The sequence below is a fragment of the Cibotium barometz genome, chromosome 1, assembly GCF_041138505.1.
Source record: "Cibotium barometz isolate CiBa-2024 chromosome 1, ASM4113850v1, whole genome shotgun sequence".
Taxonomy (NCBI): domain Eukaryota; kingdom Viridiplantae; phylum Streptophyta; class Polypodiopsida; order Cyatheales; family Cibotiaceae; genus Cibotium; species Cibotium barometz.
Window position 1 is genome coordinate 35,849,521 of NC_141046.1, and position 72,089 is coordinate 35,921,609.

General features: G+C 44.8%; 2 protein-coding genes across 2 annotated transcripts; one reads left to right on the top strand and one right to left on the bottom strand.

Annotated features, from left to right (window-relative positions):
* The first annotated feature begins 18,765 nt into the window (after window positions 1–18,765).
* LOC147641931 (uncharacterized) lies at window positions 18,766–55,873 on the top strand. Its single transcript, XM_086801317.1, has 2 exons — window positions 18,766–19,027; window positions 54,931–55,873. Exon 2 carries the CDS (start codon window positions 54,963–54,965, stop codon window positions 55,455–55,457), a length of 495 nt encoding a protein of 164 aa, XP_086657443.1. The 5' UTR covers window positions 18,766–19,027; window positions 54,931–54,962; the 3' UTR covers window positions 55,458–55,873.
* Window positions 55,874–71,398: 15,525 nt separating this feature from the next.
* Window positions 71,399–72,070, bottom strand: LOC147641932 (uncharacterized). Its single transcript, XM_086820916.1, has 2 exons — window positions 71,996–72,070; window positions 71,399–71,729 (listed from the first exon to the last, which is right to left on the bottom strand). The coding sequence occupies exons 1-2, from the start codon at window positions 72,067–72,069 to the stop codon at window positions 71,417–71,419; spliced, it is 387 nt and encodes a 128-aa protein (XP_086677042.1). The 5' UTR covers window position 72,070; the 3' UTR covers window positions 71,399–71,416.
* Window positions 72,071–72,089: the final 19 nt, after the last annotated feature.

Consider the following 72,089-nt stretch of genomic DNA (forward strand, 5'->3'; position numbering starts at 1 on the left):
TGGTAAAGCATGTGGAACCTACATGCTATACAGAGGCTATTGGAGAGCATGTATGGGAGAAAGCCATGGATGAAGAGATGGATGCTTTGGACAAAAATGATACATGGGAATTGGCTGAGTTACCTCAAGGAAAGAATGCAATTGGTTGCAAATGGGTGTACAAGGTAAAGTGCAAGTCAGATGGCAGCCTAGAGAGACATAAGGCAAGGCTGGTCGCTAAAAGATATGCACAAACTTATGGTCTTGATTATGATGAAACTTTCAGCCCAGTGGCTAAGATGGCTACAGTGAGGTCTATCATTGCACTAGCAGCACAAAAAGGTTGGGCTTTACATCAAATGGATGTAAAAAATGCTTTCTTGAATGGTGAACTACAAGAAGAGGTGTACATGGAACAGCCAGAAGGATATGTACATCCAAAATATCCGACTTTTGTTTGCAGGTTAAAGAAAGCAATCTATGGTTTGAAGCAAGCACCTCGTGCTTGGAGTGACAAGATCAGCAGATATCTTGTTAGTATTGGATTTGTGGTTGGAAATGCAGACTCTTCACTTTATGTGAAGAAGACACATGATGGTATCGTGATGATAGTCATTTATGTTGATGATTTGATTATCACAGGTGATTGTGGGAAAGGCATTGATGAGGTTAAGGCCTCTTTATGCAAAGAGTTTGATATGAAAGATCTTGGTGATTTAAGGTTCTTTCTTGGCATTGAGGTGATTAGAACAAGCAAGGGTATATGGTTGGTGCAAAGGCAATATGCACTTGACATGCTGGCAAAGTATGGTATGACAGCATGCAAACCAATGTTGACACCATTAGAGCAAAACATGAAGCTTAGGGCTGATTTGGGTGATGAGCTTGATGATATCACCATGTACAGAAAAATGGTTGGTAGCCTTATCTACATGACCATTATGAGGCCAGATCTCAGTTATGCAGTTGGTTTGGTAAGTCAGTTTATGCAGAGTCCTCGTAAACCTCACTTGGATGCTGTGAGACGTATTCTGAGATACGTCAAAACTACCGTGCATTATGGTCTTTTCTATGAGGCAGGAAAAGACATGCATGTCTATGGATATACAGATGCAGATTGGGCTGGTAGTGCATATGACATGAGGTCTACCAGTGGCTATGTTTACAGCCTTGGTAGTGGAGCTGTGAGTTGGAGCAGTAAAAAGCAACCTACAGTTGCTTTATCTACCACAGAGGCAGAGTATCGTGGAGCAGCCATAGCTGCATGTGAGGCTATGTGGTTGAAGAAGTTGCTAGATGATGTCAGGTTACAGAGTGATATGAGAGTTGTCATTCATTGTGACAACATGAGTAGTATTCAGCTTGCTAGCAACCCAGTTTATCATGCCAGGACCAAACATATTGAGGTCCACTATCACTTCATCAGAGAGAAAGTGCTAGATGGGCATATTGATTTGATATATGTGCAGACAGATGAGCAGGTTGCAGATATCTTTACCAAAGCACTTGGTAAGGATAAGTTCGAGTATTTCCGTACTAGATTGGGAGTCCTAGAGATGGACATGTCGAGCTTGAGGGAGAGTGTTGAAATGTCAAGCTCGTATACAGCTAGAGGATAGCACATGGGTGCTGACAGAGTGACAGTATGGTAGATAGATATCGTGTGGTGTGTTTATGACCGCGTCCAGCTGGTCATGTGTAGTGTGGACATTACATTAGGTTTACTTTGTAGTGTGGACATAACACTATGTTGTGTTCTCCTTTGTGTGTGTGAGAGAGATGATGACTATGGCTTCTCTCCTTCTTTATGATTGATGGATATGGATTAGGGTTTGCTTCTCTTGTGTGTGTTTCATCCTGCTTCTGTTTTTTATCAGGTTGCCTCATTTATGTATGCATTACGAGGCCGGACATTCAGTTTGCAGTCTCACAGCAAGTGAGCAGGTTTATGCATAGCCCAGGGTCTCAGCATTGGAAGGCAGTTGTGAACGCATCTTTCGCTACTTGAGTGGCACCATACATCTTGGGTTGTTTTATCCCAAGGGGGGATCGTTGCCGCCAGATTTACATGCTTTTTCGGACTCAGATTGGGCTGGTTGCTATGACACAAGAGTGTCCACAAGTGGTTTTTGTTTCATGCTCGGTAGCTCATGCATATCTTAGTTGAGCAAGAAGCAACCTACTGTGGCCACTTCTAGTTGTGAAGCTGAGTACAGGGCAGCTTTCACAGCTACGGTTGAGTGTGTGTGGCTCAGACGGCTTATTGGCTGACTTGGGTGTTGGACAGGAGTCTGCCACCTCTATCTTCACTGACAGTCAGAGCGTATTGGCAATTGCGAGAAACCCAGTTTTTCATGCTCGCACAAAGCACATTGAGGTGCATTATCACTATGTCAGGGAGAGACTCTCAGCAGGAGAGATCAGCTTGGCCTATGTGCCAACACAGGACAACCTCGCCGATCTTTTCACAAAGGCGCTTCCTCTCGTGAGAAGTTCGAAGCTTTCCGCAAAGCTTTTGGCTTGCTCCCCTTTGTGGGCTGATCTACTTCGGGCATGGCACTCCCCTATACATGAGTGCTAGCTCTCATTCACACCATCACTCCCAGGGGGAATTTGTTGCCATATATATAGGCAGTGATGTGTGTGAATACACTTAGGACCGCCGGGGCACTTTTTCCCTCTTTAGGAGGTTTTTTTCCCCAGCTTGTATATACGCCCATCCTGCTAGGGCTAACTTATCTTTTGTACATTGACACAATCTAATACACTTTGTGTTGTGTGCATTCTTGCTTCTTCTCCAAGCTTTGTGTGCTTTCCTGCAACCCTAATTCCAACAATCTTAACACTTCTTATAAAGAATTTTCGCTATCAAATTTGATAGGTGGAAGCCAAATTGATGAGGTATCTAAATCTCGATCCTTCCTTATGGGACTATTTATTTGGGAATCTATTGGCCAATAAGACGTGGGTGATGTCTTCATTCCTTGTTGGTACATGGTCAATATGGAACAAAGGACTATTGAGAAGATCATCTTCCACTCCTAGAGGGGGTTCTCCATTTGGAAATTTGGAAAGGTTATTAGTATGAATATGCACGGACCCCTTTCTCACTGTGAAGTCGAATTCCAAAAGAATCAACAACCAAAGCTCCCTATGGTGCAAGGCTTATTCACTAAATATAGCAAGGTTTGATAGTCAACAAAGAAAACAAATCTCATAGCAAGAGATAATGCGTGTACTTGTTTACAGCATACCCCATGGCTAACCCCTCCCACTCTATGGTTGTGTGAATGTAATTGAGTTCACAACTAGTAAACATCATAGGGAAGTCCATGTACTGCTCCTTCAACTGTGTGCTAATATGTATCCACCAATAGAAAACATTGATGAGTTGACAACTAGTAAAGGTCACAAGGAATTCCATGTTATGCTCCTTCGACTGCTAGTAAACATCATAGGGAAGTCCATGTGCTACTCCTTCTACTGTGTGCTAATATGTATCCAATAGAAAAAATTGACAAGTTGACAACTAGTAAAGGTCACAAGGAAGTCCATGTTATGCTCCTTCAACTGTGTGCTAACCCATTCAATAGAAAATGTTGATGCATTAATAAAATCAATTCCTTGGGGGGTCTCAAGATGGGTGTGATTTTTTTTTGCTAATGTCTTCTTTAGCTTTTTGTATGCCCATTGGCATTTGTCTGTCCATTCAAAGATAATTAGCAACCTCATGTACAAAGGTCTAGCATATTTAGCATACAAGAAGATGACATGCCCCATGAATCTCTCCAACCCTTTTTGATTGATGTGGGTGGTGGCAACTCCAAGATCACACAGACTTCTACTCATCTTTGGATATTCCATCCTTGCAAACAGTGTGTCCCATGATGACTCTAAGCTTAAGTAAGAATTGGCATTTAAGTGGGTTATATAATAAGATCTGGTAGAGAGTCTGCACCTCTTAACAACTTGCCTAAGATAAGCTCTTTCCACCACTTGGAGTGTTATCTATGAATATCCTTAGGATCTTAAAGGAGAAGAGAGATTCATTCTTATAGTTTCTTGGATGGATTCCCATGCTATAACTAATGATGACAAATCTAGGTGATCAATATAAGATAACATTTGCTATGGAACGAGGAACCTATGTGTATCGTGCCATCATGCAATTTGGGTTGATTTGGCTTAATAATGCCCACTACTTTCCAATTCTTAATGTGCACATAGCCTTTTAGGACCTCTTCTGGAAAATCCTAGAGATAATTCATAGATAACTTTTGTGTGCACTCTAAGTGGAAGGAGAAGATATGCAAGATGCTCCTTCCAATATTCTTGATATGCACAGGCTTCAAGGATCTCCTCTAGGAGATCCTATAGATATTCGTAGATAACCTTTGTGTGCACTCCAAGTGGAAGGAGCATATAAGCAAGATGGTCCTTCCACTTAAGGTGCACACAAAGGTTATCTATGAATATCATTCAGATCTTCCAAAGGAGAAGGATATCCTTAAAGGCTTTGCACATCAAGCATTAAAAGGTAGCATGGACATTATCAAGGATCTTCCAAAGGACATCCTTGAAGGCTATGCACATCAAGCATTGAAAGGTACTAGGGACATTGTCAAGACAAATTGCATGATGCCATAATTCCATGGCAAATCTTGTCAACTATATTGATCATCACCTGGTTGTAGCATGAGAAGCCATCCAAGAAGGTATAAGACTCTTCTTTGATGGCTATAGCATGGTGGCATTAACCTTTTTGAGAGGGTTTTGCCTTTCTAGGTGAGAGTTAAGTTTCAAAGAAAGAGAGGTATCTTCTACCTTTATGTGTGAGCTAAGAGAGATACTATTGTAATTTGTGTAACGATATTCTTCCTTAAAAAATCAGTGAAGAAAGGGAGGGAGAGAGAGAGAGGGATCTGCAGCCAAATTACTTCCTAATCTCACTGATTTGTGTGCCCCTGTCTCAGTACACACGTCTAACAGAGATTGTAGCTCCATTGAGCTTAGTTCAGATTTTTGTGCTGGTTATTATTGTTGGTTAAGGTTCCCTGTCTCAATGCACACATCCAATAGATATTGTAGCTCCACTATTGCTTAAGGCCCCCTATCTCAATGCACACATCCAATAGATATTGTAGCTCCATTGTGCTTAGGTTCATTGAGCTCTTTTTGTGAGCCCAAATCAGTGAAGATAAAGATCTTGGAAGCAAGCTAAGCTCGCATGAGTCCTCTGTAAAGCTACATGGCTCCTTAATTTTGTTTGATTATATGCATCTTCCTAATTGCACCCCAAGTTTTGAAGATTCTCAACTGTGTGAAGTGAAGCTATGAATGAGCAAGCTCAAAGTAGTGCTCATTTAAGCAACACCAATAATCAACAATAATCTATGTGGTAGCAACCATTCACAGATCTACAGGCTCTCTCCTCTAGCATACTAATGGCAACTCCATGTGCAACATCTTCTATAGTAATAGAAAGACCTTGATGAGATATATTCTTAGCTTAGGGGTAACATCAAAACAACACATTTCCTTACACATTTCTACAAAAGCAGTAGCAAGTTGTGCTTCTTTAAGGTGACTTTTGTAAGGCGACGACACCACACTTTGGTCATATAAATTGAAGAGTTTTTTCCCCTTATTCTCTGTGAAAAGAGGGATGACTTTTTTTAAAAAAAATTAGTGCTATTAGTTAGAGGGATGATGGTTTGTTTCACCACTTCCATAGGAATTCCCGAAAACAAATTGAAATTCTTTAAGTAAGGCTATCAACTCTCCTTCTTGGCAATGAATAATGGTTCAATTTTTCACATGAGCCATCAAAGTTTATTTCATTTACCTCAGTAATGCCATCATTGTAAGAGGTATAAGTCCACATTGGCTTCTTTGGTGGGCCCTCTCGACCCTATCTTGATATTGTAATACTTGAAGTACTCAAGAACTTGCCTTAGTCCTCCTCTTAAGGTTCACAGTGAGCTCTTTAAGCTTGGCTTCCTTCTTTGCCTCTACCTTGATCTTGTTAAATTTGCATTGTGAGGCTTCATAGAGCTTGGCTTGCTCGAAGCTAATGGATTCCATTATCTTGGTTAGAAGCATGATCTTGTTGTTAAAACTAGTGTGCTAAACATGTGTAATGACAAAACTGGCCTAAGGTTGATGATCAAATTTAATAATTTTCACTTGTATGGTTAATAAATGAAATGAGGAGGTGCACATGTATGTATCTATAGAGTGATGTTAAAGGATAGGTTTCACATGAAAGGTGGCCACCTTCTTCATCATATCTTACATGTATGCTATAATCAGAATCACGTTCTTTCTCTATTGTTTTCTGTGCAAGCTAATGTGTGTGTGTGAGAGAGAGAGAGAGGAGGGGGGACATAGTTACTGTCTGCACCAAAGTCTCACCCACCATCATAGTTGGTAGAGGTAGGCCATATTTATGTGCACCAAAACGAAAGCGCATGCGGTAGCCAAGAAGCGATGTAGTCCTCTATATAGCCATGAAGCCCTATTAATAATAATGAAAATTGGTAGTGGAAGTGGCTCTGTCAACCATCAAAGGCATGCAGCAAGAAGCTACCATCACTTGAAGCAGCCTAACATAACTGCCAACTATGGCAACACAAGAGTGAATCCCTAGTAGAAGCTCTACAAATAGTAATCACATGTCATCTTTAGTAGTAAAGCAACCAACAATTCATTAGCCAATTTCAAAGCTAGAATAAGCAACACTAACCTGCATAGATACAAAGTAGCCTGTTAGCATAGACCTATTAAAAAATACACAAAATTTAAAAAAGGGCTTTAAAATAACATTATAGGACATGTGATTAAAGAATGTTGGAAAAAAGCATTTAATGATCAAAATAAGGGCAAAGGCAAATATAAGGAGATCACCAACTTTGCTTTTGTTGGTCTGAGAGAGGATATACTCCTCTAAAAGACTCCTTCAAAGAAGAGATAAAGACTCTCCCAAAGGAAGAGATGAAGCACTCAAAGGATGAAACTTGTCCAATATCTACAAGGGCTAGTTTAGTGCGTAAATAGGTGTAGACCACTTCATCATGGGAGTAAAGACATATGTTAGGAAATTTTTCATTGAGGGTGTTAAAAGTAGTGTGATGATAAACTTTGCCTAAGGTTGATCATCAAATGTAAAAGGTTCACTTGTATAGTTGTGTGATATGAGGAGGTGTACATGTATGCACATGTAGGGTGATGCCAAAGGACATGGGTGTTCCATACGTAGGATGATGCCAAAGGATATGGGTTCCACATGAAAGGTAGAAACCACCCACCATCTTCATCATATTGTACATGTGTGTATTCTACACAACATAATGGAATAATCACAATCATGTTTTTTGTCTATTGTTTTCTATGCACGTGCCAATGTATTTGTGAGAGAGAGGCAAATAGCCATTCCATTTCAACCAACACTTGTTAAGGTCAACTTTCCACTATTTGGTAGGTTTCTTGTAAATTCACTATTTGGTAGGTTTCCTATAAATCCATAGACTCAACATAGCAAAGCCAATGAAGGTCAATCTCCATGGGGAGACCATACATCTTAGGCTTCCTATGTGGTTTTTTTTCGGCCAAGTAGCTTCTTCTACTGAGGAATCTTTGCTAGTAGATGAGTCACTATCTGTTCCTTGTTGAAATTCACTATTAGCTTCCTAATTTGAAGTCACTATTAGCTTGCAAAAGGGATGTTGCACTAAGTATAAACATGGATGTTAATTCTATCTCATCTAGTCTTGCAAATCTTGTTCTAAAGGCTTTTGTGAGAGAGTGTGCATGGTTGGTAGGACATGAATCTAGCCCTCGTAGTCATGAGGCTGTGGGAGTAGCTCATAGTTTTGGTTCTAATCTTCACTATCTATCAGCTTGTTTCAAAATTTACAAATGTTAATTGAGGTGGCATGGGCAAATTGTCTTTATCATAATCTTCTCTACAACTAGTTTACGGGATTACCTCAAGCCATAGGTGAGTCTTCCCAATTTTCAAATCTATCTTCAAGGACTGGTTATACCCCTATATATATGAACGTGATTAGTTTCCCAATTAGCCTTACGTCTTGTATGTCATGCCTTCTAGGGATCATAGTATGTAATCCTCTTTCTTGGAAATATATCACCATGAATGAGTAGTGGAATCTTAGCTCAAAGGTCTTAATTTTCACACTATTATGCTTCCTCATTCTCTTCGATGTTTTCTTCTTTTAGACCTCTAGTTTTGTTCCTTTAGCATTTTCAAGGACTACTATAGCCTTTGGAGCTTGCAGTTCATGCTCCTTAGCTTCTTTCTTTGGAGTTGAAGGTTGAGCTTTCGAATTATTTACAACCTTAGAGGCTCCCTTGGCTACTTCTTCCCTCCTTAGCTTGGAGCTTTGTGATGGTGCATTGACAAGGAACTGTATGGATTTGTCCTCTCACTACACACTCAATAAGTTAGGGCGGCTTGTTGAAGTGGCTAATGCTTCTTCCATTGGGGTGATTGTCACTCTGTTGGGACAATCTTTATAGGCATGTTTGAATCTACACTTATAGCATGTGCCATTATAAGGGTATGACATTGGGGTTAAGCATGGGATTGGAGTGCTTGGGGCACTCCAAATCCCGTAAGGGTATGACATTAGGGTTAAGCATGGGATTTAGAGTGCTTAGAGCACTCCAAATCCTATAAGGGTATGAAGCACATGATTTAAAGTACTTGGAGCACTCATGGGACTTGGTGCATGAGGACACTCCGTAATATTATGCAAGCCTTTAGGTCGAGAAGCATTGCATTGGTGGCCTACATACCATATTGTTGAGGTCTCTAGCTTGTTGTTATAACATCTTTGAATAATGAGGCATAATCTATTGTTGTTGTGCTGAAGCCTATTTTGGATACCCATAGGGACTTCTTTTATTGTTTCTCATTAGACTTATAGCTCTCCTTTTCTTGGTTCTTAAAATCTATAGTAGGTAGAGTCACCGAGTATTGTTGTACTAGTGTGTTTCTTGGGAGGAACCAGTTAGGTTGGTAATAATAATGGTGGGTATATTATGGCAATCTGTACATACCTCTTGATAAGGGTTTATGCTAACTATCACACATACTTCTTGGTAGGGGGTTATGGTAATAAGTGGTATGTAATGGAGCTTATTCTAGTTGAAAAGTTATAGGGCTCAGTCTTGTAGGGCCCCGGGGGATTCACAAACCATATCTTATTGTATCATGTGAGTGTAAAGGAGGGGGGTTTTAGAAGGGGGGCTTAAGCTTATAAGTTAGGGGGTGAGAGAGATTTATGGTGCCGGGTGGGGGGAGAAGGGGAGAATGAAAGTAGGGATTTCATTTCTTGTAGTTTATAGTATGTGATCTAGTGGTGTAGTTTAAAAACTTGATTAATTTACTACTCTTTTAAGCTAACCACACATGGAACAATTTAGAGGGTGCTGACCATACGGTGCTCGGGCTCTGGATCACCAAAGATACCCACACGTGCGTTGTGAAAGATATTGGAATAAGGAGTAAGAGTTATTTTCTGAAACCGGGCATGGATTTGGTTGATTGACCTTGCTGGTCCTCAACGGATGAGTCCATGGCTCTTTTATATGGATATGTTGGTTGATCTTGCTGATCTTCCCACGGAGATTCCATTTTGTTATGTGAATATATTGCCGGTTACTATGAGCTAGGAACTATCGAAAAGGCCCCTTAGTGAACAGGAGGTGAGCGTTCTGGTGCCAATGATGCCATAAGTACACCGATGAATGAATGATTAGAAATATGGATTCAACCAGAGATTTTGAGGATAGTGATCAATGACATAATGGTCATTAAAGGATTGTTTTAAAGTTAGCTTCTGATGCTGAGAAAAAGGCAATTTCATATCGGGTGCGTAAGTGGTGTGACTAGTTTTATGTTTGCATGAACTTTCGGCTAGGGGGCCTGGGGACAAAACCTAACCAAATTCCTAATTGGATCCCATCACTACAGTGGTTGGGGATGGTTGGCTAACCCATGGGACTGGATGGGGTTAGGCTGGACTGATGGATCCGTAAATCGAGACTCAATTTTTGTTTAGTTCGATAGATGAAGTAAATCCCGGACAAAAATTGTTCTATGGAAAAAGGATCAACGGCTGTGCCTCTCGATGAGGAAAAAAGCGTTGGTCTCTATGATCCAAGTGCAATCTGTCCCTTGAATAGTACATGTAGGTCTTTGTGCTACTTCCATGCTACTTACATGGGCTGCACTTGTCACATGTATAACATCAATATCTACTATTTAATTTTTAAACCTTAAATAGGGGGTACTTGAATTTCATATTGGGACTTATATGCTTAGAAAGGGGTATAGTTTATTTTTTAAAGAAACTTAAATAGGGGGATTTTATAAGTTTCACGCATGCAAGTGACGCCCCCTTTCTATGGTGGAAAGTGAATTCCCCGGGTGTAGTGCTAATGTTTATCATAATGGTGTTTCACTACACTTCATTATTATAATCCTGGGAAAGTTCTTATAAAAAGAATAAGAAAACATAAAGATAAGGCAGGTTAGAGCTTAGTAGTAAGCTCTCTAAACTCCTAAATGAATGCCTCAAATATCTCTCATCCAACTAAATAGTCTATGTTGATGAAAGTTTACAATCTCATCAGCTTTTCTCATCAGTTTCCTAGGCTTCAAAACTTGTCCAAGCATACATCCATCTAGCAATGGAAGGATTCAAAGAACACAAGAAAGAGCAATCAAACCTAACTAAGCATGCATCCATCTAGCTATGCAAGGATTTAAAGAACACAAGCAAGAGAACATGGAGAAGAGGGAGAACTCACAAGCAAGAGAACATGGAGAAGAGGGAGAACTCACAAGCAAGAGAACATGGAGAAGAAGGAGAACTCACAAGTATTATAATATAAGGGAATGATTGTTTATTGATTAATGTCAAAATTGACTTATATGCAAATGGCTAGTGTTTACACTTAGCCAACCATAACTTAAAAATGGTCAAAATTGACTTATATGCAAATGGCTAGTGTTTACACTTAGCCAACCATAACTTAAAAATGGTCACTAATTCTAGCCTTAAGCAAGTAAGTCAATGACTTCCCTATTTGGCATTAAGCACATACTAAGGCCACTTTATAGATTCTATTGTTGTCTTACAAAGAATGAACTTCTATTACATGTGGGTAATATAGCAAAGCACCTTATTACGATGAGTGGGTGAATATAGCAAAGCACCTTATTACGATGAGTGGGTGAAACCATGTTAACTAGAGTGGTATGCATGAGCTAACAAAGCTTTTAGTAGCTAAGTGTTTGAGATATCTTAAACCAATACCTATTTCTTTTTTTATCTTAGATGGAGGTATGGAATTTAATCAAGACTTTTTTATGAATTATAAAGTGGTGATAAATATAGCATCCCTAGGGAATTCACCCGCCATATCTTATGGTATTACGTGAGAGTAAGGGAGAGGGTTTTTGGAAGAGGGGGGGGGGGGGGAAACAAGGGAGCAAGGGAGAATGAAAGTAGGGATTTTGTTTCTTCTTGTAGTTTACAATATGCGATCTAGTGGTATAGTTTGAAAACTTGATTAGTTTACTACTCTTTTAAGCTAACCACACATGTAACAATTTTTGGAGAGTACATGTAGGTCTTTGTGCTTCTAGCACTTACATCCATGCTACTTACATGGGCTACAACTTGTCACATGCATAACATCAATATCTGCTATTTGATTTTAAGCCTTAAATAGGGGTACATGAATTTCATAATTGGGACTCATATGCTTAGAAAGGGGTATAGTTTGTTTTTTAAAGAAACTTAAATAGGGGGTTTTTATAAGTCTTATGCACGCGGTGATGTCCACTTTCTATGGAAAGATAATTCCCCGGGATAGCATCATCTTCATAGAATCTTTGACAAAGGGAACATATGCATTGTGTCGCATATTTTTCACATGGGAGGTTCTTTTCAAGCATGTCTTATCTCATGCTTTCCTTTTAGACCAAGGATCAAATTTCAACAACATTTTTTATAAAGTGTGCTGGAAATAAAGCATGGTTGAGCTCATGGTGGATCAAAGCAAATGAGAGACATGATTAAGCATAGTGATTAAGACACAAGGTAAGATTAAACAAATAGAAGGATAATGACAACAACGATTAACTAAAAACCAACATAAATCTCTCGCATTAGAATGATCCAAGTACATCATTATATAGCTCTTCATGGAGTCGTAATACATGCTTTGTGTGCACCCTTGTGCCTTCCATATGCTCACATTACATGTGTCTCCTTGAACTTTCCATGTGCTACCTTTTTTACCTTTGACTTCACCTTTTAGAATATGACCATATAAATCAACCTTTGACATTGGACACTTAGTCTAATCCTTTTCTAATGTGTATGCTCCTCCCCTTGATCTACACATGCTGCACCCTCACACATTGCATTTCTCAACACCTCTCCTCAATGTGATGAGGGTCTAACACCTAACATGCATTGACATGACCTACACTTCATATTCATATGGTTGGAGTGGTCCATCTAGGTTTCTCTATGAGCTACAATGTTAGCTTTGTCTTTATACTTTACACATTGTGAGAGTGGGGTTACAACTAGGGGTTAGGAGCCATGCTTCTCATATCATCTAGAAAAGATGCTCGGTGTTGCCTCCATCCTAGTAGGCCTCATCGTTGTCTTTCTTCTTTGTTATTATATTGGCTTCTTTGGCTCTCTTCTTATGCCAGCAATCCTTTGCCATGTGATCAGTTGTGTCACATAGCCTATAACAACGCGTGGGAGATCAGCAAGATGGAAAGCCCGAATGTAGACAATGAGTGCATTTGGGGTCTAGGTGTGAGGGCACCCAAGTCGGAGCACTTGGGCGATCGGACAGGGCCCTATAAGTGCACAGGAGTGTGGTGTTATCCACACTCCCCTCTATGGCTGGGTGGTGACTAGAGCTCCTTGCCCTCTTGTGTTATGGTGATGACTATGGTGACATAACATTGATATGAGAGCAATCTGCCAATCCATTGTCTCTCTCTCTCTCTCTCTCTCTCTCTCTCTCTCTCTTCTTATCACGTGTGATCGAGCTCCTGAAGAGATATGTCTTATCTTCTTTTTTCAATTGTTCTTTTTATCTCTCTTTTTTCTTTGCATGTGTGCCTGCTTGTGTGGAAGAAGATAAGGTGGAGAACAAGGAGTTACTATGTGCGAGTAGGCACGCTTCAACGAGAGCTCTCTCTTGATGGGAAGGGTGTGGGGGTTGAGAAAAGAAACCTGCAAGTTATCCCGAATAAGGGTCCCTAATGCAGTCGGCATTAAGGTAATTCTCATCTTTACCGTCTCTTCCTGCCTCTTGTTCGCCGAGGCTATACGATGCTAGTGGCCAAGTCAACAAAGCCTCCTCCAGAACATAGTCGTTGGCGGGGGAGAATTCTGGGCCTATATTTGCACTACCTTCCATCTCAAAGGGAAGTGCATACTCTGTGCTATCTGCTCTTGCCTTTGTGCCAGGTTGTGAGGTGAATTTCTGGGCTAGCTTCTCAATCAAGTGTTGCTGGCCTTATATGCAGTAGTGAGGGCGGACTTATCGCTCAAGAGGAAGAGAGGCGCCTTTGGCTACCCTGATTGGACTAATTAATTGATCTCTTCTTCTTCTTCTTGACCAATAATATTTATTTATATTTATATTAACTGTTCAAAAAGTGGCATACATCACCCTCAAAGACTCAACTCACTACTCTTTTTTAACCTCATTCAAGATTTTACATAAAAATTCGCATCTTTCATCCTCACACAAGAAGCAAGATTGATCCCATGAGATCTGAGCAATAAGCAAGCCTCCATTATGGCCTCAGTAGTGCAACCCCAGGGGGACTGTTTTTCTAACATGCCCCCATGCTTTGACCAAACGTTGACAGTAGGTCTAGTGCCAATCGGGTTCTCAATAAAGGCAATAAATGTATGATCCGTCTATTTTTCCTTGCGGTACCATCTCTGAGTTTTAAGACCAAATCTTGGAGGCCTTTTCTTCTCAATCCAACACCTCACCCCTGTAGCCAACAATCCATCATTAGGGGGAGAATCCTAGTATGCATGAAGCTTAACCAATATCAGGGAAACATTCAAGGCATATTCCTCTGTAGGTTCTAAATCAACAAATCCAATTCCAGAGATCTAATTTTATTTACATTACATACAGACTAGCACATGCATACACATTTATACATCAGCTTAGTATCCTACAATCCTGTACATGCAACCCTCAAAAACACAATTTCATTCCTGCTAGTCTAGATTTCCCATAAGATGCAAGTTCTGATAATGTTAAACAGCAACCCACTGAGCTCATCATTGACTGCCCACTTCCCAAGTAACCAATCCTCCCAAAAGGTTTGCATATTCAGACCCCTCTCTATCCACTTAGTCATTTTGCACCAAGTGCTCCTTAGGGCTGGACATTCCCAAAACACATGCTTGCCACTTTCTATTGAAGACCTGCATCCTTTTTGTTGTTCAACTGATTTTGATGGGATTTATTGAGACAAAAAGATACATAAATATTGTGGTGCCTGGTTCTCAAGGAACAAAAGACTCATTTTTGGGCATAGAACCAGCACTTCAAGGTTTAGAGCGCGGGTTTTAAGGTATGAAAGTGAACATGTACGAGTTTCTAATGTAGACTGGAAACATTTTGGTAGCAACGCAGCTCGTCTACAGTATCCACGACATAGTTGACACCTTTAGCTACCTTTGGGTGGACTTTGTGGCTTCGAAATTGCCATTGTTGCTCTTCAAAAATGCCATTACTCTTTGATTGCTGCAAATTTACTCCAAAAGCACTTGGAGATGCCAAGTTGGTATATTTCTTAAAGTTTTGTATCTTTTTTAAGGTTTGTGCATGCGGACATTTGTTTCTGCGAGTTGGGATTGAAGATAGCAACCCCCTACATTTCTAGCCTCTTTATTCTAATTGATATTTTGTCAATTAGTTTTTATTTTTTCAAATATTATGGCCAAGGAAATGTGATTGTATGGGTCTAAATTATGGCCAAGAAAATGTGCTTGTATGGGTCTAAATTAGCTGAGGGAATGTGCCTGCTTGGACCTAAGTAAGGTTGCCTTGCATGTGTTTGCAAGGTTCACATAGACCAAAACAAACCTACTATTCTTGTTAGACAATGATGTGAAAGCATCTCTAGAAATTTAAACAACCAAAGTGTTGTGATATTTAACAGTTGTAGTGTTGTTTGCTTGGTCCATAGAGGTTCAAGTGCTCACGCATGGTCTGTAGAAACAAGTGCTCTCTTGCATGGATTCTAACACACTAGTTGTGAGAGACATATGTCTCACTTAGTTAGTACAGTTTTTAAACCAACTTAAAACTACATTGGCTTGAAACTTCACTGTAGTGTGACTGAGACCGAACTAAGCCCATTATTCTTATCACTAAATGATAAGAAAGCATCTTTAGGTGTTTAACAGTCGGAGTTTTGTCTGCAAGCCTTCGCGCATGGTCCGTAGAGATGCATGCCCTTGTGCGTGGGTTCTAATGTGCCAATGTGAGAGAAACTTTGGTTGCAAAGATGTCTGGATCAAGTCTTGACCCCATTTATGTGGGAAGAGAAAGGTGAAAAGATTTTTTGCTATCCTTATAACGGGATTCATAGTAATCCCATGCTCATAGTCAGTGGGGTTCGTAGTAATCCCATGCTCATAGTCAGTGGGTTTCGTAGTAATTGTTGCGAGCTTGGAATTAATAGACTTTGAGTATGTAAAACCCAAGTATCAAGGACATTTATTGTTTTCTTGTTCACCATGTTTATATCTGAGTACGTAACTACTCTATGTTAAGTGGTATACATATGTGTTCCATTTGTTTAATAAATTGGGAAGGTACATGATATGTTATGTCATCTGGGAAGGGCCAACCATCTGGAGTTTGATGGTTAGATCCAAAAGTCAACCAAGTTCTAGAGTATAGGCTTGTGCATATATGCATAGAAAGCAATCCAATTGAGATAAACATTCATCGACTAGATTTACTCCATTCAGGTTGATGCATGGATTCTAGTCTAGTCACCAAAGGAGGTGGGTAAGAATTCCATATATGCGTAGAAAGTAATCAAATTGAGATAAACATTCACCGACTATATTTACTCCATTCATGCTAATGCATGGATTCTAGTCTAGTCATCAAAGGAGGTGGGTAAGAATTCACTTCAACAAACATAGATGGGCTCAAATAAAAGGAACAAAAAACCACTATAAGAATCTTGGAAAAGAACTTGCTTAATGCTCCACCCTTGTGTTGTTACTATGGGCAACGAATATGCTCTATTTGTAAGAGCCCCTTTAATAGGAGTAACCGTTGTGGTGAGCCAGCTAAATGTGGCTAGATGGTTAGGAAGAGACGGATTATGTAGACTTGGCACTTTGTCGAGTAGGATGCATACTTATGCGGGCTATGTGACCGCATTAGTGAATGTTGGACAACAAACCAAGGACACATTGTTCTCGGGTTATGAGGCTCGTTCCAGGGTCCAGACAATCTCAAATGGACATGGGAGCTATGCTACATTCCTATGCAACATTGTTGTAGTCTAATATAATGCCAGTCATATGATATGGTTGGTTGGTCATTTTGGACAAAGTTATAGGTTGGCCAACGTGGTTGACCCATGTCCGTGCCAACCTCAGGTACTATACATAGACTAGTTTGGTAGCCTTAGTTCATCATTGAGCTTATTGTGTTCAAGCACTCTTGTAAGCAAGCATCTACTTTTTGAAGCTCTATTCCACTTCCTTGATATGGAGTTATCCAATTAGAAGATGGGTAGTACTTTCCTGTCTTTATCATTTTATGAATGGTGGTGCAAAAATTATTCCCTAAAGGATGCTTTAAATAGAACTTCCAAAACATCATTGCTCTATAAAAAATGTTTGTTGGAGTAAGACAAACTTTGTTCTTCAAATCATCTGCACCATATTGCATGTAAATTTCTATTCCCTTAGTAATATCTTCATCACTAATATTATGTGACACATTTTTATAATGAGGCTTATCAAGATCTTTCATACAATAGCCTATCATACCATGAAATGTGTGCATGTTCTTCCGCCTTAATGCTTTACACATTACAATCCCACCGATGGGATTACAATCCCACCGATGGGATTAATGCTTTACACATTACAATCCCACCGATGGGATTATTCTTATCCCATCCAAGATACTTTTTAATGAGTTCATTAATTGTAATTATTGACTTTGCATGAATTCTAATGACCATTTGATAGTGTAAATGGAAAACTGTGCCTCTTCTTTCCAATGAGAAACTACCAGAAAAGCATTCTTTAGTGATAAAATCATGAAGATTATTTAGTAATTCTTCATCAATGTCACTACCACCTAATGATATTGTCACACGTAGCTCAAGCACTTTCAAGTTGACATTGAATTGATCTAACATTGCATCTTCATTACATAACTTCTTTGGTCTTCCATGATTTCTCTTAGGTTCTATGCTTGAAACATCATGGCTTTCATTAGTTGAATTTATGAATTTTCCAGTTGTTGATTCTCTTGCTCTTTTTTTCATTTTTGACATTTCACTACATAATAACTAAAAAAGGAATAAGTTAAAAATTCAAAATTCTTAAATATAATTTTCCAAAATGGAATTCAATTCAGTTAGAAAAAATTGGCACCTGAGACAGCCCGAGCGTACATGTCCGAAATGTTCAAACTCTTGCCATCCACAAGCTCTGCTCCTTCATGCTAAGCTGATCCAACGAGAAAATAATCAAGACGGAAAATGCAGGTTATGATAAATGATGCGTGCTTAAAATAATCAAGACAGAAAATAATTAAAATAATATCATGACCTTCAGAGAGGAGGTGATGGCACCAAAGAGGAAACCATCAAGGAAGCTAGAGCGTGACACCGGTGCCATTGGGGAACAACGAGCTCTCATCATCTCTGATGATGAGGGTAGTGCTAGAGTAGCACCACACACTAGCGCACACGATGCAAAACACTGCTAGTCGAGCGATGAAGTGCGCCATTTTGGTGCAGTGTCATGCGAAGTCAGTTTTCTTGGCAAGCCCCTTATTATTAACGATTTCATTTCGAAAAAGTGAGAAGACCCTCCTCCTCCCTCGGCACTCTCTCTCACACACATAGACGCCGCACATACATGCCAACAAACACGCACGCTTGCACAGAGCCTCGCACACGTGCTGGCCTCTAGGTTTTGCTATTCAGTTGAAGAAACAGACTACGCCAACACACATGCACGATCACACAAAGCCTCGCACACGTGCTAGCCTCTAGGTACCATCTCTGCAATTTGTTTTAACCGCCACCAACTCCTCTCGCTGAAAAAAGGAGACGGCTATCAACCAACACCAACTCCTTTCACTGATACATCCTGTTTAAAAAACCTTATAATCTTAACGTAATGTGGTGAAACGTTAGAATAGTTAAAGGTTCAATATTTGCTAGTCTTTCGTTAATTAATTGGTTTTCTTTTTTAACTCGTTGTAGGCCCCTATTTAGCAAGTTGTTGTGACTCCTTTCAAAAGGGCGAGATGACTTGAATGTGAGATCACGAGTTGCATGTCCCATGGCGGAGGTTTGATGCTTAGTAGACCCACTTGTGTTGCTTTTTGAGGATTCCTAAAGGGGTCCACACCAACTTGTTCAAGATGCTTGAATTCTAGTCAGCAAAAATCATATGATAAGGCCCTTTGAAGTTTGAAGGCAAGGTTGCTTGTCCATCCATCGTTACAAGAGGACGGTGTGAAGCATTTTTTGTTGTTGTTGTTGTTGTTAACGGAACTGTAGATGTTTACACGGTATTCGAACCCAAGACTTCCATTAAGAGAGGCAAGAGCAGTATCGACCGTGTTGGCACCTAAGGCTCTCACAGATCAACCCATTGAATGCGTTTCTTTGTCGATTACTGTTCTCAAATTCCAGGAAAAGCTCGCCCGCAGGGTCTCCTCCTAGGGGCTTCTGAGCCAGGTAAGCCATCTATTTTCAACTTTTGCCAATTTTTCCACCTTTGAAAACTGGAAGTGGTTGCATTGCCCATGGCTCTTCAACATCACTTTGAAGATTGGATAAAAATCTGATTTGTATGCATCTCTGAATCCATGATTTTTCAATGTAATGTTTCGCTCTTTTCGGTATTTCTTCACATCAATATCAACTGTATCTGGGGTTAGATCTTAATTATACAAACCTTTAAAAGAAATAAAAAAAACCTAGGAGATCTTGTGCCAGGGATGGGATTGCCCATTTAAACTCAATATGTAGTCTTGAATTGAAAAGAAGAAAGAGGGAATGGCCTTCTGACATGGAGGTGAAAGCGATGGGTTGCATATGGTGGGGGCGGGGATTCCCTTGAATGACAGATTTAGAATGGTGCTGACTTGCAGAGTCTAGCATGTAGATCTGCATGAATAAGAAGTGTGGAAAACATCATGGATGCCACTAAGGGATGTTAGGAATTCACATACTCAAGGATTGCTCTTAAAATATGGGGGCAAAAAGTGAGGGTAGGGGGTCTATGGGAGGTTTCAGGTTTGCATGAAGTTTTATAAAGCAAAGGAAATTATCATGGATGCCACTAAGGGATGTTAGGAATTCACATACTCAAGTATTGCTCTTAAAATATGGGGGCAAAAATTGAGGGTAGGGGGTCTATGGGAGGTTTCAAGTTTGCATGAAGTTTTATAAAGCAAAGGAAATTACCATGGTTGAGATGGGCAAGATGTATGGTAAGGGAGGGAATGGCAAACATTGGCATCTTGTGAGTAAGACAAAGGCTTGAAAGATTAGGAGTGGATAGGTTTGTGATGCGAAGTCCAACAGAGGCTGGTAGCAGGCTTACCAATCGCTGGGGCTGACTGGTAGAGGGCCTCAGTTATGCCCCTCTACTGCATCATGAAAGCAACCCTTGGACATGAATTGCAGCAGTCTAGGACGATCCCATATTGCCTATTCTTGACAGATTAAAAAATACAGCATGATAAGTTAGAGGGCGAGAGAGAATCACACTGCTCTTTGCCCCTTCATAAACAAGGGCTTACAACGTTGGTTTCTCAATCAAACCCTTACGTTAGTTATGTTTCCAGTATGACACATGCATACATGTCACATGCATCCTATACGTGGATGCTGTGGACATGATTATACAGGATAAGTGCAAGGCTCTGTGGTCGGACATGTGGCCTATTCATTATTTAGTTATTTAGGCTTCAAAGCTTTTTTTCAAAAGCTTAGTGTTTATTTTTATATAGCTTTATCTCAATGAGCCCTTGTCCAGGGATGCGTCAGCCAATGTGCTACTACTGGTGTGCCAGAGTTAGTCTTGCATGTCCTGCACACGTCCGTTGTGCCAGTCGTGCACAATGTTGTGAGTCTCTTGAATGGTGTAATGGCATCAGGACTTAGGATGCCATGTAGAGATGAACAGGCACCGGTAAGAGTCAAGTATTGTGATGTTGGATATCAATGCTCCACTCTCATATTGTATTTGCCCAGGCACCGGCTAGCTCATGTTTGTACGGCCTCCATTATGAGAAGTAGCCATGGTTGATCAGCCAGGGCACACATCCCCGTATTCACACGGGAAAGTGACCTAGGAGGCCAGATGGTTTAGAGACGTCTTGGATTAGATTTGGCACACTACCAAATAGGCTACATGCTACACTGTAATGGTCCACACATGGAGTAGGTAGACTTTACTTTTGGACATCCTATCCTGACATTGCGGGGCCTGAACGGGCCCCAAGATGAGCCTAGATGGGCGTGGGAGGTGGGGAATTTGCGTAGTAGCCGCTAGTTCATCTTTGTGGACTGAGTCTACACCGCGGTGGAATGGTGGCACCGACTATGACTGTTGTCATGTGCACACTAGTGGACATGGAATAATCTCAGCATATCTATAGTAAATGCTTGATTAGGACATCATTTAGGGCATTAGCAAAGCTAGTATATGGTCTTATGAGCAGTCAGCAGCATCAAGGGCATTGTCAGTAGCATGAATAGCTATCAAATCCCCATAGGATCACCTTGTAGAACGCTCCCGATACAAGACTCAAATCCTGCAAACAAACCAAACAAACGTGAAGGGGGTGCAGGCCTGACTCACCTCCCAACCTTGACAGCCGTGGGCAAGCCCACAAGTCTTGGTTGTCCCCACCACTGAGCCACGAGCTGAGCTAACTAGATGGACGTACCGACCAATCTCTACCTCGTGACGTCCCATACCGCCATGAAGCTACCCTCGCGGGCCTGGAGACTGCCATCGGCCTCGGCTGCATAAAGCAAGTGCACGTCTGCACTAGATCCAGGCTCAACCCTGAATACCTCCCCATTCGACGAAAGACATTCCACAAAGAGCAGCATAAAACCCCAAAGTTGCATTTCAACTTCCCGTGGTTTGCACCCCCATCTGTGCAACATCCATGCACAGAAGAATCTATGGTTCGACATTTTCATGATTTTATCCGCCGCACAACAACCAGGTCCCAGACCCAGTAGTGATCGCAAACTATACACTTTTTCAACCTCATCACATCACCTTGCTGGAGTCATTCCCCACATGGAACCACTACTTTTTGAAGGAGCCCAAGGCCTAGCCTTCGACATCAACAAAGGGCCAACTCTTAAGCAGTTGTTCGGCTACTATGAATGCGTTATGTGAATGCCTGCTTGGAGGCCTCAAACTCTTGAAGACAGGAGACCACCTTTTGACCATAGAGCTCTCACAAAGACACACGAGACTCTATGAACTAATGACTAACCTTGGCCACCCTTTTATAGGCTCTTGGCCGGTCATCGGGTGTCCACACTTGGACGCCCGCCCGTTCATACTTGGGTGCCCGCTCGTTATTCTATCCCTAACTCAACTCGCCAATCAGCCTGCCTAGCTCCAAGCTTCCCCAAACCTCGAAGCTAGAATTGTGTGCGTATAGCACACGGTAGATACACACTATGCACATGACATACTCCCCTTCCTCTAAGAGCTCACTCCTGAGCTCACTAAAAAGCCAGGGTAATCCCTCTGAAGGGTAGTCAATGTCTCCCATGTAGCGTCCTCAACACGATCCTTCCACTTGATCTTGTATTCCGTGATAAGTTTATTATGCAATCGTCTTTCACGAAATCCAAGAATCTTTTCAGGTTCGTGTGGAACAAATGTCATATCCTCGACATCTATAATTTCTTGAGGAGTAACTAACTGGTTTGTTTCACCTAGTACTACCTTAAGTCTACTGACATGAAATACAGGATGAACTTTCACATGAGAAGGCAAATCCAGTTCATGTGCGACTGAACCAATCCGTCGTGTAATACGAAATGGTCCACAATATCTAGGGGATAATTTCGGAGATCAACCTGTCCGTAAAGTCTCGGAATCTTTCGGAACTCGCAAATACACCATCGTTCCTTCAGAGAACTCCCTGGGCGAACGATGTCTATTAGAATAAAATCTGTCTGTGTCTTGAGCACTTCTAATAGATTCTTTCACAACTTATAACATTCCTTGCATATCTTGCAAAAAATTACGTGCTGCATCATGCTGAAGTCCTGAAAATCCCACTGTAACAGGTGATCTAGGTTGAAAACCATACATACGCATGAAAGGACTAAAACCTGTACTCGTATGCTTAGTACTATTATATGCAAATTCTAACATAGAAAGATAATCCTCCCATGAACTCTGTCTTTTGGAGACATGTGCTCGAAGCATATCCTCCAAAATCTGATTAACTCTTTCAGTCTGGCCATTAGATTGAGGATGATCCGAGGAACTCAAATTCAAAGTTGTTTCCAACTTCTCAAAAACAAGTCTCCAAAAGTCACTTGTAAACTTAGAGTTTCTATCACTGACTATGTCCTGTGGTAACCTGTACAGTCTCAACAATTGCTCGATAAACTGCCGTGCTAATTGCGTAGCTGTAACGGTCTTCCCTGTCGGTAAAAATCTAGCCATTTTTGTCAAGCGATCCACCACAACCCAAATAGAATCATGGCCTTGACGTGTTCTTGGCAATTTGGTAATAAAATCCATGGAAATACTTTTCCATTTATTACCTGGGATTTGCAAAGGATGCAACAGCCCAGCCTGTCTAAAGCGTTCAGCTTTATTTGCTTGACGTCCTGTGTACCCCAAAGTGTCCAACAGAAGGGGCGTCGTGACACTCCTTAAGAATCTTGGACCTAATGTCCGGCATCTGTGGTACACAAATTTTGTCATTACGGAATAGTAAACCATTCCGAATCATCCATTGGCCTCCTGTAGCCTGAATAGTAGGCTGCTAAGTCATTGAGTCTTGGTCAATCAATGAGCTCCCGTCTTGGATCTTCTGCCAAAATGGACCAAAATAACTATCAGTCCTGCAAAGCCCTCTCAATGACTGAAATAAGTCAGTAGAAATCTCGGTGAACAACAAAGAAGTGCATCTGCGACAGTATTCATGGATCCTTTTCGATAACGAATATCAAAATCAAAATCAAAATCAAAATCTTGCATTAATTCAGCCCATTGAGCTTTCCTTCCTGTCAAATCATCTCCATCACACACATACTTGATTGACTGATGATCAGTCAATACCACAAACTTGGAGCCATATAAATAATGTCTCCAAACCTTGAGAGTGTGAATGACATCATAAAGCTCCTTCTCAAGGGTTGGCTAACGAAATTGAGTGTCGTCCAGCTTTTCTCTCGAAAGAAACAGGTCTACTATCTTGAAAGAGAGCAGCCCTGATTGCATAGTCATTGGCATCAGTTTCAAGAACATAAGGCCGACTAGGATCGGGTAATGCTAAGATTGGTGCTTTCTTGACTTTATCTTTCAAAACTCTGAAGGCTATATCCAGATCGTTATTCCAAGTGATAGATTGATTTGACTTACGTCCACGGCCTTTCAATAAGTCGGTCATCGGTAGTGTGAACTGAGAGTATTCCCGCACAGATTTCCGAAGAAAAACAACAAAACCGAGAAAAGAACGAAGTTGTTTCACAGTCAGCGGTATAGGTCAGGCGAGAACCTTCTGAACTCGATCATATTCTCCGAGTGTTGTCCTTCTTTCTCCTGAGTAACAGAGGTGCACCCCAAGGTGATTTACTTGGACGGATCTGACCCATCCTTAAATAATCTTCGAGTTGTTTGGCCAACTCATCTTCCTCAGCTTGGCTCATCCTGTATGGTGGAATACTAACAGGGTGAGCACTAGGGACCAAGTCAATATGATGATCTACTACCCTTTCAGGTGGTAAGCCCGATGGCAGTTCCTTAGGAAATACATCTTGAAACGAATCAAGTATCTTCTTTAATTCTTTGCTTTCAAACACACTTAATTTATTAACATCTATAGAAGGTATGAGAAATGAAGAAAGTGGAATCAGGACACAGTGAAAAGCAGTATAGAAAGAAGAATCCATTATATTTCCAAAATCAACGTTATTTACAAGAGGTCCCTGTGAGGGATGTATACAATCACCTAAGATATAGTACTGGGTGTTCCTATGTTCAAAAGAAAAAGTATGACTAGACCAATCTATCTGGACCTGAAGAGTCTTAAACCACTCAATCCCTAATAACAAGTCTACATGCTCTAGATGCATAATATAGCATTCTAGAGTATCTTCGTAGTTCTGAATCCGGATCGGTAGCGTCTCCACCTTTCGATCCCATACTTGCCAACCCGCAGGTAGGCGTACCTCATAGGTATGATTGCTGGGTGTTGTGTATATATATATATATATATATATATATATATATATAAACACCCATAAGGCAAGAAGTAAAAAGAACACATGTCTTCTCTTGTTGTAAAAAAGAAAAACACGTTGGTAAATAGGTGGTTTTGTAAACCCTTTAGCGAAGGTTCAAAAAAGCAACCCTTGTATTAAAAAAAAAAAAACAAAAGCCAAAAATATCGAAAGCTTTTGCCACCCGGTGATTGTGCTTTTGGAGTTCTTTTTGCAGCAATAATTAGCGCTGACTTCAGCGCTGCTGTACGTGCCCGCCTGCGAGCGTACACCTGCCTGCCTGCGCGCTCATGTCCACCCAATTGCGTGCAAATACCAGCTCGCCTGCCTGCGTGTACCACCCGCCTGCGTGCAACTGAACGTGCATATACATGCATACACGTGCATATACTTGCGTACACGTGCATATACTTGCCTGCGCATACCTGCATATGATTGGTTCAAGGTGCTTTCGGCTGGCTTCTTCCCTCATAAGGGCTGCACAGCCACTCAAGCGCCACGCATGCAATCAATCGCCACACAGCCATAAAACTTCCTCTCTCTCTCTCTCTCTTTCTTACTAAACGGTACAGCTGACTGGCTTCTTTTCTCTTTCCCTTGTTAAAAGAAACAGCCCTTCTTCTAGCTAAACAAGACAACCCTTTACAAGACCAGAATCCCTAGCACGGGTTCCAACGATGTAAAAATAACATGCTGAATCTGAAAAAACAGCAGTATGCACGGAAAAACAACAATCTTCTTGAACTCATACCTTTTCTTTGACCTCTTTTTCTCTACCTACCAACTTGCTCGTTCTCAAGGCTTGCTTTGATACCACTGTCAAATCCCCATAGGATCACCCCGTATAACGCTCCTGATACAAGACTCGGAACCTGCAAACATACCAAACAAACGTGAAGGTGGTGCAGGCTTGACTCACCTCCCAACCTTGACAGTTGTGGGCAAGCCCACAAGTCTTGGTTGTCCCCACCGAGCCATGAGCTGAGCTAACTAGATGGACGTACCGACCAATCTATACCTCGTGACATTCCATACCGCCATGAAGCTATCCTAGCGGGCCTCGAGACTGCTGTCGGCCTCGGCTGCTGTGACATGCGGGGGACTGATCGAATGTTAAGCAACCTTGGATTAGTGCTGCACTTTACTTAAGGATGATTAACTGAGATGGACACAAGAGAGATGAGTGTCAATGCAATGCAATGCAGCTATATTAGATGATGAATGCGGTTACAATGAGATCCAAATGGATCTATGCTGTCCTAGATGATGTCTACCCCTGGAAGAAAGAGAAACATGTTGAAGGATGGCTGTCCTGACTCCAATGCTGAGTTCCACCACTGGTATCCCTCTATGTAGGAGTTGGGAAGATGGCTGAATATGCTGAGAATGGGCTTGAATGCTGGAATGCTGTGATGCGTGGATGCGCTGCTGTTCCCAGCCCTCCTGGAGTAGAAATGCTGAAGAACACACTGTTGAATGCTGGAATGCTGTGAGGAATAGAGGCGCCTGCTTTATATGGCTCAAATAAGGCTGGTCGGCCAGCATACTGCTGTCAGCCAGCAACTTTGGACAAAATAAATGTAAAAATAGCATAAAATGCTATCTTGGCTGCAAATGCTGTCGGCTGCCTCCACAAGCCCCAAATGCTTTGGTCTAGATGGCTAATGTGATGCTACAATTCTGATGTAACACGCGGAAGCTCTGGGAGTCTTCTTTCAGCCCTAAACACTCTTGGAAACCATCTGATGCAAAACGCAGATATAGAGAGAGAGTAGAGAGAGAGAAGTATTGGAAATTCAGTATATTCTATGGTACAAAAAGGTACCTAAATCTGCAGCCATGGGCTGCCTTACATAAAAGGTAGTAACACACCAAAAACTTGTCCCCCTATGGGACTCCTAATGACCCATTCCCTAATGGAATGAATGGTTAACACAATGAGCAAGTGGGCCTGCCTTTAAATCCATGGGAAACTGGCCGAGTCGGCCAGTATTAAATGCATAAAATGCTATTCCGACTGGATATACTCCTGGATCATGATGCGCCTGCTGCTGCTCTTGTCCTCTGGTTCAGCCAACCTCTTCAATGTGCAGCCGATAGCCTTGTGTGCAGCCAGCAACACCTTTTTCTGCAGCCGACAGCCATCTGGTCTTCAGCTTGCTCTCCACGCCTGTCTCCAGTCTACACTGCCACAGGTGCTCTGTGCTCTATCATCCTGGTTCTACCTGGTTCATACTCTTTATCTGGTTGCCTCTTCTGGATTTAGCCCTGAAGATGTCCATGGCATCTATGATGCACATGGCATCCCCCTCTGCTAAACTTGATGACGGGATTCCAACCTGCTCTTGGATGACTGTCATCATCCCAATCTTGTCCCTGTCATCATCCATCCCTGGCAACCTTTTTTTCTCTGAAACCCCAGCTTGTTCTCTAAACCACTCTGTCTCTGATGAAGATCTATGCATCGGTTTTTCCTCTAGTCCACAATCCATTCTTGCCTTGACTCTGAACACTGTCTTGGTCTTCATTCCTGAGAAATGAGTCTGGCACTCTTACATCGCCCTTGGACGATCAACCTCCCTTGGGACCGTTGCCTGAGAACCTATCTAGCTCACGGAACTGCCATCCCCCATCTGGCACTGTGGAACACCACCAACAAACCTCCTGGGAGTTCTTCCCGCTTCTGTGCTCTTTGCCTTGGGCTTCGTATCCGTGTACTAACCTGTACCTTGGACCTGTACACCATCATCTGGGACTGAATCAGTGTTTAGCTTTGCTGAGCCTGATGCTCTGATACCAATGTAACACGCGGAAGCTCTGGGAGTCTTCTTTCAGCCCTAAACACTCTTGGAAACCATCTGATGCAAAACGCAGATATAGAGAGAGAGTAGAGAGAGAGAAGTACTGGAAATTCAGTATATTCTATGGTACAAAAAGGTACCTAAATCTGCAGCCATGGGTTGCCTTACATAAAAGGTAGTAACACACCAAAAATCTGTCCCCCTATGGGACTCCTAATGACCCATTCCCTAATGGAATGAATGGTTAACACAATGAGCAAGTGGGCCTATTTATAGCCCCTTGAAATCCATGGGAAACTGGCCGACTGCTGGTCGGCCTGTATTAAATGCATAAAATGCTATTTAACTCAGCCCTGACTGGATATACTCCTGGATCATGATGCGCCTGCTGCTGCCCTTGTCCTCTGGTTCAGCCAACCTCTTTAGTGTGCAGCCGACAGCCTTGTGTGCAGCCAGCAACACCTTTTCCTGCAGCCGACAGCCATCTGGTCTTCAGCTTGCTCTCCACGCCTGTCTCCAGTCTACACTGCCACAGGTGCTCTGTGCTCTATCATCCTGGTTCTACCTGGTTCATACTCTTTATCTGGTTGCCTCTTCTGGATTTAGCCCTGAAGATGTCCATGGCATCTATGATGCACATGACAGCTGAATCCAGCCCATACCATGTGGTACATGCTGAAAACCTTCATTTAAATGCCTGAAAAATGCCCATAAAATGCCTGATAAATCATGATGATGTTTATGATGCTAAAATGATGCCATGTCACTGTTGCCAGGTGGTAACCTGGCAACCTTCTGACTCCCTATTGACCTTCCTCCAATGAGACTCTTGTCCCCTTTGACTTCTTGTGCCGGGACTGAGGTCAGTGCTGGAGTGAGATCCCTGTGCGCCAAAGACTACTGAACTGCGGGAACTTCATGGCACAATGCTGCTAACCTGCGACCTGCAGATCTACTTGGAATACTTGAGTCACCCTTAACTTGCTTGTGGAGTCCTTTCACACACCATCTCCGTCGTTCTTGAACCTCTGAACCTCCTGAGGCGAATGTTGGAGCAAACTTCCCTCTTCTTCTGTGGAAGAAAACTCCCTGCTGCCAATTGAAGTCAAAAACTCCATTCACTCCTTTGATGATGCATGTCATTCTTCCCCAGAGAACTCATGGGTGAAACCTGTAGGCCTTGCAGAATGCATGATGCTTGAGGTATGACTGCTAGGATGACTAAAATACTGATGCAAGCCTATATGCTGTGCAAAATGCAGATGGATGGCTTACTGATGCATGCCTAAGGGAAGAACCCTAGGGATGGCTTCAGAATCTTGAGAACTGGATTTAGCTGTGCGGAAACGTGAAACATGATGACTGAATGACTTTAGAGAATGAACATGCACTGACTGCTAAGGCTGCCTACCCTATGCTCTGATACCAATGTGACATGCGGGGGACTGATCGAATGTTAAGCAACCTTGGATTAGTGCTGCACTTTACTTAAGGAATGATTAACTGAGATGGACACAAGAGAGATGAGTGTCAATGCAATGCAATGCAGCTATATTAGATGATGAATGCGGTTACAATGAGATCCAAATGGATCTATGCTGTCCTAGATGATGTCTACCCCTGGAAGAGAGGGAAACATGCTGAAGGATGATGAAGGATGGCTGTCCTGACTCCAATGCTGAGTTCCACCACTTGTATGCTGGTATCCCTCTATGTAGGAGTTGGGAAGATGGCTGAATATGCTGATAATGGGCCTGAATGCTGGAATGCTGTGATGCGTGGATGCGCTGCTGTTCCCAGCCCTCCTGGAGTAGAAACCCTGAAGAACACACTGTTGAATGCTGGAATGCTGTGAGGAATAGAGGCGCCTGCTTTATATGGCTCAAATAAGGCTGGTCGGCCAGCATACTGCTGTCGGCCAGCAGCTTTGGACAAAATAAATGAAAAAATAGCATAAAATGCTATCTTGGCTGCAAATGCTGTCGGCTGCTGTCCAAACTCTGTCGGCTGCCTCCACAAGCCCCAAATGCTTTGGTCTAGATGGCTAATGTGATGCTACAATGCTGAATCCAGCCCATACCATGTGGAACATGCTGAAAACCTTCATTTAAATGCCTGAAAAATGCCCATAAAATGCTTGATAAATCCTGATGATGTTTATGATGCTAAAATGATGCCATATCACTGCACACTTGAAGGGTGTGCACGTGATAGCTGCATAAAGCAAGTGCATGTCTGCACTAGATCTAGGCTCCTGACCATAGAGCTCTCACAAAGACACGCGAGACTCTATGAACTAATGACTAACCTTGGCCACCCTTTAATAGGCCCTTGGCCGGTCATCGGGCGTCCACACTTGGGTGCCCGCTCGTTAGTCTATCCCTAACTCAGCTCGCCAATCAGCCTGCCTAGCTCCAAGCTTCCTCCCCAAACCTCGAAGCTAGGCGTGTGTGCGTGTAGCACACGGTAGATACACACTGTGCACATGACAACAACATCAATGCCACACGTGTGAACTGGATCAGCATTTAATGCTGATTTCATAAGGTCGTGGACATATGAACAGGCTGACAGCTTCTTCTCTTGGCTGACTAGCTCTACCAGGACCTATATAAGCATAAGCCATCATTTGCATTAGGAAAACCTTTTTGAAGAAGCATAGAAGGTAGTAGAAAGCATGTAGAAGGTCAGAGGTCACCCTATTGGGTAGACCAAGACCCTGGCAAATGTATAGCCATTTATGTCACCTTTTGTACCATAATACAAAGAAAACTCTGCACCAACTCTCTCTCTTCTCTCCTCTCTTTTAATCATTTTCATTAATCAACGTATTGTTTTTAATTAGCTTAGGACTGTGGATTAGATAGTAAAGCTTTTGCGATGCAACATTGGTATCAGAGCATTTAGGCTCAACCACTAAGCATACCAAGAAGGTGCAAAGATCCATCAGAAGAATGGAGCTAGGGTAACCTATGGAATGGTCTGCAAACAGGCAAAGCTAGAGGAAAGCATTCTCTCAGAGTATGTACTCAGAATAAGTACATTAGCTCTTAGATCAGTTCCAAAGGCCTAGCAACAAGCATGATCAGTTCCGGTAGGTGACCCACATTAAGGGAAAGGGATAAGCAGGCATGGGGCAGCAGTGGAACAGATGCTCAGTTCTTCAACAAGACTTGGAAGTGGAGATCAGAAGTGGAAGGTGTTCAGGCAAAGTGTCAAAATCAAGCATTAAGTCAAAGTCAGGAAGTCCAAGGAGGAAGGAAGGATGACAGAGTCCACCCCGTCATCAAGTTTAGCAAGAGGAGATGTCATGTGCACAATAGTGGACATGGCATAATCTCCGCATATCTACAATAAATCCCTATTTAGGACAACATTTAGGGCATTAGCAAAGCTAGGATTCGGTCTTATGAGCAGTCGGTAGCATTAGGGGAATTGTCGGCAGCATGAACAGCATCAAGGCCACATGTGTGAACCAGATCAACATTTAATGCTGATTTCATCAGTTTGTGGACATATGAATAGGCGGACAGCTTCTTCTCTTGGCCGACCAGCTCTACCAAGACCTATATAAACATAAGCCATCATTTGCATTAGGACAACCTTTATGAAGAAGCATAGAAGTTAGTAGAAAGTATGTAGAAGGCCAGAGGTCACCCTATTGGGTAGACCAAGGGCATGATAGATGTATAGACATTTATGTCACCTTTTTGTACCATAATACAAAGAAAACTCTAGAGTCTAACGCTCTCTCTCTCCTCTCCTTTGTCTTAATCATTTTCATTAATGAGCATCTTGTTCTTAATTAGGTTTAAGGCTTTGGATTAGGTAGTTAAGCTTCTGTGCATGCAACAACCATGGACCTACATGGTCATTGTCATGGCCTCGTCGTGTATGCAGGCCTATATAGATACACGACCAGCCCCTTTCTCCACAGAGTTCATCAGACATCACTGTGAGTTTACTCTCTAGGTGCTACTAGCATACAGCCTCTGTCTTAGCAATTCTAGATTAGCCATCGAAGATCCCTTCTCAGGAGCACACGGATGTAGGGCTTTGCCATCTATTGTATCACTTGCGTAATACAATATTATTCTCTCTCTCTTTGTTATTGTGCAATTTGAGTTTTAAAGTTTTGTATTGTGAAAGATCCTACTTGTTGTGAGTGTTTTCTTGTTGTATACATTGCATGTTTTATCCTCTTAAATGCTAGAAGTCATGCCTAGGTATGTGAACCCATTAATCACAATACTAGTGACACACGATAGGACTCTTTTATAAGGTTTTGAATAGGCCCTTTAGGGGGCAATGAAAGGAGATAGCACAGGCGGAAGCATAAACAGCAAACTTATGAGAGAGTGCAAAGGAGATTGAAAGAGTTGGACAAGATCACCTTTTATAACAGCCGTAAAGGTTTACAATGGTAATAGCCCGCAACTGAGTGTTGAACAATGTGCAAGGGAAGTGGATGATTGAGTGAATAATGGGGAACTCCTTATATAGTGCAGTAGGGCAAAGATAACCATGTCTTGCCAGATGTCTAATGCTTGGAACTCCGAATCACGGTCCCCATGCACCAGTAAGTGGAGCTGCAATCAGTCTCCTTTCCCACCCACAAGCCTCTTCTGGCTGGAAGCACATGGGGGGAAACTGCATGTGTACTAGGAAAGTACACCATCTGGGTTCTCCTGAGCCGGAAGTGCCCTGGGAGCCCTAGAAGTGGTACTAGAATCTGTATCACTATCCTGGGTTGTGTCGCTGCCTTTTCTTTGAGATGAAGCCTTGCCCTTGGTCTTGTCCTTCTTCTTGGACAAACAATCTTTAGACAGACGGCCTCTTTTTCCACAAGTAAAGCAGTGACTCCGACCTTTCTTTTGAATTGAGGAAAGTGCTTGGTCAAAACTGTTGACTAACACCTTCAACTTACCCTGTGAGATGAGAACCGACTCCTCCTCCAAAAGTAGCGAGCTAAGATCATCAAAATCCAACTGAGTGAATGTGACCTAGCACTGCAAAGATTGAGAAATCACATCATAGTCCGGAGAAAGCTTGGTGAGGATAAGAGCAGCTAGCTGAGAAGAGGACAAAGCAGCACCCATAGCCAATAACTGGTCAAGATAACGTTGGCCTTCATGAGAAAGACCGCATGGAATTGTTTTGAGGGAATAACAAACCGTAGAGTTGCCCTTGCAAGGTAACTTCCCTCATCGATGAATCTCGTGGAAATAGATCCTCCAATTTTGACCATACTTGATGAGCACTGGTGAGAGCTTGCACGGCCGGTAAGCCTTCTCTGTGATGGTCCGCACAAGCACAGAATGCGCCTTCGAGTCCCAATTCTCCCAGTCTTGTAATTCCACAGCAAATTCATCCTCTTGATCCTGAGTCCACCTCCTAGAGTTTTGAGGACGCTCGAGCTTCCTTTCAAGTGCCCTGAACAATGGCCCACAAACCCTTGTGGATGAACTAGATCCGTATTTGAAGCTTCCAATGAGCATAGTTGGGTCCTTTCAACTTGTCATCCTTGTTTGTACAAGGGGGAGCCATATCCACAGCAACAAAGAATAAATCTCAGCTCTCAAACACTTCTCTCAGGTGCTTTCCAACGAAGCGAGGCACCAAGAACAATCAGCCCCCTCTCAAACCTGAGAGAGAAAGAGGCTGGACAGCAAAACAGTCCAAGATCAACTGGGAACCTCCTACCGGAAGGGCAAGGACTCACGGAAGAAGAAGACAATGTAGGGCCACTTGTCTGGCAGCACCAAATGCAAAGAACTCACCAAAAACAGATGCCGGTGCAGAAAACACAGCCACAACTCCACCTTTTGCCTCTGTAGAAGAAAACGTAGCGAGGTAAATTGGCCGGCAGCAAACAACAGGCTGGCTGGACCTGAAAACGCAGCACAGTTGGGAAACGCAGCCACTTGTTGTCACGGATCTGCAGCTGGGAGAGATATGGAGGAAAACGCACAGCAAAGGAGGGAAAGGTGGGCAGATTTGCAGAGTCTGGAGCAGCCTGGACCTAAGCGTATGATACCATGAAGGAGATAGCACATGCGGAAGCATAAACAGTAAACTTATGAGAGAGTGCAAAGGAGATTGAAAGAGTTGGACAAGATCACCTTTTATAACAACAGTAAAGCTTTACAATGGCAATAGCCAGCAACTGAGTGTTGAACAATGTGCAAGGGAAGTGGATGATTGAGTGAATAATGGGGAACTCCTTATATAGTGCAGTAGGGAATTGGCCGACTGGCCCTGGACCAAATAAATAGGAGAAAAATGTGTAAAACACCAAGTAAAAGGTAAAGCCCCAAAACACAGAGATGCACAAATTCTAACAGGCAATGGATCCATAGGGGGCGCATGCCTTAGGCACCCAAGCCTAGAGGGAGCCATGGTGTGAAACGCATGCATGTTAGCCTTTTTGGCTAGTTGTGTGTTATGCAGCCTGCCAGCCAGCACACATGCACCCCCTCATTCTGTTAAAGCCCTAGGGAAGCCATCATTCATTCTTGCAAGAGCCTTTGCATGTGAACAAGCCTAGGGCTGCCTACAGGCCAGAAAACACAAGGTGAAAGGTAATCTTGGACATACTCATCTGCTGCAAAGATCTTATCCTTAGTCCTTAGAAGTGGTGGTAGGACACCTTTGCCATTAACGACCTCAAACGATGCCTTTCTTGAGGAACTAGTATACAAACTCTACTAGTGGAAGATACTTCTCCCACACCGTTTTCTATTTTGCCACATAGCACTTTAACAAATCCAATATGGCTGAATTTGCTATCTCACTCTGGCCTTTTGTCTGTGGATGATACAAGGAAGAAAAATCCAATTTCGTTCCTATATTATCAAACAGTGCTCTCCAAAACAAACTGGCGGTCTTGGGATCTCGATCTTGGCTAGGTACAACAATTGATCTGGAAATTATTATGGGCCGGTAGTGATGGGAGGCCAGCCAGGGCCAAGGTGGCATGGAGAGTGATCATTCAGCCACGTCGCAGAGGGGGGCTAGGCCGCATCGACCCTGCTATCCAGAGCCGTGTCCTGTTGGGCAAGCTGATTGTGAGAGGCCTCCTTCCCGGTGGTGCGCCCTGGAAGGATTTCCTATCGGCCCGGATTTCAGCCCACACTCTATGTCTTGGGGCCCTTGGCCGCAGATCTTCACACATCCAAGCCCGTGGTTTTAGCGTAGCTTTCGAGGACAGATTTGCAGCCAGTTTACTTCGTGCTTGGGATCATCTTAGGCCAGCCCTCATAGATAGCTCCAGTTGCCTCAGAGGAGCGGCTTCGGTAGCTTTTGGTCTGGAACCCCCTGAACCATTTACCTAGTGGGCACATGTTAGGAGCCCGAGTGCATGTATCTTGGGGCGCCTTGAGCATGGGACCAGCCAGGTCTCTTGGAGATTGGATCGCCCATAGGCAGTTAACCCCTGGAGGTGCAGGAGAGAGGCCTGACAGGTATCCGGGGTAGAGATAGGCTCAGCATCAACATCGACTCAGCTATCCCCCAGTGTGGCTAGGCGTGTTTACTAGACATGATATCCTCTTGGCGGTCCACGGAGCAAATCAAGACAGTGGTCTGCTCACTTTTCTTATTGAAGCCCATGGCAGACTAGAGAGGTCTAAGCTTCCCTTGGAGGATTTCAGTGGCTGCACCTTGCAGAGGGTGAGGGTGATTGGTTTTCGGGCTTGGGAATGGCACATAGATCTAGCACCGGCCAAGGTGGCCAGGGAGAGATTATGGCGGCTATGGATGTGTCACAACTATGAGGCAGGGACCCAGAGCAACAATATAATAGAATAGACCAACACTTCAAATCCCAGAGACAGAGCATCACAACACAGCGGAAGAACCATAAATAATACAAAGACACCGCACTGAGCTGGAACGGCCGGTCCCTTGTAGGAACTTCTTTATTCAGTTAGAAACTTTTACAATAAACCAAGGTGCTGGTGCATACATCACCGGATTTTCCACAAAGCATCAGCACAGATCTTGCCCAAAACTCAATCTAGAGCGAAGATACAACCATAGCTCCAAAAGCCATCCGATAAACTGTCTCATAACAGTCCCATAAATTAGCTCATAATCAGCCCATAAACTGTCCATAAAACAGCCCAGTACAGAGCCCAAAACAGCCCCAAGTTCCGTGCCAAATCAGCCCCAAAACTGAGCCATAAATCAGCCCTAGAGAGCTCTCAATTCAGCCCAAAAACAGCTTCATAAACAGGCCCAAATCTGCCCATGACAAGGCTAGAGAGAGAGAGAGAACTGCCTGCAGTACGGCCAGCGCAGGAGAGAAGAGAGAGAAAACTGCAGTCGGCCAGCCCTATCAGCTTCTATGGAGGCAGTCGACCAGCCTTGTAGCATCGTTGGAGCAAGTCGGCCAGCCCTATAGGAGCCTTGGAGGAAGTCGACCAGCCATGTGGGAACTATGAAGGAAGTTGACTTGCCAAAAGCAGTCCTCTACCTTGCTTTAATAGAGTCGAGTAGCTATATTTGCATCACTTTTCCCTTTTTGTCCAAAATAGCTGAGCTTGCCCAAAAATATCAACTTTTTAGCTTTTCTTGGCTTGCACTCCAAGTTTTAGCCCAAAAATACCAACTTTATGCTTTCGTTGGGCTGTACTTAGTTTTAGCCCAAAAATAACTGAACTTGTCCAAATATATCAACTTTTATGCTTTTCTTGGCTTGATGTCCAAGTTTCATCTAGGCGCCTCCTTTTGTCCACTTGTCCAAGCCCAAAAACAATAATATGTCTAGCCCATCAACTTATAAATATTATAAGTCACTTTGATTAATAAAATCCCATGTTGCTCATGCTGTATGACCATCTTTTGTGAAACACTGGTCAAGACTGGTGAAGGGACCAAATGATGACAATATGGGAGTGCCGACCTCTCACGTGCCTTCAGTGGGACCTGGGAGAGTGGACTTGGCATGATCCAGTGGATCGGGAGGAGACTGTGGATGCCCCCTTCTTTGCATATAGTGTGCGGCTAGGCCACAGGATCCAGATGCCTGAGATAGATGGCACACCGGTAGCAGCAGCACATTGGCAGTCTCAGGGCCTCTCACAACGCTTCCTTTCATATTTCTAGAAGAGACTGTGGGACAGCTTTCGGTCTAGAAAGATCACCCTTTTTCTTTGGTTGATGGCACATAGGAGTTAGGCGGTTGGTACTTGGCTGGCAGTTGGAGGTCGGCTAGCACCTTGCCCGCGGTGCAGCCATCCCAGGAGTCTCAGAGATATTGCCTTTGGGATTGCCCGAAGGCTCAGTAGATTTGGCAGCGGATTCTCAGCATTCTTCGCTATGGACAAACATCGACCCGGATCATTACATGGGGCACTATCGCTTGGGCCATAGAGGCTGGAGTGAGGGGAGGACTAGGCCTTTAGGACTCTCACCATCGTATTGCAGCAGTACGAGTCACAGCCTCACCTATAGGTGGCTGGCGGCCAGGCTCATGCCAGAAATGGGAGATTTGCAGTAGCATAGCAGCTTGGCACATTTGGCGTGCTAGATGTAGCGAGGCCATCGAGGGTACCCACACTCCATCGGCTGAGACCATCAGGAGCATATGGCTTGATATCATTCACACCCTCCGCGGTCAGTGGGGGAAGTTACAGGGAGGTTCTGATCGCATGCGGAAGTGACGGGAAGCTTTCTTGAGGCTTTGGAGACCTGACCCTTTCCTCTTAGATAGAGGCAGTGACCCCATTTGGCATTACTGACCACTTGTGTGGTTGTTCCTCCCCTCCACCTGTATGAGATAGCCTTCTCCTCACAGAGCGGCCAGGCGGAGGAGAAGCGTCTCTTCCCCTTATGATCATTTGATTCCCGCCCTTAAGTGAGGCGAGTTTGTATTTAGCCCTTCGTGGTTGTATCTAGCCCTTTGTGGTTGTTTTTTCTTTTAACTAATAATAGAAGGATCTTTTTCCCAGAAAAAGAAAAAGGTACCGAGCACCAAGTAGTCACGAACCATATGATAATGAACAACAATGTGCTTGGATTCGAATGGAAGACCCGGTTCTGTGCAAGAGCCATGGCACTCTGATTGTCGGAGTAGACAACGGTAGGCATCGGAGGGACATGGAGATGATCAAGCAGCTGATGAAGCCCCAGAAGCCCTTTGACTGTTTCAAAGTAAGTATGATACTCTGCTTCTGTTGAAGAACCGGCAACTGTAGGCTGCTTCTTCGTTTGCTAAGAAATGAGTCCGGTACCAAGTAAGTAACAATAGCCCTTAGTAGACCTCCGGGTATCTGGATCACCTCCCCAGTCAGGATTGAATATCCAACCAAATCAAGACTAGAGCCATATGAAATCCCATGTGGCAAGGTGTCCTGTATATATCGGAGAACACGAACAACAGCCTGCCAATGAGAAGTTGTTAGCAGTCATCTCTTGTTTGTACATTACACTAGAGCCTTTGTTGTGGGTGTGCCCGTCCAGTTTTGGTGTTCCCCCATTTTTCCTCACATTCCATGTATTTTTCCCATTTTTTTTGGGTGTAGGAGGGTTGTCGGCTGTTACCTTTTGCTGGCCGATCGGTTTGTTGCTACCCAACTTGTCCTGGTGACCTGGCCAATTGCTGGTCACGTGGCCGACTATGCATTTTGCTGGTGGTGAGCATATATGTTGCTGTCGGCCTGTTTTGGACTGGCCGACCAGCAGCCTGGGGGTATATCAGATGGATTTGAAATCCGCGTTCCTTAATGGTGACTTGCAAGAGGAGGTGTATGTTGAGCAGCCTCCAGGCTTTGAGGTTCCACGATCAAAGGGGATGGTTTACTGGTTGCGGAAGGCCTTGTATGGTCTTAAGCAGGCTCCCAGGGCTTGGAATCAGAAGATTGATTCCTTCTTTCTACGGATTGGATTTCAGAGATCAGTTGCAGATCCTAACTTGTATCTCTTTCGGAAACGCGGTTTGGTCACGTTGATCATCCTTTATGTGGATGACCTCATTCTCACTGGCGGTCATGTGGAGCCCATTGCAGTGACAAAGGTTGCCTTGGCAAACGAGTTTGAGATGACTGACTTAGGCTTACTTTACTTCTTCTTGGGATTGGAGATCTGGCAGACCCAGAGGGGGTTCTTTGTCTCTCAGCAGCGGTATGTCCATGAGTTGCTTGAGGCCTTTGGGATGGAGAACTGCAAGCCTATCACGTCACCGATGGACCGGAACACGAAGCTTACAGTGAATGATCCTTGTGAGCCAGTTGATGCCTCTCTGGATCGGAAGCTGGTTGGTTCATTTATCTGGTCGCTGAACATTAGATTTGACTTGAGCTTTCCTATGGGGCTATTGAGCTCGTTCATGCAGATGCCTTTGAAGTCTCATTGGGACGTAGGTTTGTGGATCTTGCGGTAGCTGTAGGCTACGAAGAATCTTGGACTCTTCTACGACACTGGAGGGGAAATGAAGGACCGAGTTCGACTTCAAGGCTGGAGTGACTCAAATTGGGGAGGAGATCCAGACATGAGGAGATTTACATCAGGCTACAGTTTTACCCCCGGCTCAGGAGCTGTTTCATGGAGCAGCAAGAGGCAGCCAACTATTGCCTTGTCGTCTACAGGGGCAAGAGTACCGGGCTGCTTGTGGTGCTACTTGCGAGGTTGTGTGGCTGTGGAGGTTGCTTGGTGAGATTGGGTTTCCACAGAAGGAGCACATGGTCATCTAGTGCGATAACCAGAGCTGTATCGCTATTGCTCGGAACCCGATCTTCCAGGCCCGGACCAAGCACATAGAGATACAAATCACTTTGTTCATGAGAAGATTTTGGCTGGTGACATCTTGCTTCTTTATTGTTCGACGGAGGACAATGTGGTGGACCTCTTCACGAAGTCTCTACCTCAGGCTATGCTGCGGCGGCACTCCAGCTCACTGGGGTTGGTTCCACATCTAGGAGCTGAAAGGGGGTGTTAGCAGTCATCTCTTGTTTGTACTTTACACCAGGGCCTCTGTTGTGGATGTGCCCACCCAGTTTTGGTGTTCTCTCATTTTTCCTCACATTCCATGTATTTTTCCCATTTTTTTTGGGTGTGGGAGGATTGTCGGCTGTCACCTTTTGCTGGCTGACTGGTTTGTTGCTACCCGACTTGTCCTGGTGACCTGGCCGATTATGCATTTTATTGGTCGTGAGCATATATGCTGCTATCGGCTTGTATTGGACCAGTCAACTAGTAGCGTGGGGGCCATATAAAATGGCCCCTTGTCCCCCACACTTTTCATTGTAGATTCTGGGATTTCTTGTGTGTATATAGCAGAGTTACATAGCTCTTCTCTCTCTCTCTCTCTCTCTCTCTCTCTCTCTCTCTTTCATCTGCGTTTCGCTCTCTACAGCAGTTGTCTTTATTTTTGCTGTGCATTCTGCAGAAGTATGGGGTGTTGAAAGAAACTGACTTAGGATACTAACGCTATAAGCAGGATCAGGCCTAGTAATGGTGAGATGAATAAGGAGCTGACAAGCTCTCTGTATTGAGTAGGATCATGATGGGGTGGAGAGTCATCGTTTTTACTCAACTTTTGATTTGGGTCCATAGGGCAAGATAAACAGCGAAAGTCCTTCATACCAAACCTCTCCGAAATTTGAGAAGCGTACTTTTGTTGAGAGAGAAACATCCCCTGTGGGCATTGCCAGACCTCCATGCCAAGAAAGTAGTGAAGTAGACCAAGATTGGTCATCTCAAAGGTATGACTCAAAAGATCCATAATCATAGCAGTGCGGTCGGGGTCGGATCCAGTGAGAATAAGATCATCAACGTACAAAATGATAATCACAATGTGATCCTCCTCTATCAAAACATAAAGGTTACTGTTCGCAAGAGTTCTCTCAAAGGAATGAGAGAAAGAAAGCATCGATCTTTTGGTACCATGCTCTGGGAGCTTGTTTAAGGCCATAAAGAGCTTTCAGCGCATAAAATAAACATGGTCATTGTTCAACATATATTTTCTCCTGAAGGTCCCTGTTGAGAAAGGTGGACTTGACATCCATATGAAAGATGGGCCACGAGAAGTGAGCAGCAATGGCAAGAACAATGCGAATGGTGGTATACCTAGCGGTGAGAGAGAGTCTCCGAGAAGTCCTCGCCTTCCTTCTGGGCATAGCCCTTAGCTAGCAAGCGAGCTTCATATTTGTCGAGTGAACCATCGGCAAGAAACTTCACTTTATAAGTCCATTTGACGCCAATAACCTTCCTATGAGAAGGGCGGGGAACAAGTTCCCATGTGTGATTTTTGTTAATGGCATCCATTTTTGCCTCCATCGCAAGCCACCACTCAGGAATTTGTAAGGCCTCCTCTGGTGTAGAAGGCTCCACATGATGCATCAAGGAAGTCATCAATGCAAAATTAACTGTAAGCGTGCCAACACTATGAGGTTGTAATTTGGCAGATCTCCTCAATCTAGATGGAGCAGTCCTAGACTGATAAATGGTCAGAGAAGGGACTTGAGAATCCCACAATGTAGAGTGAAGCCACCGTGGAGGGAGAGAGGTACTCGGCGGAGGCAGAGGAGAGGTAAGAACCAATGGTGAGGGTGGAACCAAGGGAGGAGTTGATGAAGCTGTTGGTGATTCTCGGGGTTAGGAAGTCTCAGGGGTTTCATCAAAGTGCACGTCACGAGATAATATAACTTTTTCTTTGTTGGGATCCGAAAGCCGAAAGGATTTGGAGTGTTCGCTGTAGCCGATGAAGATCATTTTGGTGGATTTGGGGTCAAACTTCGTGCGATGAGAATCGGGAACATGAACATGAGCATCACATCCAAAGACATGGAAATGAGAAACTGATGGCTTTCTCCTAGAATATGCCTCCTTTGGAGTCTTCCCATCGACCTCTTTGTGGGGGAATGGTTGATGATGTACACATCAGTGTTAACTGCGTCAGCCCAAAACTTTTGAGGAAGCTGAGAATGAGAAAGGAGAGATCGAGCCATCTCAACCACGGGCTTATTCTTCCGTTCTACTACCCCGTTCTGCTGAGGAGTGTGGGGAGTAGAAAATTGTCTCTGTATGCCTTGGGAAGTACAAAAGTCAGTGAATGCTCGAGAAGTAAACTCACCATCATTGTCGGAGCGCACTTTGACGACTTTGAGGCTAGTTTCAGCCTCCACCATAGCGACCCATTCTCTGAACTTTGGAAATGTCTGAGATTTTTGGGACAGGAAAAAGACCCAAATCTTCTTGGAAAAATCATCCACCAATGAGAAAAAATATCTGGCTCCTCCAGGTGTGACCATAGTCATAGGTCCGCTCAAATCCATATGGACAAGCTGAAGGGCTTCCACAGCGGTGGAAGCCCTAAAAGAGGCCTCCTGTGAAAATGAATCCTGATCTTGCTTGCCTTGTAGACCAGCTGAGCAGATGCTAGACATCCAGGGTAGTTGAGGCAAGCCTTCCACCATGTAGCGGGAGACAAGAAGCTCCAGTGAAGAGAAGGGAAGATGCCCATAGCGGGCATGCCAAAGAGTAGTATCCTCCTCTGTAAGAAGAGCCTGATAAGAGGCTAGAAGTTGGAACAGATGAGAATGATCAAGATTGGGTTCCTCTTGAAAACTGGTGATCTTGTAAAGACTACCCTCTTGAATGCCGCGAGCAATAATCCTGTGAGAATCTCTGTGAATGATGTCTAAAACCTGATCATCGAAGTATAAGCCGTAGCCTTTCTGGGCTATCTTCGAGATAGAAAGTAAGTTTTTGGATAACTTTGGAACATAAAGAACATTCTCCAGGTATTGGGGCTGCTTGAGGGATGACTAGAGGAATATTACCCATAATCGATGTATCAACAGGTTGATTGTTTGCAAGTCGGACCTGTCGGAATGCACAACGGAAAATGAGACAACTGCTGTGAGAAACAAAACGCAGAAGTGTAGAGAGAGAGAAGCTGTATAAACTCTGCTATATACACGAAGATCCGATACAAAAAAGAGTGTGGGGGAAAGGGTGGTATAAATACCACTCTACAGTGCTGGTCGGCCAGCCCAAAAATAGCCGACAACAGCCACTCATGTCCACGACTGGGAAATAGCCAGTCGGTCAGCAAATACACAGTCGGCCAGGACAAAAACATCAGTCGGCCAGTACAGAAAGAGTCGGCCAGCACAAGACACCCAGCACCTAGAGAGCCCAGTCGGCCAGCATAAAGCAGCCCGAGTGGAGCATAAAATGGAACATGCTAGAAAAAAGATGCAAAAAGACACTGGAGGGGAAATGAAGGACCGAGTTCGACTTCAAGGCTGGAGTGACTCAAATTGGGGAGGAGATCCAGACATGAGGAGATTTACATCAGGCTACAGTTTTACCCCCGACTCAGGAGCTGTTTCATGGAGCAGCAAGAGGCAGCCAACTATTGCCTTGTCGTCTACAGGGGCAAGAGTACCGGGCTGCTTGTGGTGCTACTTGCGAGGTTGTGTGGCTGTGGAGGTTGCTTGGTGAGATTGGGTTTCCACAGAAGGAGCACATGGTCATCTAGTGCGATAACCAGAGCTGTATCGCTATTGCTCGGAACCCGATCTTCCAGGCCCGGACCAAGCACATAGAGATACAAATCACTTTGTTCATGAGAAGATTTTGGCTGGTGACATCTTGCTTCTTTATTGTTCGACGGAGGACAATGTGGTGGACCTCTTCATCACGAAGTCTCTACCTCAGGCTATGCTGCGGCGGGACTCCAGCTCACTGGGGTTGGTTCCACATCTAGGAGCTGAGAGGGGGTGTTAGCAGACTCCTCGCTGTTTTGGACAAGAAAAACAACAAGTTTACTCATACAGGAGTGACGACTGACGACTGACGACTTCGCCTGCGAGCTCTGCCTCTCCCCCCCCCCCCCCCCCCGCTGCTTCTCGCCGTCGCGCCCCCCTCTCCCCCCCGCCAGTCCACCGCTTTCTCCTCCGTCCTCTCCCCCGCCTTCTTCATTGCGCCCTTCCTCGCCATCTCTCCCCCGCCTTCTGCCTCGCATCCTCCCCCGCCATCGCTCCCCCGCCTCCCTCCTCGTTTCCTCCCCCGCCTTCTTTCCCCCCGCCTTCTCTTCCTCCGCCTCCTTCCACGCTGCCTCCCCCGCCATTCCCCCCTCCGCTTGCTTCCTTCCCCCGACATCTCTTCCCCCGCCTCTCTACCCCCCTCGCCTCCTTCTCCTCCGCCTCTCTTCTCTCCCCCGCCACCTCTCCCCCCTCCGATCCGCCTTCTCCTCCGCTGCGCGTCTCTTCCCCTCCGCCTTCTCCCTCTCCTCCCTTTCCGTCCCGCCCCTCCCCCCACCGCTAGCTCCCCCCCGCCTCAGCCCCGCCCCGCCCCGCCCCGCCCCCGCTATCCTGTAGCCCTCCGCCTCTCTTTTTCCTCGCAGGGCTGTGTCCCTCCCGTTGGTGACCCCGGTTTCTGGCCTTTTCCCTCTGGAGGACTCCATGGAAGCCGCTCCGACTACCCCTGCCGATTCCGGTCTCCGTATGGAGTTCATAGCTGAAGATCTTCAGTTGTTTGTGTCCACAGTATCCGCTCTTGAGGCCTCCTCCTTGGTCTGCAAGATAGTGGGTAGCCGTCCGATGCGGAGAGAGCTTCGCGACCTTCTGCAAGGCAGCCTTGTTGGCGTGCCCGCCAAGATCGTCAGCGTAGATTTTTTGGGACGTGGCTACCACCAGGTGGATTTCGAGTCCCCCCAGGCAGCTCAGATGGTGTTGGCTCGGAGCCCCATTGCCCTCCGCTCATCCCGGGCGTTCCTGGCGCGATGGACTCATGGTTTCGACCCCGCTTCTGACCCGCTAGCAGGCGTGACAGGTTTCCCCGTCACTATTTGCTTTCTTGGACTCCGTAGGGAGTACTTGCCCCTCTTGTCATCCATTGGCAAGGCGTTCGGGCAGGTGGTGGAGACGCCTCAGACAGCGGCTTCAGTGATTGCTCGGGCAGCAGGACTCCCGGCCATTCGTGTTGTGGTTCCGTCATCGGGGTCCCTCTCGAAGACGATCCTTCTCCCTTGTCTTTCTGGAGGACATCTGATACAGCGCGTGGAGTATTCGGGCCTCCCCGGCCAGTGTTACACATGTCGGGAGATGGGCCATCTCGCACGCGCCTGTCCCCGCAAGGGGGTTCATCCTTCATGCTATGCCGCCTCTGGACCCCTTGCAGGAGACCCGAGGGGTGGCCATCCACCTCAGAGACCGGACATCCCTGGCTCGCCACAGCAGGCGCCATCATCTGACGAGCAGGCCCCGGCGGAGGATGCCGCGCAGACCCAGGAGGCTGGCGGATGGCAGGAGGTTCGCCGGCGGAAACGCCCGGCCCGCAGGGACCATCGCAGACGCCAACAGGCAGCACAGGCTGGCGGACAGGCGACTCCGGTTGGCGTACAGGCACCTACCCGCACTTATGCTCCAGTCAGGGATAGGCGGCCAGCAGGTCCCACCCCGATGGACGAGGATTCAGACTCAGTGCCCATTGAGGCCGCTAGTGGAGCCTCCCACGTGGAGACCCCGCTCCCGCCTCCCCCCTCCTTGGAGCAGATTCCTGAGGATCCCGGGCCGCACTCTGCGACCCCCGGCTCCCCTTCCCCTCACCCGGAGAGCACTCCTTCCACCCCCCCCTCTCCCCTCTCCCCTCTCCCCTCTCCCCCCCTCTCCCCCCCCCTCCCGCCTCCCCCGGCGGCCCCCCCTGACACCTATCCTCTGGCAGATGCCTCTCCATCCTCTCCTCGCTCTCCCCCCTCCTCGCCGCGAGCCCCCATCCCTCCCTCGGCCTCTCCAGGATACTTCGCCAGACCACCCACTGCCCCGGGGCAGCGCAGCTGGGTAGGCTAGAGTTCAGTCCAGCGGCTGTTCCACCGCCACTCCGGGCCGGTGGAGATGGTGATCCTTGCTTCGCCCACAGAGTTCTCTCCAGCCTCCCCTGGGGGGCCCCCGCGAGTGATGGGGCTACCAGTGGATTACGGTTTTTGCAGGTGCCTCCAGCTGGATGCTGGCCCGTTCGAGACACTGGTCGTGCCCGTGCGAGTTTGCGTGGTGTGCCATCCCTCTCGTTCTCCTTCAGTGGTGAGCAGCATGGTGGCTTTCTCCTTTCCTCTCAGTGTTGCCCCAGACACAGCATGGGATTGCAACTCTGTAGAGGAAGTTTTGCGTGATCAGATACTGGAGTTTTCTCACCACTTCAGTGACTGGGGGCTCACGGACCTATTGCAGACCCGATTACACTCAGCCCGCATGAGCTTGTTTGGTATAGGAGATTGGCGGGCGGATCCGGTCCACACCTCAGTTGAGGCGGTGCTACTGATTCTCCTCCATGCCACCCCGAGGGTGCAGCCTACCTTTAGATACATATATGCAGAGGATTGGTCTCACGCCTATGCCCTGGACAGGGCGAAGGCGGAGTGGGGCTGGACACAGAGACAGGTCACCCTCTTTTTGGAGAGACTCCGCACCCGGACAGACAGTGACTATTCTCCCTCCAAGCCGGCGCCCAAGACTCACAGAGTGGAGGGCAGATCATCCGGGCCGGCTGAGAGGGGTGAGCCAGTGGAGGCTGCTTCACTTGCCATAGCTCATCCATGAGGATCCTCTCATGGAACATCCAGGGTCTCGGTGGACATCGCTGCTACATTGGTCGGGGCAGACTTCGCCAGGAGATCCAGAGGGCTCTCGTTGGAGGACCCATAGATATCCTTTTCATCCAGGAGCACCACCTTTCTGCCGGGCGTACCCGCACCTGCGGGAAGATCTTGCCAGGCAGGAGTCACACTTTTTGGTCACCGGCATATGGCTCCCAGGGGAACCAGGGTGGAGTATGCATCTCAGTCAGCGAGCAGCTTCTATCCGAGGTTGTGGACTCTGGCACTCTGGTCTAGGGTCGAGCGCAGTGGATCATCCTTCGGGTTGGGGAAGACCGCATTGGCTTCCTCAACTTCTACGCCCCTAATGGGGCGACCGGGAGAGCCGAGTTCTGGAGCACCATTAGGCAGTCCCTCCCCTTGGCAGACCACTGGTGCCTCGGAGGGGATTGCAACATGCTGGAGGATGCAGAGGACAGGATGGGGGGCAGCCAGGAGACCATTCATGGGCTGGAGCTCGCTGCCTGGGAGGAACTAGTGCTGCAGGTGAGAGGCCAGGATCCGTGGACTCTCCCGGAGTTTGGCAGGTTGCAGGGGAGTCTATCTTTCTCGCGCTCGGATAGACGGGCCACAGGAGTTAACCTTTCCCGCATCGACAGGTTTTACATTGATGAGTGGGCTTGTGATAGAGGTGGCACTGTGGGCATACGGCTCCTCGTTTTCAGACCACTTTCCAGTGCTTCTCTAGATCAAGGACCCTACGAGAGGAGAGCAGGGCCAGAGCGTCCGGATTCCAGATTGTCTCATAGAGGAGCCCGAGATTGCGATCAGAGTTGAGCAGGTCTGGCAGGAGCTGCAGTTCAGGAGAGGATCGGCACAGCCAGCGATCTTGCCAGTGGCTTGCAGGAGATCAGTCAGATGCTCAGACAGGCTGCCTTGGACCGTCTGGAGGCCTTCAGAGAGCAGGAGAGGAGCCTACGGAGGAGTCTAGCGTCCCTCCAGAGACTCCAGGAGAGGGATCCTACGAGCCCTTGGATCTCAGAGCAGATGGAGTCAGCTCGCACTGGGATCAGATCCATCGAGGAGAGGAGGGTGGAGTTCCGATTCCATGCTCGGGCTTCTTTTTGGACACAGGTTGGAGACAGAGTGACTCGAGATTTCTTTGAGGCGACAGGGCCTCGCTTCAGACGAGAGGGTCTCAGGCGTCTTCGGCAGGCTGATGGCCAGGTTGTGGTGGATCCTCCCAGGGTTCGGGCGATAGCCACAGATTTTTACAGGGATCTTCTCTCTGCTGAGCCAGCACATGACAGGGTGAGAGAGGCTCGGGAGGCAGTCTGGAGCTTCACGAGACCCGTTGTGCCGGCCCATTTGCAGCACTCCCTTCTCTCCCCCTTCTCGGACACGGAACTGGAGGAGGCTCTTTAGGCATTACCTCGGGGCAAATGCCCAGGAGAGGACGGTCTCTCAGTGGCTTTCTTCCAGAGGTACTGGGGCCTCTTACATAGGGGCTTCAGATTGGCATTCCAGGAGATTATGGAGTCGGGAGTCATGCCGGACAGCATGGCAGAGGGGTTGATCCACTTGATCCCCAAAGAGGGAGGAGACAGACTGGAGATTAGACAGTGGAGACCGATCACCTTGCTAGGCACGGCCTACAAGTTCCTAGCTAAGGCGATCAGCAGGCGGCTTCAGCCTCACCTTCCGGACATCATCCACTCCACGCAGACAGGCTTCATCCAGGATAGGAGCATTCTGGATAACATTTTCTCTTTCTGGGAGGCTACGGCTTTGGCTAGATTTCGGCAGGAGGATCTGGCAGTGCTCCTTCTCGACTTCGAGAAGGCATATGATCGGGTGGACTGGGCCTTGATGGGCTTCCCCCCTCAGTGGATCCGCGGGGTCTCTGCACTATACACATCGGCTCATAGCCAGGTGCTGATACAGGGCGTGCGCGGAGAGAGGTTCCAGCTCTCGCGCTCGGTGCGGCAGGGGTGCCCCTTGGCGCCCTTTCTTTTTCTTTTTGTGGCGGAGGCCATGAGCACTTTTTTGACGGCACAGGATACAGGTTTGCGGGGCCTCCAGCTTCCCATCCGCACCTCGGAGGAGCTCCTAGACTCGGAGTTTGCGGATGACACTGCTGTCTATCTTCAGGGAGGTGAGGAGAACCTCCGCCGCTTCGCCTTAGCCATGGACAGGTTTTGCAGAGCTTCGGGCGCTTTGATCAACTGGCACAAGTCGTGTGGGTTGTGGGTCAGTTCTATGCCCCCCCCGACTTGGAGGCCAGTTGATGGTTTTCAGTGGTTGCCCCCCGGCACTACAGTGCATTATTTGTTGGGATGCTATGTGGGCATTGACATATCTCCGGAGCAGCAGATAGCCCCCCTTCTTCTGAGCATTCGGAAGAAGCTTCTGTATTGGAGTACCGCTCGCTTATCTCTGGCTGGCCGAGTAGTTGTGGCCAACCAGGTTCTGCTTGCTACCATGTGGTACATCACTTCTTGCTGGGCCTTCTCTCGGGCGTGCATTGGCCAGGTGCAGAGGCTCATCAAGAACTTTCTTTGGTCCGGTGGCGACGGGCGGCCCGCTAGGGCCAAGGTGGCATGGGCTGTGATCACTCAGCCGAGGGAGAGAGGCGGCTTGGGCATTGTTGATCCTATTTGCCAAAGCCGAGCTTTGCTTGGCAAGTTGGTAGTTCGTGGCCTCCTGCCAGGCGCGCTGAGCCGTGGAAGGAGTTTCTTGTTTCCAGGATGCTCAGCCGCACTCCTTCTCTTAGCGGCCCCTGGACCCCCAGCATCAGGTGGATCTTTACAGAGCAGCGATCCAGAGGAGTGGGCCTTGGCTTCGAGGAGCGTTTTGCAGCTAGCCTTCTGAGGGCCTGGGCGCATCTGAGGCCGTCACTCTTCCAGACTCCCCCGGGCACCGATGAGGAGCACCTGAGGCAGCCATTGATCTGGAACCCCTTGATTCGACTTCCCAGTGGCCATATGGTTGGATCGCGGTCTCGCGTGTCGTGGGGCCCGCTGAGCTCCGGCCCAGCCCAGTCCCTAGACGACTGGATATGTTTTCAGCAGCTGCCTCTAGAGGCTCAGGAGAGGAGACTCAGTGGGATGAGGGGCAGAGAGTTGATGAGACAGGACATTGAGGCGGCCATCCCCCGGGAGTGGCGGACCCCAGTACAGGACCCTCCACCTCCACAGTGGATGGGTGTCTTTACGCGGCATGAGATCCTTCTAGCGGTCTGCGGCACAGCGGAGAGAGTCGCCCCACTCACTTTCGAGGTGGGAGAGGGTGGCTAGCTTCAGAGGACACGACTAGATTTGGATGGGCTCCAGGGTTGTATTCTTCAGAGGGTGCGGGTGGTCGGCTTTCATCAGAGACAGTGGCATGTAGACCCCTCACCGGCCTCGATAGGGGAGGACTGTTCTTGGAGATTATGGGCTTGGGACAGCAGGCCTCTTATTCGACTTCAGTGGGATCCAGGTGAGTGGTTTTGGCGATATCCCTACTCGGCCCCTACCAGCCCAGGCATCCCCTTTTTTCAGTACATAGCGAGGCTGGGGCGGCGGATTCAGAGGCACAGGATAGCGAGCACCCCGGCGGCGGCCGAGCATTGGCGGCGACAGGGGCTCTCCCCTGCCTTTCTTAGGGACTTCTGGCAGCGCCTTTGGGCCAGCTTCCGGCCCCGGAAGGTGACGCTTTTTCTCTGGCTCACAGCGCATAGAGGACTGGCTGTGGGGGCTTGGCTAGCTTTTGGCAGACACCCAGCGTCCTGCCCTCGGTGCGGCCATGCACAGGAGTCGCAGCGGCACTGCTTATGGGATTGCCCACAGGCACAGCAGGTCTGGCAGCGCGCTCTCAGGATGGTTTTTGCAGGCTCACCAGGTGAGATGCTGGTGACGTGGGGTGCGGTGGCTTGGGCCACGGACAGCGGCCCGGCCCTTGGATATGAGGACGTCCCTGGCAGTGCGACCATCCAGGTCTCTGACAGGGCGATGGCGGTGGTTCCGACGCCAGACTTCTCTTCGGCAGCCCCTCAGGAGGGGGTCGGGCACAGATGGGAGATGATCAGCAGCATGACGGCTTGGCACATATGGAGAGCCCGATGCAGGGAGGCCATTGACCGCCAGGCGACTCCACCTGTGGAGGTCATACAGGCCCTCTGGGTGGACATCATTCACACCTTGAGAGGACACTGGGGGGAAACTCCAGGGCGACTCGGATCGCATGAGAGGGCGCCGCAAGGCTTTCCTCCGCACTTGGCAGCCTGGCCCTTTCCTCACCGTGACGGGCGAGGATGTCACTTGGCACTATAGGCCTCCAGTTTGGCTTTTCTCACCTCCCACATGTACTACTAGGTAGCCCCCCCCAGAGAGTGGCCAGCCACGGGGATGGAGCTCAGGTGTTCACTGTGTTTTTTATCCCTCCTTGCGAGGTGAGCTTTGTAGCCTTATGGCGTTTTCTCATTAACTAATAGAAGGATCGTTTTTCCGGAAAAAAAAAGAAAAAGAAAAAAGGGGGTGTTAGCAGTCATCTCTTGTTTGTACTTTACACCAGGGCCTCTGTTGTGGATGTGCCCACCCAGATTTGGTGTTCTCTCATTTTTCCTCACATTCCATGTATTTTTCCCATTTTTTTTGGGTGTGGGAGGACTGTCGGCTGTCACCTTTTGCTGGCTGACTGGTTTGTTGCTACCCGACTTGTCCTGGTGACCTGGCCGATTATGCATTTCATTGGTCGTGAGCATATGTGCTGCTATCGGCTTGTATTGGACCAGTCAACTAGTAGCGTGGGGGCCATATAAAATGGCCCCTTGTCCCCCACACTTTTCATTGTAGATTTCGGGATTTCTTGTGTGTATATAGCAGAGTTACATAGCTCTTCTCTCTCTCTCTCTCTCTCTCTCTCTCTCTCTCTCTCTCTCTCTCTTTCATCTGCGTTTCTCTCTCTACAGCAGTTGTCTTTATTTTTGCTGTGCATTCTGACAGAAGTATGGGGTGTTGAAAGAAACTGACTTAGGATACTAACGCTATAAGCAGGATTAGGCCTAGTAATGATGAGATGAATAAGGAGCTGACAAGCTATCTGTATTGAGTAGGATCATGATGGGGTGGAGAGTCATCGTTTTTACTCAACTTTTGATTTGGGTCCATAGGGCAAGATAAACAGCGATAGTCCTTCATACCAAACCTCTCCGAAATTTGAGAAGCGTACTTTTGTTGAGAGAGAAACATCCCCTGTGGGCATTGCCAGACCTCCATGCCAAGAAAGTAGTGAAGTAGAGACCAAGATTGGTCATCTCAAAGGTATGACTCAAAAGATCCATAATCATAGCAGTGCGGTCGGGGTCGGATCCAGTGAGAATAAGATCATCAACGTACAAAATGATAATCACAATGTGATCCTCCTCTATCAAAACATAAAGGTTACTGTTCGCAAGAGTTCTCTCAAAGGAATGAGAGAAAGAAAGCATCGATCTTTTGGTACCATGCCCTGGGAGCCTGTTTAAGGCCATAAAGAGCTTTCAGCGCATAAAATAAACATGGTCATTGTTCAACATATATTTTCTCCTGAAGGTCCCTGTTGAGAAAGGTGGACTTGACATCCATATGAAAGATGGGCCACGAGAAGTGAGCAGCAATGGCAAGAACAATGCGAATGGTGGTATACCTAGCGGTGAGAGAGAAAGTCTCCGAGAAGTCCTCGCCTTCCTTCTGGGCATAGCCCTTAGCTAGCAAGCGAGCTTCATATTTGTCGAGTGAACCATCGGCAAGAAACTTCACTTTATAAGTCCATTTGACGCCAATAACCTTCCTATGAGAAGGGCGGGGAACAAGTTCCCATGTGTGATTTTGTTAATGGCATCCATTTTTGCCTCCACTGCAAGCCACCACTCAGGAATTTGTAAGGCCTCCTCTGGTGTAGAAGGCTCCGCATGATGCATCAAGGAAGTCATCAATGCAAAATTAACTGTAAGCGTGCCAACACTATGAGGTTGTAATTTGGCAGATCTCCTCAATCTAGATGGAGCAGTCCCAAACTGATAAATGGTCAGAGAAGGGACTTGAGAATCCCACAATGTAGAGTGAAGCCACCGTGGAGGGAGAGAGGTACTCGGCGGAGGCAGAGGAGAGGTAAGAACCAATGGTGAGGGTGGAACCAAGGGAGGAGTTGATGAAGCTGTTGGTGATTCTCGGGATTAGGAAGTCTCCGGGGTTTCATCAAAGTGCACGTCACGAGATAATATAACTTTCTCTTTGTTGGGATCCGAAAGCCGAAAGGCTTTGGAGTGTTCGCTGTAGCCGATGAAGATCATTTTGGTGGATTTGGGGTCAAACTTCGTGCGATGAGATTAGGGAACATGAACATGAGCATCACAAAGACATGGAAATGAGAAACTGATGGCTTTCTCCTAGAATATGCCTCCTTTGGAGTCTTCCCATCGACCGCCTTTGTGGGGGAATGGTTGATGATGTACACATCAGTGTTAACTGCTTCAGCCCAAAACTTTTGAGGAAGCTGAGAATGAGAAAGGAGAGATCGAGCCATCTCAACCACGGGCTTATTCTTCCGTTCTACTACCCCGTTCTGCTGAGGAGTGTGGGGAGTAGAAAAAATTCTCTGTATGCCTTGGGAAGTACAAAAGTCAGTGAATGCTCGAGAAGTAAACTCACCATCATTGTCGGAGCGCACTTTGACGACTTTGAGGCTAGTTTCAGCCTCCACCATAGCGACCCATTCTCTGAACTTTGGAAATGTCTGAGATTTTTGGGACAGGAAAAAGACCCAAATCTTCTTGGAAAAATCATCCACCAATGAGAAAAAATATCTGGCTCCTCCAGGTGTGACCATAGTCATAGGTCCGCTCAAATCCATATGGACAAGCTGAAGGGCTTCCACAGCGGTGGAAGCCCTAAAAGAGGCCTCCTGTGGAAATGAATCCTGATCTTGCTTGCCTTGTAGACCAGCTGAGCAGATGCTAGACATCCGGGGTAGTTGAGGCAAGCCTTCCACCATGTAGCGGGAGACAAGAAGCTCCAGTGAAGAGAAGGGAAGATGCCCATAGCGGGCATGCCAAAGAGTAGTATCCTCCTCTGTAAGAAGAGCCTGATAAGAGGCTAGAAGTTGGAACAGATGAGAATGATCAAGATTGGGTTCCTCTTGAAAACTGGTGATCTTGTAAAGACTACCCTCTTGAATGCCGCGAGCAATAATCCTGTGAGAATCTCTGTGAATGATGTCTAAAACCTGGTCATCGAAGTATAAGCCGTAGCCTTTCTGGACTATCTTCGAGATAGAAAGTAAGTTTTTGGATAACTTTGGAACATAAAGAACATTCTCCAGGTATTGGGGCTGCCTGAGGGATGACTAGAGGAATATTACCCATAATCGATGTATCAACAGGTTGATTGTTTGCAAGTCGGACCTGTCGGAATGCACAACGGAAAATGAGACAACTGCTGTGAGAAACAAAACGCAGAAGTGTAGAGAGAGAGAAGCTGTATAAACTCTGCTATATACACGAAGATCCGATACAAAAAAGAGTGTGGGGGAAAGGGTGGTATAAATACCACTCTACAGTGCTGGTTGGCCAGCCCAAAAATAGCCGACAACAGCCACTCATGTCCACGACTGGGAAATAGCCAGTCGGTCAGCAAATACACAGTCGGCCAGGACAAAAACATCAGTCGGCCAGTACAGAAAGAGTCAGCCAGCACAAGACACCCAGCACCTAGAGAGCCCAGTCGGCCAGCATAAAGCAGCCGGAGTGGAGCATAAAATGGAACATGCTAGAAAAAAGATGCAAAGAATGTGGAAAAAATCGAGTAAAATATGGGACAATTTCCGAGGTTGGGGGAGGTCCTCCAAAGGTGCAGAAACAACGGGGAAGCACCCAGAATAGTGGAGATGACCCCTCCAACAAAGCCTATAAAAGTGAGTTATTGGCTCATAAGTGCACTTCCCCTCATAGGGGGATCAAGACCCAGGCAAGGCCTAGACCTTGACCTGTAGTTGCCCACACCTCGGAGGAGTGGGTTATGGTGGTATGGGATGCCGTGGCCAGGCATGGAGCAAGGTCAAGGTATTGGTCTAGTCTCATAGCTCAGGGTTGCTCCACGGGAGCTATGGCTAGAACTTAGGAGGTGAGCGGCTGGCACCATCTACTATGTGTTCGTCCGTGTTTTTGTGCACAAAGGACGCTCGGGAGATCAAGGGGCAATTTCAGTGCTAGCTATCCTTTTGTGCATGGTTACCGGCCACCTAGCCAAAATTGTAGAAGAGCTGTTCTTCTCGAGTTTCCTTTTCCTAATCTCTTCTCGAGACTTTCCCCACAAATTTTTTCCTTGTAATCCTACATTTCCTTGCCATCTTCTCCAAATTTTCATCTACCCCACGTCTCTCCTCTATTTCTCTCAAATTTTCCCTCATCTCTATGTGATTTTGCAATTTTACCTTTCATGTATACTAAATAATATCAAAGACTTGCTGTTTCCTAACCTTCCTATTTTCAGCTCGTTTCCGTTGCATAGATATGAACCATTTGTGTTTCATGCGACTAGGGCTTTGTGTCGAATAACTGATACCATTGTTGTCTGCCTGTCACTGGTAATTTGTAAGCTAAGATATATAATTGTCTTATTAAGATATGCCAATGTTTATGTTTGTTTGTAGGTTTTGAGTGTTAATTTGTATATTAAAAAAATATGTTGGTTTCTAATTTTAGTAGTGGTCCGAAGGATACAAAGTTATTGTTCGGTGACCTCGTTTAGAAATCTGTTTTCCTGTATGTTTGCCAGATTTCTATTGAAGTCACAAGGCCAACTTACAAATGCAGGATCCCTTTGGGTTTTCTAATCACTCCTTTCACAAACCTAAGCCAAAGCCACCTAGGAAGCAGGTTGGGCTACTTCAGCCAAAGGCCTTATCACAGCTTGACACCACAGCAAAACCGGTCATTCCAAAGGTGGCAACAAAAAGGTCAAAGAAAATCATACAAGAAACCAACCAAGCCCATTATGTAAATGAAGCTCACAATAAAGCATCAGTAGCAGCAGAATCTACACCAGCTCCAAGGTCAGTGGTAGATATGATGAAGGTGACTGAAGGGGACAGCCGCAGTCTGTACAGGGCTTTGAAGCGGAAATACACGACATTGGAAGAAGAAAGCTTTAGGCTTGCTGAGGAGTTGGAAAGAACAGACAGTGAAGTAAAACAGCTCGAAGAAGAGAAGTTTTCCCTTCTAGATGAGCTGTTGGTGCTGGAGGGTCTTGCTTACAATCCATATCCCCCTGTTCAGTCACAACTGAGGAACCCTGTCAACTGACCTCCTCCTTGATAGATTCCTCTACTTGTGGCTTTGAGGTGCCAGTCCAGAGGTGGCTCTCAACGGTCAACCACAACCATTTTGTTATTGATAAGCATCACTAAGTGTATATTCTAATTTGATCAAGGAAGTGGATCTTATTGGAGGGTTAAAAATCTGTATATTTTGTCCAAGGGACTTCAGTTCAGTGGTAGGAGTGTGTACATGTATGTGTGGACATGCAATCAGGAATCAATGGATGATTACGAAGGAATCAAAACATGTATGGTAAATTGCGATCCTTATCCAAAAGTACAGCAAAGAAAGGTTCATCACAATTTACTATAGGACTAGAAGTACAATAATTTTTGCAAATGGATTTGGAATACCGTTTGTTTTGGAGGATGGAATTTCTTTACAACCAGATTATATGGTCATTATCTATGATGAATAGTTCAAAAAATGGCTATTATGCAAAAGTCAAGTGGTTTTATTTAGCTAACCTTTGTGACCACCTGTTCATAAAGATAAACTTGTATTAGTGGTTTTATTCTTTTGACAATGTGCTAAGAAAATTAGCGTTGAAGTTAAAAATTGGATACATCAAACTCCATAGTTGAGATTTGTATAAGAGAGCAAAGGTAACATGTAAAATATCCACAATAATCTGCCTTGGGATGTGTGTGTGTGTGTGTGTGTGAGAGAGAGAGAGAGAGAGAGAGAGAGAAACAATAACAAGAAAGAGTAATAGTAAAATGCTAATCCCGTCAATATAATGCTTGATAAAGTTTTAATCCTTTTGGATGGCCAAGGCTGTTGTCCCTTGCCTATTCTCCAGTTTCTGGCATTCGTAGTGTCCTACCTGTGGCTGCCTCATTGGTTTGCAAGATTGTTGGGATCCACCCAACACATGGTCAGATTCGGGATTTTCTCTAGGCAGTCCTCATAGGGGAGCGATGAAAAATCTGACATGCATTTTCTTGGGCATGACTACTCCTAGTAGGTGGGTTTGATTCACCCGCAAACAACTGATCCATCCTCCCCCCCCCCTTCTCCTTTCCTCTCCTCCCCCTCTTTGCTTCCCTTTATCCCCTACCCTTACACACTGTCCCTGCCCACCCCTCCCCTCCTCCCCCGCTTGCTCCCTTTCCCTTGTCTTCCCACCACGCTTGATCATCCTTCTCGGTGCTAGTAGTCCGTTTGGCTTTGTGTGCTGCTTGATTCAATCTAGTTCTTTGACCTCATGGAGATGAGGATTGCAACATCTTTAATGGATGCCTTCACTCTAGAGTTCCCTGGTGGCCAATGAACTATAATTTCTTCAAATGCCTCGTGGTGGACGCGAGTGAGTTCTTAGAGGTGTTGGCTTCTCTCCGAGTGTGCGTGAATTTTAATCGCTCGTACTGCCGAGAGTGGTACAATGGTCTTCTCCTTTCTCCTTAGCTTCGCTCCCTATACAACAACGTTCTCCACTATGGTTACTCTCACTCACTGTACTGTGGTTAACTGGCTTCGATGGATTGCACTTAAAAAAAAAATGAAAGCATTTCTTAATGATTGTTATCAATAAATCATCACTTTGTAATTTATTCTTGCTTGCATGATTTTTTCATTATTGTATATTTTATGCATTAAGAAAAATCTGGACTCAAATTGGATCTTGTAAGGATTGTTACACATTCTCTCTTTGTAAAAATGGACTCAGTGTGAATTTTTTGTAAATCAACTGAGTATTAAGCGGAGTTTGAACATTTAGAATTTACTCTTTTAAGACCTTTTCAATGATATATAGCATGATGTGGAATTTTGAAGTCTCTAAATTTGGTGATGATGTGGCATGTAACATGCCACATCATCACCAAATTTAGAGACTTGTTACATGCCACATCATTACCAAATTTAGAGACTTCTTGAATATGCAAAATTTCACATCATGTTATATATCATCGAAAAGGTCTCGAAGAGTAGATTTCAAATGTCTAAACTCTGTTCATTTATGAGTTGATTTGTAAAAAATTCACCATGAGTCCATTTTTGTAAAGAGAGAATGTGTAGCAATCTTTAAGGGTCCAATTTGAGTTCAAATTTTTCTTAATGTTTTTTTTTTGGGGTTCACATGAGCTTATAAACAAAATAACATAAACAAGGGATGAACGAGCTAAGTGTAATGCTGGCATTGGATTCTCATGTATGCTAGTCCAATAGAACATACTAGACAAATAATGGCCGCTTGCGCTTGGATGTCCGATCACTTTTAATTTTGTATAGAGGATAACTCATTTAATGAGAACACAACTTTTTTCTTGTGTGAGATAGAGAGCTGCTCTTCTCTTCTCTTCTTATTATCCTTTGCTCTAGAGTGAGAGAATGGTAGTGTGTGGCTTGGAGGTCATCTTCTCGGCTTTTAGTGAAATTTAAGTGAGGTAGGAAAAATCTCATTCACTTTTTCATGTCACTTCTGGCTCAAGCGAACACTTCCAACTTGCAATTCTTGCATTCCTCTATCTCTCTACAGTGTTTGGTTACTCAATTATTTTTGAATTGCATCAAAATTGTACTTAAATTTATAAATTAATTCTCTAATTTTTCTTCCAAACTGAGAGGCGTTTGTGGATTCTAAGTATATATCTAAGATCAACTCGACAAACCTACGCAATTATATTGGGTTTTGATTTTGGTCGAAATTATTGAAAAAGTCACCATGGTTGAAATTTTGGCTAAGTATGGGTTATTTTAATTATACATAGGCTAAATCCTTAGGTTTGAAGTTTTTGGAGTAGCTCAATGGTCATGGCAACCATGGGTGAGTATTGGTTTGCTTTCTTCACCCTACAACACAAGATTTAGGAAACTTTGTAGGACTATGAACCATTGCTAGAAGTACCCCCCAATCCTGTCAGACCTTAAAACGAGCAAACCAGTGTGAAAACAGAGCACAGCCACGCAAAAATGTATAGTTCTCCATGACCGGCTATATTTAGCAAACGGGTTATCAGAACTGAGTAAGTCTTGGTGCTCGAAAAGTCCTTTATATATATAAATCAATTCACTCTAGATAGACCTCCAATTGGACTTTTGGAGCAAAAGTTACATCCAATTGTATAAAAAGGGTAATTTTTCGCTAACTATAGACTTTTTGAAGCTAGTTTTTCATGCCTTCTTCTAGATCCCACCCATATTTTCAAATTTAAATCGACCCCATACCCTAAGAAGGCTAGTTTTTCATGCCTAGCTCTATCCCACCCCTCTTTTGCAAGGATAGGATCATCTCTTACACACAGAAATACGACAAGCAGGGCTTTATCACCCCATCTTCCTCACGGAGTTTTTGTAACTAATCTTCGAACTGTGACCTATGGTGAGTAACGTACCATATCAATACGTCAATACAATGATTCCACCTGTTTTCTACGGTGAACACATGTATGCATATCCTTTTATTATGAGTACACCAATGATATCCTGTATACATTATTTCCACCTGATTCCCATGGTGAGAACATATGTATGCATATCTTTTGCTTATGAGTATACCAATTGCATCTACTCCCATGTACCAATATACACTACCGGGGGTCCTACACTGGTGGCAAGATTGCATCGTCTAACTCCCACCTACACCATGCTCCAAGAGTGCATGCAATGTAAGCAGGTAGGGGAGCTTCCATGGGAGTTGATGTTGGTATCAAACAACCAATGGACATACCCACTCACATAGACCATCTTGTTAATCCTACACCACTTGTAGGGATGGTATCTGTTGATGATTCCATAAGAATGGCTGAAGCTATTGAAGAGCTATTGCAACTAGAGAACATGCTACTCTAGTAGCGGCTACTCCTCTAGCTCCTAGAGAAAGAGAACATGATAGAAGAAATTCTAGGGTGTGGAGCATCATCTCCAAGGCCATGAATAAGTTTAGTGGTTTAGGAGATGTCAATGGACATCTTGAAACCTTTGAACAAGTTTGTGAAGCCTTATGAGAGAATGAGGATCCCACGAGAATTGGTGCATTTGGATTCACCCTTGAGCATGAAGCTATAAAGTGGTTTTGAACACTAGAACTAGAAAGCAAAGCAACAATGTACAAAGATTTGAAATAGTTATTTTCGATTGCTTACAACAAAACTAGTGCCAAGTGGAGTTCAATGAACCAGCTTAATACACTTAAGCAAAAGAGGGAGAGGCAATATAATTAACCTCATTTTGGGTTTAATAGAAGCACTCTCTTCTATACAGGAGAGTAGCAAACAATAAGTGTCATGGAAATGCACTACAAAAGTTGTAAAGATTATGAGAAAAGTTATCCAATGGCCAAGCTTATTAGTTAAGTTTTCAGTTTTAAAGCGCTCAAGTGTCTATAAGGGCCAATTGTATATAAGACACTCATATCCAGCAAAAGGTGTTGGTAAGGTTATTCTCATTGATGCAAATGGTGCAACAAATAATTTGTTAAAGAATTTGCCATCAATCTCTCTGCCATTGCTAGGGTAGGCCTAGTGGTCTAATTTGTTGATGATAGGTGTACAATTCACGATGGACTGACATCACTATGGTATGATGACATGCTACTCATAGGCCCTAATGAGGAGAATATTTGGTTGGAGAGTGCATCACACCTTTATGTGCCTCTTTTTTTCTTTCTTGGTTGGCAGCACAAGTCTTTCTCTCTTCTCTCTTTCTCAAAATTTTCCTTTTGTGCTAAGTGAGTTTTTGTCTACTTCTTGCTCTTGCTCTTGTGTATGTGTGTCTTTGCATGCTTAAAAATCTATATTTTTAGTTTTGTTTAGGTATTGTGTCCAGACAAGAGTGGATAAGGTGGTTGTAAAATGGTGAAAGGTATAGTAGATGTTTAAATTTTTTGTTGTTTTTGGTTTGTTTATGAGTACTTGGGAAGCCTAGAGGAAAGCGATCCAATCAAATTTTGTTTAATTTTGTATTTGGAACATTCTTACTTTTTCACGAGAAAAACTAGGTTGGTGTTATTCTTGTTTTTTTTTCAAAATCACAAAAACTATAAAAAATATTCTTGTTTGAGTCTTGTTGTTAACCACACTGGTTAAAATCAAATTTCAAGCGTAGTTATGCTCCTTGTTGTCCTAGATGTACATAGAGCTAGGAAGTTAGTTTTGGTCCCCAATTGTAAATGGGCAGCCACCATTGTAAAAAGAGAGCTCATGTATATAAGTGATTTATGAAATATGAAAAGGGACAATCCCATTATCACAATTGAGTCTTGCCTTCTCTCACTCTCTTGTGGCTATGGTGGTAAGATTGTATTGGTGAATGCTTGCTTGCTTGATTGTGGTGTGTGCATGGAGTGGATGATTCTTGTCTTGTCTTGTCTTGTCTTGTCCCTCTTCTTATCTTCTTCTCAAGATCCCTCTTGCATACACATTGACATTGAGTTGAGGTAAAGCTCTCCATAGCCCCCTTCCTCTTTGCTCACTACCTAGATTCACTACCTAGATTGTGAGGCTCCATTTAAGTGACACAAGTGGAGGTGGAGTGAGCCCCTAGCGGCCTCACATCGGGGAGTTAACCCTCATTAGGGTTGGCTAAGTGTGCTAGTCTCCGAACCGACCCTTTCATGGCATATTTCTCTTCTTCTCTCCCTCTCTTGTGCAAGGTACTATGTTGACTTGGTTAACATCTTTGGTGCTACTGTGTTGGGGATCGGCATTAAGCTTAGGGTCCTCCATAATCGACCACTTTTCTAGAGTCATTGCATAGCACGGTTGGAGTGTGCGAATACACTAGTGGTGGTTGTTTGTTTGGTATGTTTATTTGCTGCTAACCATACTAGCACGGAGTGTTCACATTTGAGACCTCGTCCCACTCTCTACTGCACTTATTGTGCCAAAGATGGGGCAATCATGAAATTGTAAATTGGTACCAGCAAAGACCTGCTTAAGCCTGAGCCTTGCCTCAAGCCTTACAAGCAAACTAGGCAACCATTGGCCTTGGCAGCACCTGCACTTCATAATGCACCTCAACCAGGCCATGAAGTGGCCCAGAGAGGAATTCTTAGGGTACCAGAAATGCCCTTACCATCCCCCCCGGTACTCCCTCTCCACAACCCTAATTACCTCCTCGAATCACCCCTGGCTAGTTAACCTTGACTGAAATCTTTGAAGAAGGTGATGAGGGGGAAGCTGCTGAAGGGATCACCTTTGAGCTCCTTTAATCAAGCAGTACACCCTCCCAGATTCTAAGCCACTATGTGATGGAGGGAGACCAGATGTACCCTATATACCTAGTCACCCCAAACCCGTGGGGGAGGGACTTGAACAACATGGCTAAGCAAGACCACCCATGCAAATATTATCATTGTGCGCAACAAGACCCATAGAGTAGCTAAGTCTCCGATTAAAAAAGGAACGGCAAGTACCCCAGTGAGTGCTTCCACCTTAACCCCTCTATGCATAGGGTGCGAAATTGACCATATGTACAAGGACTGCTCGATGAGAGCAGGCACAACAGGGAAAGTCCATGAAGCTAATCCTAGCACCAGCATTAAGATGCTAAGTGTAAGAGATGGCTTCATCCACACAGTCCCCCCTGTTAACGCAATGACTAGATTGCAAAATAGAAGAAGGGCTGTAGCTCACGTTGCAACAACCTCGACCTCGTAAAATTAGGGACACCCAGGTCACACAAAAGTTCTATCCCAGAGAAAAGGGGATAGCCGCGTAGTCATAGAAAGCGGGTCTGAAGACGAAACGACCACCAATGCATCAACCTCTTCATCTGAAGAGGAGCAATTGCTACCTCCAACCCCCTAGCCAAAGAGCCGATTGATCCTAACCAGCTATCCACGAAGTTAGCTGAATACCCCAACCCCATAGAAGAAAAGGAAAGGCTAAAGGTAGCTTAAGATCTAGTGAGGGATTGTCAAGCTTAACTATAGCATGATCCTCCGATAACATACCTCCAAACATGCCCTTCGGTTTCCAACATGTGACCTACTATAAGGAAGCTCAGGAGCATACTAGAGATTTCCAAGACCAATCACCCCCTCAGAGACTCCCTCGAGGAGCAGCACACACTGTCGTATACCCCACACTAGGGAAATCTAGTGGCAGAATATCTCAAAAACCTAGGGGGTGACCGCTTGAAAAGAACAGATACAGAAGTCCAGGTCCCAGTACCTTAACCTCAAGAGCCTCAAAATAGATAAAGATGATCCAACGCAAGAAACTGCATCCGTTCCTAGGGACATTGCAGGTCTCTCCTCCTTTCTCTCTTCTCAAATCCAAATCCCCATTCACACCTTACTCCAAGGTCCCAGTACCTTAACCTCAAAAGCCTCAAAATAGATAAAGATGATCCAACCCAAGAAACTGCATCAGTTCCTAGGGACATTGCAGGTCTCTCCTCCTTTCTCTCTTCTCAAATCCAAATCCCCATTCGCACCTTACTCCAAGGTAGCCCGAGCTTATGGAAGGATTTAAAAGATTGAATGGATGGATGCCTAGGGGTAGGAATGCAAGAGCCTACAGAGCTTAACAACTCTAATGAGACAAACAAAGATGAATACATAGAGCCCAGACATGTTTGCCTAAAATCACCAATCATGAGCGTGAAAATGACAACAATAAGGAACCATTATGAGGGAACCATCTGCATAGAACTCGTAAACCCAACGAGTTCCCCAGGGAGAGGCATACGCCTTCCCTATTGACTCCGACGTACATTCGCTAAAATATGTAGGGGCGGTTGAAGCACATGAGTACTTCAATCAAGTTTGGCTAAAGAAGCTCGGCAAGGCCACCTTTGTGATCCAAACTATCCCCTCCCCAAAAGAAAGGAACTTGTTGTTTCCCAACCTGGACCCCAAAAGCTTTGCCGCTCTCTGCGTGCAAGGCACGAAACAAAAAGTTAGCGCTTGCAAAAAAGGAGGCCAAGAAATTGGTAGAAGAAGAAAGCGCTAAAGAAGAGGAGACTAAACAAGGCCCTAAAAACCTTAGAACCTTCAAGTTGGATGATCGTTTCATGTAATATGACTCGGCCCAAAGGACCCACAAAGGGAACCAGGGACATCTTATAATCGTCTAGCCAAGGTTAAAGAAGTTAACATGGCACCCCCCCGGGGAAAGATCTGAGACATATCTACATAGTGGATAACCTCTTGGATGAAGAAGAAAAAGATCTGATCGCTCTTCTCATAGAATTCTAGGATTGCTTTGCCTGGAAGTACACATATATTATGAAGGGTATACCTCCTGAAGTGGTCAAACATACCATCCTTATAGTGGACAGAGCGAGACTAGTAAAGCATACAACACACCCCCGCATGAATTCTAAATACTCCAAGATGGTCGAGGAGGAAATTGACACTCATAGATGCTGGATTCATCTATGCGATAGAGCACACATAATGGGTCTCACCCATAGTGATAGTGCCCAAGAAGAATGGAAAAGTGTGAGTGTGTGTAGACCTCAAAAAGGTCAATGCCACGACAATGCGGGATCACTATCCTTTACCCTTCACGAGCATGTGCTTGAGAGAGTCGTAGGAAGGAAGCCTACAACTTCCTTGATGGATTCTCTGGCTATAACTAAGTGTTGATTAATCCAAAGGATCAACACAAGATAGCCTTCACAACTAAATGGTGCACACATATGCATATCGTATCATGCCCTTTGGGCTAACCAATTCCCGATGCACCTTCCAATGTCTAATGTGCATAACCTACAAGGAGTATCTAACGAAAATTCCTTAAAGTCTTCATGGACGACCTTTGTGTCAATTCCACTTGGAAAGCACACCAAGAATGCTTACGGAAAGTGTTAGAGAGATGTTGGCTCTACCGAATCTCCCTGAACTCTATCAAATGCCAATTCTAGGTTTGTCATCTTGGGACACATTGTCTCAAAACAAGGAATCTCCATAGATGACAGCAAGGTGCAACTCATCCTTGGGCTACCACCACCGACCAACTTCAAAGGAGTCTAGTGCTTCATGGGACATGTTGGGTACTATTGACGTTTCATCCTTGGGCTACCACCACCGACCAACTTCAAAGGAGTCTAGTGCTTCATGGGACATGTTGGGTACTATTGACGTTTCATCTTTATGTACGTCGACATTGCTCACTCCCTTTATGGACTTCTAATCATCTTTGAGTGGACAAAAGAATGCCAAAATAGGCGTATAACACCCTGAAGAAAGCCTTGGCAAGCAACTCATCCTTGAGCTCCCACCACCGACCAACTTCAAAGGAGTCCAGCGCTTCATGGGACATATTGGGTACTATAGGTGTTTCATCTTTATGTACGCCAAAATTTCTCGCCCGCTTTATGGACTTCTAATTATCTTTAAGTGGACAGAAGAATGCCAACACGCGTATAACACCCTGAAGAAAGCCTTGGCAAAAGCGCTCCCATTTTGAGGTCCCCCAATTGGGACATCATATTTCATGTCCATATCAATGCCTTTGTAATTGGGTGTGTGTTGGCTCAACCCAGTGAACATAAAAGAGATTTCCCTATTAGTTTTTCCAATCGCTCACCAACTCAACGAGGCAAAATGCAACTATACTACCACTGAAAGAGAGGGGTTAGCGATGGGCTACACAGTCAAAAAGTTTCACCATTATCTTCTAGCAACTCAATTCATCTTCTTTGTAGACCACCAAGCCCTCCTTTTTCTAGTGAATAAACCCTACACGACTGGTAGGATCACTAGATGGTTGCTAATATTTCTTGAGTTGTTCGACTTTATCGTCATGGTGCGGAAGGGCTCAGAGCATGTCGTGGCTAACCACATGTCACGCATTGCCGATGGGAGTCGATGGACGACTTGCCAGATGCCGCTTTGTTCCAACTTTGCGGAAGGGCTCAGAGCATGTCGTGGCTAACCACATGTCACGCATTGCCGATGGGAGTCGATGGACGACTTGCCAGATGCCGCTTTGTTCCAACTTTGCTTAATTTCAACTGTGGGAGTCGATGAAGACTTACACGATGTCACTTTGTTCCAACTGTACTTAATTCTTAAATGGGGAGAGGAGGTTGTACACTTCCTTGTCAACGGCCTACCCATTGATCCACTCCTCAACAAATATCGAGCAAGGCGCCTCATTAAAAAAGTAGCTCCCTATATCAATTGATTGTGGGACAACTTTACAAGCAAGGGAAGGACAAAATTGTAAGAAGCTATTTCCATGAAGACGAGTATGTCTTCCTTTTAGAAGAGGCCCACTCTGCCTGTGTAGGATGGGGGCACTTCACTGCTCACAACATCCTCATAACAGGGCTATGGTGGCCCACCTTGATGGATGATGCAACATAATATGTTAAAGAGGTGATGAATGCCAATGAGTGGCAATTTCATGCTTTAAGGACTATATGCCCTTGACCCCTGTCGTGTCCTTACAACCATTTGAAAAATGGGGTATTGATTTCGTAGGACCCATTAGTCTAGCGGCTCGATACACTCAAGCTTGATACATTATAACGGCCATAGACTATTGCACTAAATGGGTCGAAGCCAGGGCCACCCACACGCAAGTTCCATTACTAAGTTCCTTTATGAATTTTTGGATGCCCTCTTGAGATCGTGAGTTACAATGGCACACACTTTGTTAATCAAGTGATACAATTCTTGTTTTATAAGAATTCCTAGTCAACCACAGAAAGTCTTCCCCTTACTACCCTTTAAGCAATTGGCCAAACCGAGAGGACAAATAAAGGCCTTTGTGCCATCCTAACCAAAACAGTTGAGGCCAGCCACACAATGATTGGGAACAAAAATTACGTGCACTTTTGGAATATCGCACATCCTACAGGGCAGCCACAAATGCAACACCCTTCAGTTAACCTATGTTATTGAAGCGGTCATGCCTATGGAGTTTTTGGTATCTAGCTTGAGAATTGTAGTACAAGAGAAACTCACAAGCAATTTCCTCAGTTGTCACTTGTTCGAGATAGAACAGCTCGATGAAACACACCTCCTTGTGGTATACAACATGATTGTAGAAAAACGGAGGCGTAAATAGTGGTTTGACGACGACCAACTCAACAATAAACAAATGAACGAGGGTGACATGGTCCTCCTCTATAGCACAAAAAACCATAAAAGAAACTCAAATTTAGAGGCTTAGGACTTTCCTAGTCACCGAGATAACCCCGCAAGGCATGGTGCACATAGAAACGCTCGACGACATCGAGATGGCAGGATACTTCAATAGTAGCAAACTGAAACGCTACTATGGCCCACTCACTAAAACCGTACTAAGGGCCATCCATGCCAAAAATAGCAAAAAAACAGCATGAAGAGATGAAAGAAATAGCCCAACGGGAAGCCAAAGAGCGGTAAGCAAAGCGTCGGGGAAAAAACATCATGGTCAACATGGCCCAAGTAAGTAGTGGACCTCAAAGAAGAAGTCAAGGAAGTGAAACCCATGTGGTTGTGGTTAGGAATGACCACCTCGACAAGTTTCACCAAAAACTGGCTCTTGTCGACATAGGAGCTAATCACAACTTGATGTCTTATGACACATGGCTCTCCCTCTCATTAAAAGACACCTAGTCAAACAGTCACCACAGTGGCCTCACAATTGGTTCAATGTTTAGGCACAATCACAACTTTGTTCCACATTGGAAATAACCCCTTGGAAGGGAAGTTTTATGTGATGCCTGCATGAACCATGAGTGAAGAAATTCTTCTAGGGTGCGGATGGATGGGGCACAACCTTTGCTTCTAATTCGATTGGGACTCAAGGACTGCCACCCTGCAGCTGGGCCTCCAACCAAGTTAGTGTTCTAATGATAGACAAAGAATCCTTGCCCTCCAATAATCCACCCCAAGTTGATAACCGCACTCCTCTAACCGCTATCACTTTGCTCTTTGACCAATATAGAACCATGCCGCTTATTAAGAAGAGGCCTATCTCCCTTGTGAATAACCAATTACCTCACTCACCCTCATCAACACCCAACTCGGCTCAGTTGCCCGAACCTGCCTAAAAAATGCCACCACGGCTGCTAACCCCGTTCACCAACCCCACTAGTAAGCTTAACCCACCCTAGGAACACCTTCAACCTTGAGACACACAAGGTAGGAACTCTCGCCAGTGGGTACCCAAGAAGCTTTTCATAGCTCAAGGATATTATGAAGGTGCTACAACTCTGTGGATCCACTTCCCAAGCTCACACACCAGTAAAACTAGCTCCTCGTACCTCTCGGACGGTCCCCAATTTGACAACCACAAGTCCACAAGGTACATGAAAACCTTCGGCAAAAACACTTCCCAAGACTGACCCAGCATCGCCCATAGCCTCGGCCTCCTTGCCCAACGCCTACTTGTTATAGGTGGATCCCGAAGCCTCTACTCCAAGCTCAGAACTTCTATGAAGGCAATCAACAAATTTGGGTGCTCAAACAACCAAGGTAAACCATTCCGACCCCGATCATCGCAAAGTTACCCACTCTTCAATGGAAGTCCAAGATAGCCTCCACCACGACCACCACTACTACTGCATAGGACAAAGGGAAAGAAAAGCTTCAAGAAGACCCCTTGACCATCCAACTGCAGTCCACTGTCCTCCGACAATGATATACGCTCAACGTTGGCTACTCCCCACCACTTATCCTCCAACTCCCTCGGCATACTCCCACTCAACCACTTGCATCTCCAACCCTAGCTGCTCCCTCCATGAAAGCCTCCACACTTCCAATGGAGCTACCAACCTCACCAAAACTAAATTGGAGCCGCCTTTTCACTATAGCAAACTGGGCAAGGAATCAGTACAAAACTCTAAATGGGGTGCTAGCTATATAGCCTTAGGATACAAAACCTATTTACATTGTGCCCCAAAAAAAATCAGTTGCATGAAGAGATGCCCGTACCATCCTGAAGACACGGCTATACCATCCTGAAGACACAACCGTTTCCTTGTCAAACAAAGAAGCCACGCCCATACGTTGTTGAAGAAATGGCCGTACCCTTCTCACCACACGAAGCCACGACCATTCCATCTTAAAGACACAACTGATTCCTTGTCAAACAAAGAAGCCATGCTCGTACATTGCTGAAGACACGACTGTACTTTGAAGCAAGAACCACAGCGTTATGGACATGGCACGCTCCAATGAAGATTTCATCTCACTATCATTCTCCATCATGTTGTCATCTCAATGGACTATTTATTTTTAACATTAATAAAAAGAATCAAGATTTGAGATGATGATCAAGTTGTTTAAAGTGTTTTTGTTTAATCCCATGAAGAAACATCACTTCATTTATGTGTCATTAAATTTATTATAATATCGTGAGTTTAGGGTTTTCATGTACAAGATATAATCCCATATAGTTTCCTCAAGTTTTTACTCAGTTTCTCTCATCTTTCTCCTATTGATTTCTTGCTCTAGAATCTCATATCCAATTTTGAGGTCCTCCAAAAACTGCTTCATTAGATTCTTATAGGATCATGAAATAGGATCTTGATACTACTCCATCTGCTCATACTTGCTACTCAGGCTGTTCTCTAGAGTTCAATCACTTTGTTGTATAAAACCTGGACTTCTCACCTCCTCTCACCCCCACCCTGGGAACATGACTAAGTAATGTTATAGTACTTTTTTGTGTCAAAATTTGGTGTGAATAGAGTTATGCATGAATCCATAGGGTTCACTGTTTCTAATTCCATGAGTTTCCTGCTCTGAGACTATTTTACTACTCTAACCTAAGTAGTTAAGATCACATCAAGACAATAATTTGTGGAATAGAACATCTGACTACTATATGTGAGCAATTAGTTACTATAAGATTAAAAAATAAACCATAACAAAAGTAAATAATTGAAAATGTATTGTAGGTTGTATTCTTGAAAGTGTCTGGAGTATTTGTTAATCAAAGCTCAATTTTTAATGGTACACTCTCTTTTGAAATAGCATGTTCTCCCTTGATTGTCCCGACAGGTTGGACCCTTCTCTGGTCAGCCACGTGAATTTGGAATGGAGCAGGAATACGAAATCCCAGTTGGGTGCTCTCAAAATTGGTGCAGTAACTAGTGCTTTCTTCAACTTGTCATATGCTTCTTAGCATTCTTTAGTCCATTCAAAGACGGATGAGTAGTCTGTACAATGGCTTGGCAATTTCAGCATAGAATATGATGAATCATCAATAATACCCAATGTGTCCCATATAAACCATTGCACACCCTTGATGAGCCTATTAACTACATGGAAATCTAGCCGCCGCCACCGATAGAACACTACCAAATACTATTTTCAGGATGGGACACCGAAGAAGGGAAAATATACAGGGAACGGTACTCCATAGGAGCCCATCCAATCATCTTAACAACGACAAGACACGCTAGAGGAGAGCACGATGGACGTGATGTTAGACTTACAGAATTAACAAGCCATGGACCATAGGATCATGGTGAGGAGGATGGTAGTATAGTATGGCATCAAGATACAACACATAAAGAAGAGAAATTGTGTAACCTCGCACATCTACCACTGTATCCTCGAGCTCAGATATCCAAATTATGCACATGCCTATCTATGTTGAACTACAATTATTGTTCGTAGTAGAGAGAAGTATGAAGTGGCAGTTTTGCAGCAGTTGTGTTGCTAAGGTGGTACTCCCAAAATTGTGTAATTTTAGCTAGAGTGATAATTAGTGGCCATATATTATAAACACACCCATTAGCCTTGAAACTTTATAAAAGTGAAAAAAAATATCAAGTGTACATATGCAAGGTTTCATCATTATCCCATCATCGACAGTTTTGATCCTCCAAAGTATAAGAAAAATTAGAATCTAGTGATATTTTTATTTTTTATATTGAATTACACATTTTTAATATCATTATTTTTAATATCATAGATGAGCTCAAAAAGGCCAAATATGGTAATTTTGACTATAAATATGACTATACTCCAATTTTTTGGTATGTAAAAAAGCAAGATTTTTTTTTTTGGCCTAGTTTTAACGGTGCATATACTAGCGCATATACCGGTGCTTTATGATATGCATTTTCCCATGGTGTACCACCACTTATACTGATGCTCGTTAACTAACGCGCCGGTAAACTGATAGCTAGTAACCCATCATTCCCTTGTAGTGACTTGCATTCATGATGAGTGTCCTTTGTGATGTGATTGGAAAGCATAGTTATATTCATGTGCCTTTGAACTTGAGGTTCTCAAATTTTTGCATATGTCTTCAAACCCAAAATAAATTTTCTTGTTTTAAAACATGCATGTGCCTTTAAACTTGAGAGATTCTCACAAACTTGAAGCTTGGGAAACCTCTTGCATAATAATTACTCCTTTGTGTGTTGAGTTTTGTTATGTGTATACTTCATTTACTATTAGATTCCAAACTTTTAAATCTTAAGAGTCTCTAAGAAACCTTTTGGGAGATCTCTTTCCATTCTCACTTGTTTTTTTTTTTGGTCTCCTTTCCAATTAGTATTTTTTTAAACTTTACTTGTAGTGCCGAATGCATAGAGATAATTACTTGTACATCTTAAATAGGTGTCCTCTTTTTAGAAATATGGAAATGTCCTTCATTCTCCCCCCAATCTCCACCACTCCCTCTCTCCATTATATGGATTACCACCACTCCCTCTCTCCATTATAGGGATTCTATACCATGTTACTTGTTGCTTGCAATTTTTCTTTGTCCTTGGGAGGAGCACTTTGCTTCCTTTTTGGGACATGGGAGAAAAATGTAATAGCTTTTGTACGTAGAGTAAGTATTGTTCAAGCTAGAGTAAGGAGCTTTTGTACCTAGAGTAAGTAGTGTTCAAGCTTCTCATAACAAAAAAAAAACCAACATGGTTCACTGGTTGATAAAAATAATTAGATATACCAAGGTACATGTTCTAGCAAACAAGCATTTCTTGCTACCATCAGCTCATCACATGGTATGTATTTGACATGAAGTCAAGGGTTAGAGGCTTGGAAGGTGGGAGATAGCTGTATACTGGTTGTAATATTCACTATAATCTTGAGATTAGGCTTCTTCTGATCGTAGCCATATCTTTTGGTCGTCGAAGCTGCTGAAGGTTTTAGGATGCCCCCCCTCAGGCGACCACATACCTGTCATTGGATCTGGAACCCACCAAGGGCAGCTATCATCCTTCACCATCAAAAAATAATCAGCACTAATGCGACCTTCAATCTTGAACGCCGAATCGTGATTAGCACTAATGCGACCTTCAATCTTAAACGCCGAATCGTGATTAGCGCACTTATCATCTAAGGTAGAGTTGCGATTTGCGGTCTCTTCAGCGGTCACCTGATTTGATATTCGCGCTGATTTCAACCTGCGCTTGCAACCAAAGCTTAGCTTCAAGCAGTCAATCGACTGGATTAAATCATAAAATAGCTAAAATATACGCAATCATGGTTAACGCTAATCGATATTGGCGATAGCAATTTGGTGATCATCATTAAGATTAATCAATTGATGGCGCATCTTGAGTATCAATTTGGTCATCATTAAGATTAATCAATTGATGGCGCATCGTGAATATTAATACATTAAAGCGCCGAACGTTAACCCAAGACGTAAGGGAGCGGGAAACCCCACCAGCAGAAGCCGTTAGGGCGATGGCTATATAAGCAGCTAACTGCAGCAGAGGACAAGAAAGCTCGAGTTGCCATAGATTGCTCACAAAGCAAAG

Excerpts from the sequence above, each read along its gene's own strand:
- LOC147641932 (XM_086820916.1), bottom strand. The coding sequence starts at position 72,069 with ATGGCAACTCGAGCTTTCTTGTCCTCTGCTGCAGTTAGCTGCTTATAT. Across the intron at positions 71,730-71,995 it reads CGCCCTAACGGCTTCTGCTG|GTTGAAATCAGCGCGAATAT; the intron begins GTGGGGTTTCCC and ends TTGCAAGCGCAG.
- LOC147641931 (XM_086801317.1), top strand. The coding sequence starts at position 54,963 with ATGCAGGATCCCTTTGGGTTTTCTAATCACTCCTTTCACAAACCTAAG.